General features: G+C 44.5%; 1 protein-coding gene across 1 annotated transcript; it reads right to left on the reverse strand.

The window, feature by feature from the left end:
• Positions 1 to 1,506: 1,506 nt before the first annotated feature.
• On the reverse strand, positions 1,507 to 48,535 carry AZI2 (5-azacytidine induced 2). Its single transcript, XM_040433265.1, has 8 exons — positions 48,173 to 48,535; positions 35,798 to 36,024; positions 33,559 to 33,669; positions 32,136 to 32,235; positions 23,734 to 23,876; positions 19,209 to 19,267; positions 9,009 to 9,133; positions 1,507 to 2,009 (listed from the first exon to the last, which is right to left on the reverse strand). Exons 2-8 carry the CDS (start codon positions 36,017 to 36,019, stop codon positions 1,615 to 1,617), a joined length of 1,155 nt encoding a protein of 384 aa, XP_040289199.1. The 5' UTR covers positions 36,020 to 36,024; positions 48,173 to 48,535; the 3' UTR covers positions 1,507 to 1,614.
• Positions 48,536 to 72,089: the final 23,554 nt, after the last annotated feature.

Below are 72,089 nucleotides of genomic sequence, written 5' to 3' on the forward strand. Positions count from 1 at the left end.
GGCTCCTCAAACAGCTGATTGGTGAGTATGCCAGGAATCAGGCCACCGCCAATCTGATATTAATGACCTATTCTGCGGTCATCAATATGTAAATCCTGGAGAACTCCTTTAATCAAGAGGTGGGGGACTAATCTGAAAACCTAATGAATTAGTTGGGTTCTCCGGGACTAAAATATTGATGACCTATTCCTGGGATAGGTCATCAATATCAAATTGGCATGGTCTGAACCCTGACACCCCTGCCAATCAGCTGTTTGAAGAAGCTCATGGTGCCAGAAAACAGGCACCAGACCTTTGCTGCTCCGTTCTCCATGCAGTGGCCGGGGCTCGTTACTGCAGCGCTGCTCCCATTCAATTTATTTCAATTGATGCATTTATATCTACGGTTTAACTTTCTAACCAGCAAAACCTGGAGATCCACAATGAGACTCCAAATCAGATCAGCCTATGATTTTAAGAGTGAAAGGAGACAGGAAAGTGAATAGTCGTGACATACAGTAGTTACCATGTGTTGCTGAATGGCAATGCTAATAATAAAGAACATCTTTCTCCCGTGATCACAAGAGTACAGGAACGGATTTTGTGCGTTTTATTCCCAAATGATAACGTAAAGTGCAAATTAACACACAAAAACTCTTTGCATGATGAACACAACCAAGTTCTTTCTGGTCACATATATGGCAAAAATGTTTCTGTTCAAGTGTTATTTTCTATGACAGCTGATTAATAAAATAAATGGGTAAAAATTCGATTTGACTCTGCTGAGCCTCCATTTTGTTAGATATAGACTGAAACAGCTAAAGCAATCGTACAGTGTAATGTTTCCACTGAACTTCCAAAACCTCCCCATATCTCAGCTTCCTAGATCCCGATTTATGGGAAAGAAAATACTTCACAACTTAAAATTTTACAACTATTTTTCTGTATAGTAAATGATAAGCCTTTCCTTCAATGCTCATCAATACGGTGTCTTTATTAAAAATAATCTCTTATTCCCGACATACAATATAGAAGTTCAGTTCTCCTTTGAGACCCATTCTGTTTAATGTCCTAATATGATGTAATCCTCTTAGGGCTCGTTCATACGAACGTGTGCAGCCCGTTGCCGTATTGCAGACCGCATTTACGGATCCGCAATACACGGGGACCGTTCCGTGGCCATTTCGCATCACGTATGCGGACCCATTCATTTAAATCGGTCCGCAAATCCGGAGATGCGGAACGGAAGAATGGAACACTACGGAGTGCTTTCTGGGGTTCCGTGCTTCCGCACCGCAAATAGATAGAACTTGCTCTATCTTTTTGCGGAACTTAAGGATCGCGGACCCATTCAAGTGAATGGGTCTGCGATCCCCATGCGCCTGCCCCACGGACGTTGCCCGTGCCTTGGAGACCACAATTTGCGGTCCACAGCACGGGCTTCATACGAGCCTAATGCGTTAAATTAACAAAAAAGGAAAATTACAGGGTGCATAAAACAAGTCATGTAATGTCCATAAACAGAGCTCATAAAAATTGGTTAGAAATCCATAAATTGCATAATTTACCCAGATATACAAGAAAGACTTCAGAGAAGCAAGGGAGATTGCACGCTGATACGCTAGGACCACTGTCTTAGCTTTTGAAGGTATAACTTGGTTTATAATACTTGTCTGGGTTGCTTGATGCAGAGTTATTTTTAATCTCCCAGAACAGGGTTTCACTGGGCTTTGGGGGGCTTGGAATTACCCAAGAATTTTCTTCAGAACCTGACTTTTGGTATGAGCCAGTCTCATCACAGTCTCTTCCACCTACTGGAATAGGCCTCTCAATTGTCCATTGTGTGCCCTCCAACCTTTCAGACAACGTACTCAATGTGCTTTCGTGTGGCTGAGGTGCCGAGGCGGCACCATGCAGCGTCTGTTCTTTAGGGGACACCACCTTTTGGTAAGTAACTCCACCAGCTGATATCTGCACTTTACTGAAGGTATTTTCCAAGTCCTCTTCACACTGCACTGGGCCACGAGAAGCTGCAAGAGAGATATACTTTTAGTTATTTCAGCAGTAAATGATACAAAGTGCTAATACAATCAACGGGCCAGATTTACTAATGTCTATGCGCCAAAAATCTGTCTACAAAGTGGTGAAAATTGGCGCAATTTGGAGCATCTAAGGTTTCTACAATTTTTCTGACATGGTCGACCAGGGGCCGGGGGGCTTAGTGGAAAGGTAGCGGAGCTTCGCAGGAGGGCAAAGGGCCTAAGATGGACCATTTCGGCCAAAACTGCACCACAACTCTATCTCAAAGTAAGCCAACCAATAGTTGGTAGAGAGTCAGAGAAAAGTGTCTATCCCTGCACCACATTCATCATCCAGCCTGAGCCCCTGTGATAAATCTAGACAGCCTAAGCTTACGCCATATGTTTAGGATTACTAAATCTGGGCCCAACGTCTTTTCATTTAGAAAAACATGAATGTTGAGCATTCAGCATGAAAGATCGAAAACCAGAGTGTAAGCCTCCGCTGCGCCATGGCTTCTGAGACGCAAACCATGAGGCTATGACTGATGTGCAGTATGATGCTCCAAATGGTGACAAACCGACCCAAAGCATTCATAATTAAATGTATTAGGATTTGTACGGTAAGGAGACGGCAAGTTGCACTGGTTCTGCAGTTAACTGTAACAGGACCCGCTCTTAAAGGGAATCTGTCATCAGGTTTTAGCATATTAAGCTGTTACCATTGCAATGTTCAATAAACTATCTTCTTTCCCGCAAGGGTCTTCTTTCTTTTTTTCATATTGTCATTTAGATAAAAAAGCGATTTTTAATTTATGCTAATGAACCTTCGAGGTGCCCAGAGGGGCGTTATTCCTCTCCACTAGAGCCCAGTAACGCCCCCCTGCAGTGCCCAGCACGCCTCCTCATAAATAAATTTCCTCCCACAGCCGAGCTGAACGGCACTGCCCCCTACGCCACGTCATATAATTTATTCAACATACGAACATTGCTTCATCCTTTCTTGCGCATGAAATCTCGCACAGCCGCAGTATTGCCGACTGCCTGTCCGATCCTACTGCTCCTGAGGGCAACAGCCACAATAGTGTCACTGGGCATGCGCCGAGCCCAGTGACATAATCAGAGCGCTGTTGCCTCAGGAGCCGTAGGATCGGACAGGCAGTCGGCGATACTGCGGCTGCGCGAGATTTCATGCGCAAGAAAGGATGAAGCAATGTTCGTATGTTGAATAAATTATATGACGTAGCGGAGGGGGCAGCGCCGTTCAGCTCGGCTGTGGGAGGACATTTATTTATGAGGAGGCGTGCTGGGCTTGAAATTAGGGCGGGCTGGGCACTGCAGGGGGGCGTTACTGGGCTCTAGAGGAGAGGAATAACGCCCCTCTGGGCACCTTGAAGGTTCATTAGCATAACTGAAAAATCGCTTTTTTTAATCTAAATGACAATATGAAAAAAAGAAATTAGACCCTTGCTGGAAAGAAGGTAGTTTATTGAACATTGCAATGGTAACAGCTTAATATGCTAAAACCTGATGACAGATTCCCTTTAAATGATCTTAATGGTAATGTGCACAGAGCAACTTAGGCCTTACACACCCAGCAAGTACACGGTTACACCCCTGTACCGGCACAGAACACATTGTGTGTCGCTCTATGATGTCTCCATGTGGCACAGGATTGCCCTCAGAAAATGCCACAATATCTTTTAATGATTTCATATGGAAAATCCTTGGCACACTATGGATCACAGTTTGGATGCGGGTAAGGCTCTGTTCACACTTGAGTGTGAAGCCTTCTATAAAATAGCATGCTGTGCTATACTATCTAGTACAGAAAAAACTAACCTGCCAGACCCATCACTGTAGGTCAATTGAATCCATTATAAAACTTTAGTAAAGGCTCCTGTAAAAGGTGGGAGGCAATAATCCAGTGTGAATAGAGCCTCAGATTGCTCAGAACCTACAGATGAAGACGACCTTCAAATGTGCATAATGTCTGAAGGAAATTGTATTATAAGGATTATGGTAATTTCTCTATTTGAGAACAGCAGCACACTGATAATTCGTAAAATTGAAGGGAATTTCAGATTCTCTCCCCCAAATCCATAAGCAAACCTGGAAGCTCATTACATTCAGACAAGAAAGCTGCGTGGGACCTGAATTTCCCCGACGACCCCCCACTGTATTTAGTTCCTGCTGCAAACAGTCATTAGAAAAGGTTGTGAAAATGCAATTTAAGAAATTTCATGATGCTCACTGAAAAAGGTTTTGCATAAATGTGAAGTTAAAAAAATCTCACACTGTACAAATTATAATCAGCAGCGTGCCCAATCTATTGCAGATTTCCCAAAAAAAAGAAATAATGTGGCTCTCACCCACCAAAGCTGGAAGCTTTTCTAGGTCACACTGAAAAAAGAATCTGCAGTTTGTGAACATCCCCTCATAAGGGAATCCGCAGTATGCCCACACTTGGTGGGGTATATTATATTTAGGACCCATTAACACGATTGTAAGCCATCCGTGCCCGGACTGCAAATGGCGGCTCCACAATATACGGGCACCGGCCGCGTGAATTCTGTATCATACATGTGGACTCATTCACTTGAATCTGCCAGCAATCCACAAGATATGGAGCAGTTGCATGGATCGGAAGCCCACAGACGTGCTTCCAAGGGCTTTCGGATTCGTGCCTCCGCACCACACAAGATAGGACACATCCTATCTTTTGCCATATATTGTGGATCACGGACCTATTTAAGTCCAGGTCGTAATACATGATTCATACGGCTTGTGCCCGTGCATTGCGGACCGCAATTTGCGGCCCACAGCACAGGCACGAACAGCCTATGTTCGTGTGAATGAGCTCTTAACCCCTTCAGGACCCTGCCATTTTTCGCCTTAAGGACCAGGCCATTTTTTGCAAATCTGACATGTCACTTTATGTGGTGATAACTTTAAAACGCATTTACTTATCAAAACCATTCTGAGAGTGTTTACTCGTGACATATTGTACTTCATGACAGTGGTAAATTTGAGTCACAAAAATTAAATTTAAATTTTATTTGTAAAAAAAAATACCAAAGTTTACCAAAAATTGGAAAAAAAATTCGCTAATTTCAATTTCTATGCTTTTAAAACAGATTGTTATGGAGGCGGCAATACCCAATATGTTTATTTTTAACTCCTTAAGTACCCATGACGTACACGTACGTCATCTCTGGCCGTGATTTAAGGACCAGAAAAGTACATGTACGTTATGGTGATTGGGCGGATGCAGGAGATGCGCGCGCCCGATCAGCGGCAGGGGTCCGGCAGTCATCGATAGCATCCCCCAATAGCATCGTGGCTGCCTTTCGGGAGAGCCTGTGAGATGCAGCCCCCTGGATCTCACAGGCAGGAAGGCTGTAAGTGTATTAGAGTGTGTAATACACTTACAGCCAATGCATGACAATACAGAAGAATTGTCATGCATTGTAAATGGGATCAGACCCCCAAAAGTTGAAGTCCCAGAGTGGGATAAAAAAATGTAAGTAAAAAAAAAAAAAAAAAATTAAAAAATAAAATAAAAAGTTTTACAAAAAAAATTAAGTTATTCTTTTGCCAAAATAAAGGAAAAAAAAAAGTAGACATTAGGTATCGCCGCGTCCGTATCGACCAAGTCTATAAAAATATCACATGACCTAACCCCTCAGGTGAACAGTTAAAAAATTAAAATAAAAACTGTGCTAGATAAACCATTTTTTGTCACCTTAGATCACATAAAGTGTAATAGCAAGCGATCAAAAAGTCATATGCACCTCAAAATAGTGCCAATCAAACCGTCATCTCATCCCGCAAAAATGATATCCTACCTAAGACAATCGCCCAAAAAACTGAAAAAACTATGGCTCTCAGACTATGGAGACACTAAAACATGATTTTGTTTGTTTAAAAAATGATATCATTGTGTAAAACTTACATAAATAAAAAAAAGTTTACATATTAGGCATCACCTTCTCCGTAATAACCTACTCTATAAAAATATCACATGACCTAACCCCTCAGGTGAATACCGTAATTATTTTTTTATAAAAACTGTGTCAGAAAAAGCCATATTTTTTAACCTTACATCACAAAAAGTGTAATAGCAAGCGATCAAAAAGTCATATGCACCCTAATAGTACCAATCAAACACTCATCTTATCCAGAAAAAAATTAGCCCCTACACAAGACAGTCGTCCCAAAAAAAACTACTACTTTCAGAATGTGGAGACACCCAAAAATCATTTATTTTTTCAAAAATACTTTGTTATGTAAAACTGAAACAAACAACCAAAAAAAGTCATATTTGGCATTGTCGCGTCCGTAACAACCTGCTCTGTAAAAATACCACATGATCTAACCTGTCAGATGAATGTTGTAAATAACAAAAAATAAAAACGGTGCCAAAATAGGTATTTTCTGTTACCTTGCCTCACAAAAAGTGTAATATAGAGCAACCAAAAATCATATGTACCCTAAAATAGTACCAACAAAACTGCCACCCTATCCCGTAGTTTCCAAAATGGGGTCACTTTTTTGAGTTTCTACATTAGGGGTGCATCAGGGGGGCTTCAAATGGGACATGGTGTCAAAAAACCAGTCCAGCAAGATCTGCCTTCCAAAAACCATATGGCGTTCCTTTCCTTATGCGCAATGCTGTGTGCCTGTACAGCAGTTTACGACCCCATATGGGGTGTTTCTGTAAGCTACAGAATCAGGGCAATAAATAATTGTTTTTTTTTGGCTGTTAACCCTTGCTTTGTAACTGGAAAAAATGGAAATTCTGAAATGTCATCTCTATTTTCCATTAATTCTTGTGGAACACCTAAAGGGTTAACAAACTTTGTAAAATCAGTTTTGTATACCTTGAGGTGTGTAGTTTCTAAAATGGGGTCATTTTTGGGTGGTTTCTATTATGTAAGCCTCACAAAGTGACTTCAGACCTGAACTGGTCCTTAAAAAGTGGGTTTTGGAAATTTTCTGAAAAATTTCAAGATTTGCTTAGAAACTTCTAAGCCTTGTAACGTCCCCAAAAAATAAAATGGCATTCACAAAATGATCCAAACATGTAGTAGACATATGGGTAATGTAAAGTAAAAACTATTTTTGGAGGTATTACTATCATAAAAGTATAGAAATGTAAATTTGGAAATTTGCTAATTTTTCTAAATTTTTGGCAAATTTTGTATTTTTTTAAAAATAAAAATAAATAAATGTATTCAATTTTACCACTGTCATGAAGTACAATATGTGACGAGAAAACAATCTCAGAATGGCCTGGATAAGTAAAAGCGTTTTAAAGTTATCACCACATAAAGTGTCAAGTCAGATTTGCAAAAAATGGCCTGGTCCTTAAAGTTAAATATGGCAGGGTCCTTAAGGAGTTAAACTTGAAACATTTTTTTATTTATTTTTTTATTATGAAAAATATTATTTTAATTTTTTTTTTATTTATTTATTTTGTCCTACTCTGGGACTTCAACTTCTGGGGTCTGATCCCCTCTGCAATGCATTACTTGCTTTTATGCTGACAGTCTGCCTGTGAGGCCCAGCCTAAGGGCTGGATCTCAGAGGCTTCTGTAGAAGGCAAGCTCTGATGCCTATGGAAGGCATCGGGCTTGCCTTTTCTGCCATCGGGTCCCTGCAAATGCAGCGCGGGGACCCAATGGGGAAGCGGAGGGCACCCGTACTCTCTGCATGCCGCGGTCAGCTTCGACTGCGGCATACAAGGGGTTAAAACGCTGGCATCAGTGTTTTCAGATGCCGGCGTATATAGCAGGGGCACGGCTGTCAGTGACTGCCAGGTCCGTGCTGCTGATCGGGCTGGGCGCAGCTCCTGAACCCACCCGATCAGCCTGCCGTACATGTACTGCGCTGGTCCTTAAGTCACGTCCACCAGCGTCATACATGTACGGCGCGGGTCCTTAGGGGGTTAAGCCGATCTTTGGTCTGTATAAATTTGGGGTCTAATCTGGGCCTGTATCAATTTGGGGTTTGATCTGGGGTCTATATGAAATTGCGGGATGCTCTGAGGTCTGTATGAGTTTGGGGGCTGATCTGGGGTCCGTATGAATTTCAGGGTCTGTATTCATTTTGGGGTAGGCATTATGAAAAGGGTTGTTCAGCCAGGTGAAATTTATTTTTGAAAACCGATTAGAATGCCACAAAAAAATACCTCTAAGTACCAAGTAAAAATACCTCTCACCCCACTGTTCTAACCACTAGGGGAGCTCTTGCAGTCATTCCCAGACATGTGACCGGCTGAGGTGGAGGTGAGTGACACTTGTGTACTGTATCCGTGACCCATCAACTGGAAACTTTTTTTTTTTCTTATGTACGGCCCACATCTCCAGTTTGAGACCCCTGCTTTAAGCAAATGCCCTCCATCCTCAGTGCAACGACTACAAGAGAGAGCACTCAATAATACATGAGCTCACGTTATCCAGATGTTCACAACCCTTTGTAAGTAAAGCAGGAAACTGACACACAAGCTAAGAATAAATCAAAATGCAGAAAAAAAAAAATATATATAAAATAAAAAGCCATGTGAAATTCAGACCCTGAAATTCACATTAATGTTTCTCCACCTGCGATTTTTTTTCTGGTTACACGGATGACAACAGAGAAACTTGTAGAAGTATTTGCATTGGTTTTTTTTTGCATGGCAGGTATGGTAAAAGGTCAGATACAAATAAACTGTTAACACCTCTGCCTGTACACTTAGACTCGCTGAGAAAAAAAAAGCCACAAGGGGGAACAAAATACAGCACAGCAGAAAAACACATCAGCAACACCTCTATGTGTGAAGTTGACCAGTATGCAGCAGGAGACAGAAGCTAAACCAGAAAACCGAGTCGGCTGCAGCTGTAACGCACTCAGACGGGCAGCCTCATACAGCGAGATTCTGATGAGATATGATCGCCAGTTCCTCTTTAAATGGCATTGCAGGGATGGGAGGTTTGGAGTCCTATTATAGCAAGTAATGTGACTTGCCTTTCTTGGTCACAGCCACTGTTCCTTTCAGCTTTCTTAGCACCTCGGCTTGTACCTCAGTCACTAGATGTAAATTAGACATTTCCTTCTTCAGCTCCCAGTACGTTTGCCGCATGCTGCTCTCGCTGGTGGAAGAGAAAATAGAAAGGTTTCATTTGCTGCCCAGTAGCATCTCTCATCTTCCACTTCACCTGCCTGGGGACATCGACCTCCCCTAGTTTAGATTTTATAAATCACAGCATAAAGTGACAATGAGCTTTACTTGTGAGCGGTTTTACTTCAATATTGGGTGCTATAGCGGATTTGCCTTGATGCTTGTTCAGTACATGAAAACACATTTGAAATGAAAGTCCTTTAAAAGAAGGTGAGGAAAAAAAAAAAAAAAAAAAAACGCATCTCTACGTCACACACACCCTGTCCAAATTTTAGTTGGCGTGAAATGTTAATTGTAGAGATGTATGCAGTGACAGCGCAATTTCTTGGAGGTGAATGCAGTCAAGAATCAGGGCATAAGGCCCCATTCACAATACCGTATGAATCCGGGTCCGTGAGGTCTCGCCGCAAACCAACAACATGTAGATCGCAGGCCCACTGAAGTCAATGGCTCCGCAGTCCGCACGCCGATTTGGGGCCTGCAGGACCATTGTCCATATTTTGCGGATAAGAGGTCTGTGATCAGCAAAATGGACATACACTCTAAGCTGGTAAGAGAGCAAACAGCTAGCGAACACATTGGCTAAAATAGTCACTTTTGATAAATGTGAGGCAGAGCGAGGTAAACTACTTTCAGTTCACCGGCCTACAACACAGTCTAAATGCAGACTTACGTTATTTATACAGTAAAACGCGGTGTGCACATCCGGGGTGGTACCGGTTCAGATCTGCACACAGAGTTTTTAATGGTGTAATACGATTAATCTGCTTTAAACTGTATTAGATACTGGAAAACTACAGGTACCTACTTCAGTTTTCATGTTTTTTGATGACTAACCCAGCATTCACCTACCTGCCCACATTGAAATCTCATCTGCATGTTCACATATGCAGATCATGAGCTGAGCCTACATCTTGTGTGGTTTATGCACTGTTCAGAGAAAATTATAATTTTCATGTACTGTACAACTAGTTTTGTGTCAGAACCCTGCATACTAACCTGAAATACTAGGAGCTAGTTTGAGCCAAGCTTTCAACTAGAAGCAACCCAAAAAAATATACGCATCAGCAGTGGGTTGTCCCAAGCTCGGCAAATGCTCTTCTCAGTTAACCCTGCCGCACGCCTCCCCCTTAGTCTTGATTGATGGCTCTTCTACTGTCAGTGCAGGGCAATGCTGAAGCCGTCAATCAAGACCATGTGGAGGTGCAGAGCAGGGTCTACGGAGGTCAGCCTAAGCACTCCCCGAGACCAACCACTGGGCACTTAGAACCTGTTTTGTATATGTGATAAAAGTTAATTTTTTTTGGCTGTTAGACTGCTCTCCACGGCCACAGAAGCATACATCTGTTTCAGTCCACCACCCAGCAGAACGGACAGACTCCCTTGAAACCAGTGGGGTAAATCCTATGACTCTCCAGCCTCTAAAAAGCCACCACTCAATCAAAACCTGTTTGGCTTTGTAGTTTCACAACTGCTGTATTGTCACAAGATGCACACCACTGTGACCTATGCCATTTCTCATATTCATTATAGGCACACTTGCCCATTGCCCCCCTTGATTTATCAATCTTGACAAATGAACAACAAGAACATCAAGTTAGCTCCAGATTTCAAACATTAGAGAGGTTTTCCCGGGAGTAAAAGCTGAAGGCCTATCCTCAAGATAGGTCTATATCTTATCAGCAAGGGTCCAACACCCAGGACCCCCTTTTATCAGTTGAAGTGGTGCTATGGGGAGCACTGGAGCCTCTTCCTAGGCCAGTGATGTCACGTTCATTGGTCACATGGCCTACGTGTAGCTCAGTGCCATTCAAATGAATGGTCCTGGACTGCAATACCAAGCACAGCCGCTATACTATATATGGCCTGTGGGGCCTCTTCAAACAGCTGATCAGTGGTGGTGCCGAGTGTCAGACTCCACCAATAAGATACTGTTGACCTATCCTGAGGGTAGTACTCCTGGAAAACCCCTTTAAGATAGCAGTCTGTTCAGAATGATAGCAGCTGTGCCATCATGTTTTAAAAATGTGATCCTCGACGCCTCCAGATTCACAGAAAAGTTAAAAGAAGGAGGAATGCTCCAGTTGTTCCACAGAACCACTGCAGCAAAAAATCTCCGATGCTCCACATACTTCCAATCTCCCCCTAAATTCTTCTCCAGAAAATAGACAGTGAAGTTTTGCAACAAAGTAGAAAAACTGTTAAAGTGCTTTGATACACTCAAACATAAAATAAAATTCTGCATATCATTAAAAAGCCAGTTGAATCGGCACGCCCGACCTAAGTTTCGCTTTTGCTCCCTCAAGGGCACCATCACTTTGTCCTTTTATGTATAACCCTTTCCAGACGTTCAGTTTTGAAGCTTTCACTATTTCCTTTTACAATTCTCTAGCCAGTTCATAAATCTCATCCTATTTCCATTAAACATATATAAAAAATATTGCGAATACAGGACAGTAAAGCATTTCATGTATTGTATTTCACAAACCCCTTTAGGGCCATTTAACAAGTCATGTGACTAATTCTTCCAATCATTGATGGGATCTCCAACCTTCAGTATGCCCTTCATGTTGCTTAGTGCTTTCCCGCGAGTCTCGTGTGTGTATCAACCAATCACTATTGGGATTCCCTTTACATCATCCTCCTTTCACACCTAATATGGGCATCTTTTCATTCAGATTCCAACTTACTACATCAGCTTACTCAAGACTACTGACAAAGTTACATTAAAAGGCTATTTACACCTTTGGGGCAATTTTTTTTTTTTATCATTGCATTCTAGTCCTTTTGAGCTAAAAATATTTTTTTTCAATTGTTTCTTATTAAAAACATGAAGTACTTTTTTCAGTACATAGCTGAGATGCTGTTGTAGCAGCCTATGGATTTTCGTCAGTTGGGGAGCTGATGGGTTCCTTATCTTTGACATTATAAACACTCATTATAACTCAGTTCTGATCTTCGTAATAAGAATGTGGCCTAAAGTGTTTATGACCTCTTAGTAGCTCAGAGATAAGGTTTATGAGATTAAGGGCACAAGGTGAAAGTGAAAATACCAGTCACACAGTTAAAAAAAACCTGTTAACCCTTTGTGACAGAACAGCTCAATATTTTTAATAAGAGCCAATAGAAATTATTTTTAGCCAAAAATGAGTAAAATGCAATCTAAAAAAAAATAATAAAATAAACACAAATGCCTACGAAGGTGTACATAGCCTTAAAGCACAGCTTGAAATCCAAATTTCTAATGAGGCTGTGCGGTTGTAGTGTATTCATACAAAAGATCCATTCAACTTCTTTCTGATTGATCTGTTTCATCCGCCTCTCCATTTATTTATTTTTATTAATTAATGCCACTCCAACAAAACTTTAGACCCTTAGGATTACTGTTTTGAAATGTAAGGGAACAGAGTCTCAAGTCCCTTCCTAATGTTACTTATATGTCATGGACTCGGGTCTTCAATTTTCAGAGAGTTGTGCCCACATACTGGAGACCACACAGGCACTTCAGTTCGTAGATGACCCCCATATCTTCACATAAAATGCTCCCTTTGATGTTGTAATCCTCCTGCCTTCTATTTGCCATACAGTTTTTTTAAACTACTGACAGAAAATCGTACATTGATACAAGTAGTTGCCATTATGTTCCATGGATCAAAAATGTACCAAAAGGATATTTTGTAATTGTACAAATAAAGATGATTTAAGGGAATAAAGTAAAGTTTTATCAGAGAGGTTTTTAGAAAAAGGTTATAAGAAAGAATTTTTAGAAACCTGCGCTGAAGTAGAGAATGGTAGAGTTAAGTAAAAAAAAAAAAAAGGAAACGAAACAAAAGAGGAAGGGTTTAAGTTTGCCTTCTTCACACAATATAGCTGTGAATATAAGAAAATAGAGGGAATTTTAAAGCGAACCTTTCACCCGGATTTCACTTAATAAACTATTACCAGTACCTTATAGATTATCCTCATTCTGTTTCAATGCATTCTTGTGCCGCTTTCCTGGGATGTATATTCATGAAAAAAACAACTTATAAAGTCCTCGTCTCCAGCTCCTGAAGTCACGCTAGAAGTCAAGGGGGTAGCCCTTCCCTCACTCCGCGCTGTAACTCCCCTGCCCTAACCCCTCCTCTAAGCACCCTGCTCAGTCGCCGGGACCGCGCTTGTACAGGCGGCGCATGCGCCGTCGGCCTCAGTAGCAGCGCGATCCCGTCTATCGCGCAGACTCAAGCGCGATCCTGTAACTGAATCGCGCATGCGCCGTCCGTCCCCGATGCCTGCCTGTCTTTTGTTCCTCAGGCGCGCGCGCGCCTGAGGAACAGAAGACAGGCAGGCATCAGGGACGGACGGCGCATGCGCGATTCAGTTACGGGATCGCGCTGCTACTGAGGCCGACGGCGCATGCAAGCGCGGTCCCGGCGACTGAGCCGGGTGTCAGTTACACTACTTAGAGGAGGGGTTAGGGCAGGGGAATTACAGCCCGGAGTGAGGGAAGGGCTACCCCCTTGACTTCTAGCGTGACTTCAGGAGCTGGAGACGAGGACTTTATAAGTCGTTTTTTTCATGAATATACATCCCAGGAAAGCGGCACAAGACCGTATGGAAACACAATGAGGATAATCTATAAGGTACTGGTAATAGTTTATTAAGTGAAATCCAGGTGAAAGGTTCGCTTTAAAGAAAAATTGGTCGTTTTTGAAACATGACAATTATTGGTAGTATTCTTCCCACTTACGCAAAGGTCATGTTTTCCAAGGTGCCCAATATAAAAGTCCAAAGCCGTTTGAAACCAAATGCAAGTAAATTCAGTAGATCTGTGTTCACACGGCGTGCAAAAACCACAATACCGGTGGGAAAGAAAACAAAGAACTGAAATGGTAATGGCAAATTGAAGGCAGGAGGAGTACAACATGAAAGGCAGCATTTCGTGTGAAAATATGGGGGTCATCTAAGTAGTGGAGTGCCCATGTGGTCTCCAGTATGTGGGTACAACTCTCAAAAATTGAAGACCTGAGTCCAGGAACATATAAGTAACAATAGGAAAGGACTTGAGACTCCTAGTGTTCCCTTACATTTCAAAAACGTACATAACCGTAATCCTAAGGGTCTAAAGTTTGATGGAGTGGAATTAATGAATTAAAAAAATGGAGGATGAGGAGGAGGAGGAGGAGGAGGAGGAGGAGATCTAGTCAAACAGATCAATGAGAAAGATCGAATGGATCTTCTGTATGAATACACTACAACTGCACGGCATCAATAGAGATTTGTATTTGAAGAAGTGCTTAAAGGGAGTCTTTCACCTAATCTGAGCGTTTTAGACCTCTCAGATCAGGTTATAGCCTCTTGGACCCTGATTACAATCGTACCTTTCTCTTCTGTGTCCCTCGTCCAGATCATGAAAAAAAAAAAACAACTTTTTAAACGTATGCAAATGAGCTTCTGAAGATGCCCAGGGGCGGCGTTACTGGGCGATGTGCCCAGAAAAACACGCCTCTTTCAGCCCTCTGGCCCGCCCTTCTGTCCTATTATTACCTCCTCCTCTGCCTCCAGCTGGTGGACGTCACGAGCGGCAAGAGAAGTAGTCAGGCTGGGAACTGGCCCGCACCTGCGCACTGCTCTGCCCATTATGGGCAGAGGAACAGCTTTTCATATTGCGCATGTGCCGGCCAACCAAAGACAGCCGGCTGGCGCATGCGCAATATGAAAAGCTGTTCCTCTGCCCGACTTCTTCTCTTGCTGCTACTTTTTTAATGATATGCGGAATTGTATTTTATGTTTGTGAGTGTATTAAAGCACTTTACCAGTTTTTCCATTTCGTTGCAATACTTTAATACCGGATTTCCCTATCTTTTCCGGATATGAATTTAGGGGCAGATTGGAAGTGTGTGGAGCATTGAAGATCTTTTGGTGCACTAATTATTTTAGATGTGCACGTGGAGGTATCGCTAGAACAAGTGGCACATTCATCCTTCTTTGAACTTTTCTGTGGATCTGGAGGCGGCGAGGAGAAGGAAGCCTACTTCAAGTGGACCCTGCAGCGCCAAAGTATATGAGACTGGACAATAAGGTTTCTTCTTTCTACGATCCAGTCCAGACTAAAAAGAAGACTACGACTTGTATTTAAAGACTCAAAAACAAGGCAGGCATAGTCTGAACAAAAGTGTAATCATTTTAACCAAAAAAGGAGACATACTTTTACTTAACAAGTAAACCAGAATATGAAAACAGACATGGTAACATTTCCAGCGTTCCAAGACCTCAAGTTGTTAATTAAGTGGTTTACACCTATGCGCCAAACACTCTGGGGTTTTAGGAGGCAAGCAGATGTTTCTGTAAGGCAAGTAAAACTGCAATCTGCAGCACAGTACATTTATTCTAATTTATTTTTAGTGCTTTGCATCAATTTACTTCTAATCTTTGAAGAAATGGAACAAACACTCCAGCTGATTACGGAGACCAAAGCTAAGCTCGTGTTCTCCCCCTGGTGGCAGAGATGTGTACATGCAGGACTCCTTAAATGATGTCCTTGTACGACAGGCACTTTGCAGGGGTTCTCTCATTAAAAGTAGCCATGCTAGTGATATCACAACATAAATGCTATAAAAATGTTATTTATTTTTTATGTACTTTTCATTTTTTCTCTGGTACAGCACTTTCCTCCATTCAATAGTGGATTTGCATGCTTACTGCGTACTGATCTCATGGCCAAGAAGGTGAAACGGCCCAGACACCAAGCAACCATCCATCTAAATTCATGGAAATATATAGCTTTCTCTCTAGACAATGAAGATGGAAATTGGGGGAGGGGATTACATACCATAGTGCTATAGTGGACCGGCTGGGGCTGTGTGTCAGGACTATTTTCTATGCAGGAGAGGAATGGGTTAACAAGAGCTGACTGCAATACACTCCTAGGAGATGCAGGTGCTTGATGATCACAAGGGATGAGCTGCTGCCCACCCATAAAATGGGAAGAGAAAACTCCTCCAGTTATGAGAGTGTAAAAAAAAAAAAAAAAAAGTGACACTGGAAATCACCATGTTTTGCACTGGTATAGTTAGTTTTTTATTTCTGTTTTTTTTTTTTTTTCTAATTTGTTAAAAAGCTCCTTAAAAATCAGACCTGGATAAATCCATACATCCCAACAGCCATGTACCCAATTTGCTGCTGCTTTTTTTTGGGTTCTATGTTTACTGTGCAAATTGCCTGGCTATTGAAAATGAAATCAAACTTGCCCCTGGAATACAAGGGTCTATATGGTGGCTCAGTGGTTAGCACTGGGGAAAATAATATATATGGGTTAAAGGGGGTGTTTGATCAGGAAAGGACATATACATCAGGTTTTTACACTGATTGCTGTATGCACCCACTGATTGCTGGCGGAGAAGGTCTGTACGCCACCACTTCTTGGAGAACGCTACAGTTTTGGACATGTCTCTGCAGCTACCATAAAGCACACAACACTTGCCGCTCTGCCTATACAGACAATACAGGAGGGAAGGGTGTGTCTCCACAGACAAAAGTGAAGTACGAACTGGGATGCCTTGGGGGGAGTGCATGGCGCCAGAGAAGTCACATTCTGCCCCCTCAAACCCTGCACTAGGCCTAACACAGTGGGGGAGAATTATCAAACTGGCGGAAAGGGAAACTGGCTTAGTTGCCCATAGCAACCAGATTCAATCTATCATTTTCCAAAGGATCTCTGAAAAATAAAAGGTGGCACCTGATTGGTTGCTATGGACAACTACACCAGTTTTGATAACTCTCCCCCAGCGTGTCCGTTTTTCCTGGAGCGTTCCTTTAAAGGGGTTATCCCATCTTAGACAATGGGGGAATATCGCTAGGATATGCCCCCATTGTCTGATCGGTGCGGGTCCCACCTCTGGGACCCGCACCTACAATGAGAACGGAGCCGGGGAGAGTTGTGGCTGGAGGACCCCGGGTTTCCCAGGGTCCGTCCACCACCAGGCACAGCTCCCCGCCTCTCCCATTGAAGTGAATGGGAGCGCACCGCGCATGCGCGGCCAACGCTCCCATTCATTTCTATGGGGCCAACGGAAATAGCCGAGCCAGCGCTCAGCTATTTTCAGCGGCTCCATAGAAATGAACGGACGGCGGCTGCGCATGTGCAGTGCGCCCTCCTCAACTTTCTCCGCTCCGTTCTCCTTGTAGGTGCGGGTCACAGCGGTGGGACCCGCACCTATCAGACAATGGGGGCATATCCTAGCAATATGCCCCCATAGTCTAAGATGGGATAACCGCTTTAAGCTGAGCCCGATTGATTTATATCAAACTACAGTTGAAGATAACAGTCTCATTTAAGAAAAAATAAAATAATAATAATAATAATAATAATAATAAAAATAATAATAATAATTCATTGGGCTATTTGAGGCTTTTTACAGAGATATTGCATGGTATACTGGTTTCTAATGTAAATCTAATAGTTTCTTTCCATTGCTAGTGTAACTGTGCACTTTAAAAATAGATGCAAAGTAACGAAACAACTATAACGGGGGGACGGCTTGTTAACACCTTCACAGTGTTCGGTGCATATACTGTAGGTACATGCAAAATAACCACAAAAAACACAACATGAAACGTCTTAGCAGAGTGAACATTAATCACTCATTTACAGCAGTCATAAGGAGCCTTAGGCTGGGTTTGTGCCCAGCTGGTATTGTTGCTCTAGCTGGCATTAGACAGTAAGGCTCATGGGGGGGCTAATAGCTGCTATGGCAGTAGGGGGCTTGTAGGGTTGTCCGGTTTCCTAATATTGATGGTTTATCTTTAAGATAAGGCATCAACATGAGATCAGCGGGAGTTTGACTCCCAGAATCCCGGCTAATCAGATGTTTAAAAGGTGCCATGCCAGCATCTTCTTGTAGTGGCAGTGCAGTGTAATTAGAGTTTCCTCCCCATTCAAGTGAAAGTCGGACCCCCACCTAACTGATACTCAGGTATTTGCTGCATTGTGTTATGGATTCCGTTACCACGGATCATGATGGAATGGCTTTAGAGGCATTCCGTCATAATAGAAGTCTATGGCCAGCATAACGGATCCGTCCGGTTTCGTTATGCATTCTGTCATGGAATTGCGTTATGGTCCGTGGTAACGGAATCCATAACGCAATTCAGCAAATACCCGAACTTGAAGTTCGCTCATCCCTACTGGTGACCTATCCTGCCTTTAATATCATGACAACCCCTAAAACAATGGCCTCAGATGCGTCTAATTTATTAATGACATGTGCCACAATTTTGGTACATTATACTGGTAAGCCAACCAATAAGTGGTGTAGGCTACAGAAAAAGGCATTATGTCTAGAGGCAGAAAATCTACACACGGTGACAACTTCTACCTGCCTCCTCTAGGTTTAGGATTTTTATTCTAGGCAAGGTTAATACACCTGCCACACTGTGCCATGTGAATAAAACACCTAAATATAAAGTAGACCCCATAGCATTCCTGCAGTGAGAGCCTCCGCCAGCTTACCATTGATTAAAGGGGTATTCCGGTTATAGCTATCAGATGACTATCATGAGAATGGGGTCCCCGTTCCCTGTGGAGCCCCCCTGAAATGTGTTGCTCCATTTATTTATACGGGAGTGCCGGAGATAGCTGAGCACTGTACTCTGCTATATTTGGCCCTCCCATATAAATGAAGGGAGCGGTGGTGGGAATTTCCAGCAGCTCCATTTCAGGGGGCTCCACAGGGTACGGGCCCACCCCCTCATTCTTTTGATCAGTGGGGGTCCCAGCGGTAGGACCCCACCGATCTGATAGTTATCCCCTAACTTGATATAACTGCTGCGGTGTATACAGGTAGACGGATAAACATCTGTCAATCACTGGGGTTGAACTAGGCTCCTGAGTGTATGCAAATGGAACAACATTTTTGACATTTGAAATAAGGAGGATTGTATTATCAGTTAGGAAACTGATAAATGTTCTTACATTTTATTTTATTTTTTTACACAGCAAGCAGACACTAAAATGATGTTCGATTCAAAAACATACAAAAAAAAAAAGGTACAAAAACGAATGTTACCTGTCAGTAGCATCGTCTTGATAATTCTCTTTACATAAACTTCTATCAGCAGGAGTATTCTGCAATACAAAACGGAAAGTTATACATTATACACATAGGAAAAAAAACATGCATCAAAAGAAAAAAAAGAAAAGAAGTATAGTTCTGTAAAGTGTACAAGTATGTATCTGAGCAGCGGAGTGGCTAAGGGTCTAAGCTGGCCAAACACATGCATAGAAATATGTCCCAGACTCCTCCTCTGGCAGCAGCGTGAACAAAAGGATCAGGCATGCTGAAATCTAACAGCCTGCTCTTTATTTCCCCAGACATCTGCCATCAGGAAGCCCTATACACAGAGGGTGGCAGGTCCCACTGTAAGCCGAGGGTTCTGCAGACATTTAATGTGCCATTACTAGGAGTTAGTACTCCCTAATCACAAGCATAAATTTGCATGCAGGTACGGCTCCGATTAGATAGATAGATGAAGGTACTACACACTGAGGTCCATGGCAGGTCCTTTGTATACAGGGGTGTTATTAGTAAACTCTACTCCTGACTCAACCTAGCCTGCACAAGGGCTGTTTCCTCACAAGAGAGTCCATTGCGGGAATTACGCTCCGTGTGCAAGCATGATCCTCTGTTGCAGGAGCACACGGCATTATACTGATTTATAATGCTGTGTGCCTCTGCTTGACCTCACCGATACAGGATCATACTGACAGCTTTATGTCACTATTATTCTGTAGCTCTAAGGTCAAACAGAGACACACAGCATTATAAATCAGTACAATGCTGGGCGCTCCTGCCAGAACGGAGGATCATGTTCACACACGGCGCGTGATTTCTGCACTCGACTTCGCTCGTGTGAAACAGCCCTTACAGAAAAAAGGGCCACCCAGTGGTTGTGTAGTGGATTGCAGCCGGTCCGGCTTTTGCTAGCATGTTGCAATATTGCATTGCTTTGGTTTTATAAGAAACTGGGATCCTTTGAACAAACTTTGAGCTAAGGGTGGACACAACTGTATTTAATAAATGGAGAAAGTGATCCACTGCAGATATTCTACAAATATAAATTCACAAAAAAGGATCACAATCCGTACATTATGTATAAAGAGAATGTACATCAACAACATGGCAACACTCTTCTCTATCTCTGCCATCATGTGTGCAGTATACAATACAGTAGGTGTGATATCCTTACACCTCTGAAGTGAGGTGCAAAAAAATGACTATGTATGTGATTTCATACTAATCGTAAACTGTATACTCCACAATAACCGCAAAAAACAAACAAACCCTAGCGAGCTGCTTCACAATGATTCTGGAGTATTTCACTGTATTGGGGTTACCCATGTGGAAGTCATCACAAGAACAAAGGAGCACGGAGCAGCCCCCACGACATGTATTCCCTATCACCACAGACTACGTTACATAGATGGCGGATAGGACCGATTCAGCTGTGTAACCCTCAAACTTTCTACAAAGAAAATGTCAAAATGCTTTCAAATTTCTTCAATTTGAAATACTGCACCCAAACAGAACAGAAGTATAGGGATTGGATATTTTCCAAGACGAATGTGCCAGAATTCTGTTTCAGTTTGAAACTGGCGGAAATGCCTTGCACCACATTTAGGGTCCATTCACACGTCCGTAGTGCATTGTGGATCTGCAATACACCCGGCCGGCACCCCTATAGAAATGCCTATTCTTGTCCGTAATTGCAGACAAGAATAGAACATATTTTTATTTTATTTTTCGGGAGCCGCGGGCCGGAAGATTGGCGGCGCGCTCCGGAAATGCGAATACGGAGAGCACATAGTGTGCTCTCCGCATCCATTCTGTCCCCATAGAGAATGATTGGGTCCGCACCGGAACGGATGTGGACCCATTATTACGGATGTGTGAATGGAGCCTTATTAGGTGCTTTAGGCCCTCTTAGTGAAAAGGGTATTGAAATGGGTGTGGCTTAAAGGGGATTTCCAGTGCTTTTTTTTTTTATTGTTGGCTTTTCCTCAGGACAGGCCATCAATATTTGATCAGCGGGGGTCCGACCGCCTGCATTGTGTGCAGTGGATGGTTCTGGTTACTGCAGTGCTTCTCCATTCACCAGCTCTGTCTGCCACACACAATGCATGGGGCGGTAGTTCTGGTGCTGGCACTACTACAGATCAGCAGATTGGTGGGGGTGCAGGTGTCTGACCCCTGCTGATCAGATGAAAAGACATTTCTGGAGAACCTGTTAACCCATTAAGAATACAAATTGATCCGTTCTCCAGAACAAAATCTATTAGATGAGGGTCAAGGACACCAATGTTTCGCCTGCTATAGCCATTTCCAAATGACTAATATAAAGTGGTTCCCACAGTAGAGCCTGTGCAATTGCTTAGAGGCTTTCAGTCCATATCGCTGCAGGAGTGGACTGTCCTGTTAGCTACGTAAGTGCTCAGCTACTTCTGACAACTGGGACGTTTTACGTTCACAAAAACTACCAAGGCAAAAAAAATGGGAGGAAATCTCATTCGTATAGCATACGTGATAAATAAAATGTATCATGACTGGACCTAGGACTACCAATAAGTGCAAGCTTATATAAAAAGGTGCTACAGCACGCTGCATAGGCCAGCATGACATTTTATATCATTGCATTTGCTGCCATCTAGTGGGCACTGCAGATTAAAGCATTTAAGGAATACAAAGGATAGTTGTGTAAACCTTCAACTTTGCTTGTCCGTTGCAGCAACAAGAAAGAATTTTATCATTTAAGTTTCTGTCCCTGCAGAATTAGAAATAAACTGAGCTTAAAAGGGTTTATCCCCAAAATGCAGGCATTTAGTGACCAGAGCTTTGTATTCACCATGTTTACGTCTTCTCTTTTCATTGCTTTTTTAATTGCTCTGCTTCTGGGCATGCAGCAGCACTGAGCAGCGAGACCCTCCCCATGGGCTAGCTCCCAGTAATATACAGTATTGTTCCTGAATTGTAATCCTGTGTTCCCCTTCACAATAGACGCAACAACCATAGCTGGTTATGGGAGGTCCGCATCCCCAGGATGAATCCCTCTGCACTACCCATCAACAGCACGTGTCCACTGTCAGGACGCAGAAATACAGGTTTAGAAGAAGCGCTAAGGGGTGCCATCATTAAAGAGTAACTAAACTTTTATGCAACTTTTTTTTTTTATGTCCCAAATGCCCTAAAAATCATTTTTCTAATATACTTTATTAATGGATTTTGCCTTTTATTAAAGAAATTGGTACCCAAAGTCCTGTTTTCTCCAGCGCTTTAAATTCACTGTATTCGCACATCGTTGACTTCTCAGCGTTGTAGGGATTTCTTGTGCTGTAGCAATGGGGGCCACAGCGAACGGTGTACAGGCAGGAGCACACGGCGCCCTCTCCACTCAGCTAATCCTGGTATAGCGCATTGTTACATGGTACCCAGCTCCTGCCCGTACACCGTTCACTACAGTGCAAGGAATCCATACTCAGAAATGGGTGAACACAGTTAAAGCACTGCACTAACAAGGACTTTGGGTTTCAATTTCTTGAGTAAAAAGGCAGAATCTATTAATAAAGTACATTAGAAAAATTATTTTGAGCATTTAAAAAAAAGTTGCATACATTTTTGTTATTAATTTTTGCCATTTATACATACCAGAAAGTACCACCGAATATAAGTTTAGTTATTCTTTAACCTTAAAGTAAATTATCTCAGCACAAGATATATTTTGCAAAAATTTATATTGAAAAGAGACTAATTAGAGGTTCTTGGTTCTTCAGCTAAAACGGTGGGACAGTGCCTTCAAATGGGGTTTCTGCTTCCCCCATATGGATGACCCATCCTCAGGATAGGTCATCGCTATCCGTTTGGTGGGGGTGGCGGGAGTCGGACCAGCTGTTTGAAGAGCGTGCCAGTGCTGCATTTTCTTCACTACTCACCTGCTTGCGGTTGACATTGCAGCGGGTGTAATTACAGCTCCTCCATCGAAGCAGGAGTTGTAGTTACACTCGGTCTGATTCAAGTGAATGGGACGGAGGAGCTGTAATTACCCAGCTCACCGCTGCAATGCCGACGGCAAGGGTTAAAGTGTCGGCATCGGTGTTTTCACCGATACCAGCGTATACAGCAGAGGCGCGACTGTCAGAAACAGGCGGACCCACTGCCACAGATCAGGCGGGCGCAGCTCCTGCACCCGCTGATCAGTGCGCCGTACCTGTACAGCGCCGTAGCTTAAATCACATCCTGCAGCGCCGTACACGTACGGTGGCACGAGAAGGGGTTACGGCATGTTAAGGTAAACAATTAGCACAACAGTAAAAGGTGGAGGTTGCCTTTTTTAAGATCGTGGTAAAAAAAAAAAAAAAAAAAATATGAGGCTAGTCGGTAAAACCAATACCTCTTTTTTCACCAATGCACAACCCTGGATGTAAGATTTCCTGAGCTAATTGTTCCAATGGATTATTGACAAATGATTATGTAACTGGATCAATGAAGTCCAACAAGTACGAGAAGTTTATACTGCACCCTTTTCAATATGGACAATTACCTTTGTCCTTTCAAGTTCCGCTCGGAGACGTCCGCATTCTTCCTGAAGCAATTTCAGTTCTTGCTCCACTGACCGGATTTTCAGCTCGCTGTTCAGCTTTTCAATTTCCCAGTCAGTAATACTTTTGCTTAAGCTTTTCATCACTGCAGAAAAGAAAAATGTTAATTCATCCAGAAGGAGCCATTCGGCTGAGCGGTGCCCAGATCAATGACGTCTCTTCTGAAGAAAATGACCCTACTACAAATAAGGTCTCACAGTCTAGATGTGGCTGCAGTGGATTGTGACCAGGATCTACATCGCTGCAACACTGTGGAAAAGCCGGACCTTATTTCTTTACACAACCACTTCCTCCGAGGTACAAGCATTAGCTAGACGCATGTACTGGAAGTGTAAGCCTGAATGAAACGTTAGCTGGCCATCCACATTCATAAGGTATTCCCATCTGAAATCACTAAGAAAGCACTGTCATGTAGGTGTAGATCCCACACATTTGACCTATGTCCAGAATGAGACCCCCCTGAAGTGAACTGTGAGCAGCCCCCCTCCATTCACCATTATGGGAGTCCTAAAATTACCCAAGTGCTGCCTTTGCTATTTCTGGGGGTCCCAAAGAAGTAAGTACAGAGGTGGCCACACATGCAAAGTGCACCCTCCGTTCACCCCTATGGGATTTCTGAAAGCAGCTTCACTTCGGGCACCCCGTTCTCTAGATAAGAGCAGGACCTAGAGGTGGGACCCGCACCTATCTGACACTGATGGCATATCCTAGCAATAGGACATTAATGTCCCAGATGATCTATATCCAGAGGGATTATTGGCCCAACTGAGCACAATTAAGTTGGGACCATCAAATGTGTATGGGGTTCTTCAGACTCTCCCGCGAGATAAGAATTGGAGAACTTGGCTTTCAATATCCTTTTGTTCTCAAAGAATAGTCTCTGTCATAATTGTCTGGTAGTAGCTTAAGGGTGTATTAGATGGGCACATTTTCTGCCCTATAATCACTAATAAGCGTTCCTATGAACTCTCGTTAGCGATCATCTGGCAGTCTAATACTGCCTCCGATTGCCTGCTTGTTCATCGGGCAATTCAGATCTTCCAGCATGCTGAAAGATCTGGATTTGCCAGCGGCAGATAGTGCAGTGTAATCACGATCTGCCGCCGACACACTACTGTCCTGTATGGCATAGCGATCAGTCCTCCTCAGGCTGCAGAGGACATCCTATGAGGTGTCCTATGCCAACTATCTGGCGACTGCCGAGAGGGAACGTCTCCCTCCCGACAATCGCTAGCACCATTGGGGTGTCTAATGCTCCACATCCAGAACACATGCATGCTAGGTTTAACTAAGCATGCATGTGTATGTGGGGTTGGGAGAGACAGTAGTTGATTGTTTCGCCAGCCTCAGGCTCTGTTCTCGCCAATATCATGGTTCCATAGGTGCAAGATCCATAACTGATCAGACAGATGTATTCTGATCATGAGGCATTCAAGAAAAATACTGACAAAACACTGAGCTCAGGAGACAGATGTGCAGCCGGGTGTAAATGGTGAAGAAATTATATATACATCAAAATGAATACAGTTAGGCCTCTTTCACATGGGCGTCCCGAATTTGCTCCGGATGCGTCCCGGGTGCATTGCGGGAAAGGGGTGATGCATATGCAGGAACTGAGTCCAATGGCAGAGAAATTACACCGCTTATGGACGGAGAGTCCTGTACCCGGTGAGAGTGCAATTACTCCACCTAATAGAGGGGTAATGCATACAGTGATAATGACATAACGCCACCTATTGGAAGAGGCGAATGCATACGGTAAGTATTGTACCCCGCAGGAAGGCAAGTCCACCACCTACCGAAGGGGGAACGCCTGCGGCCGGCACTGAAGCCAGCGCTAGTGCAGTTAGTCCACCTAAGGATGGAGGTAATGCCTCAGGCAAGTACCGTGTCCGGTAGTAGCACAAATACTCCGCCTAAGGAAGGGGGTACTGCATACGACAAGCACTGCTGTCTACCGTGAACGCAATCTTGGAAGAATGCGCCGGGTTCATGACAGAGTCCGAATCAGTGATCCCCCCCTTCGGACCGAACCTCTCTAGGGAGGAAGGGTACGTCTGAGTGTGACCCTGGGGAGTAAAAGTGGGGGTGCGGAAGTGACTGAGGAGGAAAATATCCTGCTTTGGGCCGCTTGTGCGCAGTTCAACCTCTCAGAATCTCGCCGGTGGCCGTTGTAGGCTGCGCCGGCGGGAGCTGTCAACCAAACTACCCGGGGGTGGAATGGGAATTCAAGAGGGAACTCACCGGATAGCGCAGGCGGTGCTTTATCAACATAATGACCCCGAAGGGTGCATTGGGAAGGTCCGGAGGTCCACCATTATATTGCGCAGGCGGTGATTATCAACCAAGCGACCCCGGAGGGTGATTGGGAAGGTCCGGAGGTCCACCATTATATTGCGCAGGCGGTGATTATCAACCAAGCGACCCCGGAGGGTGATTGGGAAGGTCTGGAGATGCTCCACTGGAGTGAGCAGGCGGTGTCAATCAACCAAACGACCCCGGAGGGTGATTGGGGAGGTCCGGAGGTCCACCATTAGATTGCGCAGGTGGAGAAATATCAACCAAACAACCCCGGAGGTTGCTAGGGAACTACGAGAGGTCCTTCTCTATGAGGGATAGGACATTTTTACATTTTTTTTTTTAAAGAACTGGGATTCCCAGCCTTAAGCGGACAGGAGGCAGGAAGGTGTTAAATTCTTCAGATTAGAGCACCTGCACTGCATACATAAATGACAGATAATCCTGTGTCAGCCCCAAGAGGTGACTGGCCAGGAAGTAGTTTAAGCTGACTAAAACACGGAGGCGGGGCTCAGCGGGCTCCTGGAGGAGGGGAAGCTAGGCGGGAAGAATTTGCGACCAGTACCGCCCCGCCCCCGCCGTGAAAGTTGCGGCCTGCAAGGCCACGAAGCCGAGGCCTAAGATTTTGGTGTACGGCCGACCGGGGAGTACCGACGGTCGGCCGGAACAAAGCCGGAGTAACAGGTAGGCTCAATAGAAGCCGGGGCCTAAATTATCAAGCACCCGGCTACCGCGCATGCATAAACGGTCCGGAGCGGCGCGCATAGCTCTCGAAAATGGCGAATCATGTGGACTGGAAACAGGGAGTGGGAAGCCTCCTGCGCTCCCCTCCCTGCCTGTCCGATAAGAGCAGACGCTAGGTCCACAGCGGAGCGCTCGGCGCCCGCTGTGGTAAACAGCGCCCGCCAGGGGATATGGAGCATTAACCCCCTATGCGCCCAAGTAACCAGGGGGAGGAGAGGGAAGGTCTATAGGAGGTCATGGGCTACCATAAACGGAGCCTGGTGCCTGTGGACCCTATAAAAACCAAGAACTATTGCCGCCAGGGAGGGAGAAGAGGGTGTACACATACTTACCTAGTCCCGTGTACTCACTTATCTTTCTCCTCTTCTCTTCACCCTCCCTAAGCGGACCCGCAAGGTCACCTTTTCCAGCAGGGGCACTGCCTTAGCAGCTGGCACCGGAGTGGCAGGAGTCTGGCATGGCGGGAGGGTCTTCTTTGGCGGACCTATGTGACCCCTTGGCTGGCGGGAAGCAGGGCTGCCCTGGTCCTCTTTTTGCTTCTGTGGGGAGGTGAGCGGTGGATTCCCTCACCGGTCTTGCTCCCCAGGACAACGGAGAGGCTGGGAGACTCGGTTTCCCCAATTAAAAGGGAAAATAAAAAATAAAGAAATCAGCCTGCAGGGGAGGAGCTAAGTCTTTTTTCAGCCTAGTGTCGCCTCCTAGTGGCAGCAGCAAGCTATACCCACGGTCCTGTGTCCCCCAATGATACCAGCGAGAAAATGGGAAATGTGATATGAATTTTGAATTTTTTTATAAATATTTTTACAAAATTTTATATTCCCCTTAGGGGGCATTAACAAGGGGTTACTATGCCAAAGCAACTGATCAGCATCGCACGATTTATAGGTGAGATGAGGGGGCTTAATTGGAGGTCAGAGGAAGAGCCCTCTGTTAAACTCTCAGATGCCTTGGCCACTACTGATCACGACATCTGAAAAGGTTAAGTGACGGACATTCGAGTTATCTCTGATCTCAGTCTATTACACAGCTGGTACCCACCGCACAAGGAGTGAACACCCTGAATGTACATTACATCGAGGAGGCAAGTTGTTCAAGGAAGAGTAGAGTTGCAGCTCCCCACCACATTTGAGAGAACCTGTCAACCAAGTGGAGCCAGAGAAAAACCAGAAGGGCTACGCGTAGCATGCACAGACTGAAGCTGCAGTATCAGCTCTTACAAAACGGTCTCTATTCTCCATTTACATTAGTACCGAAATACCTGATAACACAAGCAAACCATCCAATAAATGGGGCCTCAGTAAAATATAAATTAAAGAGATTCTGGCAGCAAAAACTGCTGACAGCACTAGGTAGGGGTGATCATGGGGGTCTGACTCCCAGCACCTCCACAGATTAGCTATTTGAAAAAGCTGTGCCACTCTGGTGAGCGCCGTGGCCTCATCCTAGGCCAGGAAAAATCACGTTCATTGGGGACAGCTCAGTTCCATTCAAGTGAAAGGGGCTGAGCTGCAATACCAAACACAGCCATTATCCAATGGATGACGCTGTGATTGGTTAGCTGCGAGGAGGCGGCAGAGCTCACTGGAGGGCCACAGCCTCTGAACAGCAGTGTGGCTGGAACCCCCACCAATCACATATTGATGACCTATCCTGAGGAAAGGTCTACACTTGGAAAATCCCTTTAGGAAGGTGTGAATACATTTTGCCAGCACTGCTTCTGTTAGTATCCTAAGGGCGATGCTTCATGACTCCTCCCCTCTTCTCTGAATGACAGCTGTACTGGTCTTCTGGTTGGATGCTACAACTGTCACACAGAACAGAGGGGCGGGGTTGTGAAGCGGCTCAATGCAGAAGGCATATCACAGTGAAGCTTCGCCTCCTGAACGCTTGCCGGAGCGGTGCCTGACAAAATAAAAGTTCACTGTTCTCCAAATAAAAGCTTGCTATTTTGTATCTGCATCCAATCCACATTTTTACAGAATGCACACAGACCCATTCATTTCTATGGGTAAAAAAAAATAAAAATGTGTGTGTTCGTTCCGCAAATTATAAAACATGTCCTATACTTGTCCGTATTGTTAGTAATGAGAGTGAGAAAAAAAAAAGTAGACAGTCCATATTTTGCAGATATAACGTCCTATACTTGTCCATATTGCTAGTAACGTGAGAGTGAGAAAACAGACTGTCCATATTTTGCGGATCTGCGGCTTGCAGGTCAAAATATTGGATTACACTTACCGGTAATCGGCTTTCTTTGATTAATTCCCATCCCCCCAAAAAAATATATATTTATATATACACAGTATTTTTTATTTTTTTGGGGGGGTGGGGGATGGTAATTCAAAGAAAAACGATTACCAGTAAGTGTAATATTTCTCTTTCGCCTATGACAGCACCCATCTAGGGTGGGACCACAGCCTGAAGCACCTTACGGCCAAAGGGAAGACCTTCATTAGAAGGTATCTGAAGTCTATAGTGCCTAAAAAATATATATATCTGGAGAGCTCCACATAGCCGCCTTACAAATCTGCTCTATAGAAGCTGAAGCTCTCTCTGCCCATGAAGTGGAGACTGATCTCGTAGAGTGAGCCCCAAACCCGGAGGGCGGAACAACTCCCTTAGAAGAGTAGGCTAAGGAAATGGCTTGTCTAATCCACCTAGCAATAGTCTGCAGATCCCTTCTTAGCTCCCTGAAATAAAAGCAGCAGACGTGAGGAGGACCTCCAAGGCTGAGTGACCTGTAGATATACAAAATATACCTCCTAACATCTAAACAATGGAATTCCGATTCCTTCTTATTTTTAGGGGAAGCACAGAAGGAAGGTAACACTATCTCCTGAGAACGATGAAAAAGTGAAGAGACTTTTGGTAAAAAAGAAGGATCAGGAGAAATCACCACCCGATCTTCCAAGATTACCAAGTAGGGAGGGTCAACCGAGAGAGCAGAGATCTAACTAACCCTTCTAGCCGAAGTAATGGCCAGAAGGAACGCAAGTTTAAGGGAGAGCATCTTTGGGGAGATCTTATCAATAGGCTCGAAGGGGTCTGAAGTGAGAGTAGAGAGGACCAAATTTAAATCCAAGGGAGGAACTCTATTTTTACAGACCGGAGATAACTTGGACACTGCTATCATAAACCTCTTAACCCAAGGATGTTCCGCTAACTTAAACTGAAACAAAACGCTTAAAGCTAAAGTGCTAGGCCTAAGTTTTTTCTTCCATCCCTCTTGTAGGAAATCTAATACAAGCGGGATGTCAGGAACTTCTAGCACATCCACAGGTTTTTTGGCGAATCTGAAAAAGGCCCTCCAAACTCTCAGATATCAGAAGTGACATTCTTCCGACTGGCAAACAGAGTCTTAACCGCATCCCCAGAGAGACCTCTTTTCTTTAAAATCTCCCTCTTAACAACCAGGCGGTCAGGTGCAGATTTTTCACCTCTGGGTGAAAGACCCTGAGAGAGAAGCTCCCGAGACTCTGGAAGCACCCATGCGGTTGCTATTGAAATCTTGCGGAGCCAGGAAAACCGCACCTGTCTCGGCGAAAAAGGAGCTATAACTATCACCGTGGCTCCCTCCTCTCTGATTCACGGATCATCTGCTTAAAGCTGCCCATTAAAGACGGAGCTTCCTCCTCCATTAACTTGGTGATACACACTTGACATAGGGGTTTTGCCCAGGCAGAAGGTAGCTTCTTTTCCCCCCAGCACATCCCCTTTCTATTGCTCTGGAGGTCTTCCTGGAAGACTCCTTAGACGCCTAAGCACAAAACATGACCCCATGAGCACTATTATAAAAAAAAAAACATGCTGGGTTATAACCCCTCTTAACCCACCCTGGTACCGATGTATTATTGGTGGTTTCAGCGCGCTGAGCCTGCTCCATATCTCACAGCAAACCAAGCCAGAATGGAGGAAAAAACTGCCAACCTACTCCACTCGACATGGCAGTGAGCTGGCTGGGCTTTTCTCCTTGGCTCCCTCCCCTTTCCGGTCCGCAGCTTCAGCTTAGTCCCACCGCTGCAACCCAGAAGTAAGGGAATCCAGCACAGCGAACGTGCGAACACGGCCGCAGAGTCTCGCAGGAGCTCTAAAAGGCCGAAGGAGAACGACCCGGGAAGGAGAACGAAAGAGGTAGGGAGAGAGAAGGGAGCCCACACTTCTGCAGCGGCCCCTAAAGGAGTCTTATGCCGCATGAGGTAACCCTCCTCACACTATAACAATAGCCGGGGCCCCTGCAGCTCCATCTTAGTTTTATTCCAGCGGATCCGATTCCCTCCTGCCCCTTAGGACAGGAAACAGAACTGGAGGTACAGGGGATGATCCCTCTTTTAAAAGGCGGTTCTGGTTCCTGTTGCCTGTTCTGAGGAGGTGGAGGCGGTCTCTCCAGGGGTGCTGTCATAGGTGAAAAAGAAATACAGACACTGTCGTGTGCGTGAGGCCTAAACCAGTGGTAACCAATGGAGCACTGGAGCTGGGGGAGAAAGGGCATTTAACAGGGGAGTAATGCTTATTTTTATTTTATTACTTGTCCAGACAGTTCTTTTTAAAATCCCGGAAAACCCTTTCAACCCTAGAGCTCCACAGACTTTTTATATAAAAAAAAACAAAAAACAAAAACAGATTGTTTTATGATAGGAAAAAAAGAACGACTTTAAAAATCGTGAGTTATTTTATTGAAGTTTCAATGAAGCCGTAGCTAAAGAAAACCACAAAAAAAACAAACAAAAAAAAAACAACTGAATTCCTTTTAGGCTACATTCACACGTCCGTATGTGTTTTTGCAGTCTGCAAAAAAAAAAAAAAAAAAGCCATCCATTTTTTTTTGCGGATCCATTCATAGTAACATAGTACATAAGGCCGAAAAAAGACATTTGTCCATCCAGTTCGGCCTGTCATCCTGCAAGTTGATCCAGAGGAAGGCAAAAAAACCTGTGAGGTAAAAGCCAATTTTCCTCACTTTAGGGGAATAAAAAATTCCTTCCCGACTCCAATCAGGCAATCAGTATGGCATCCGTTTTTTTTGCGGATCCATTGTAAAACTGCCTATCCTTGTCCGCAAAATGGAGAAGGATAGGATATGTTCTATCTTTTTTGCGGGGCTACAGAACGGACATACTGTTGCGGATAGCAAACAATGTGCTTTCCGCATTTTTTGCGGACCCATTGAAATGAATGGGTCCGGAACCTATCCGCAAAAAAATAACAAAAAACGGAACGGACATGAAAACAAAATACGTTTGTGAGAATGTAGCCTTACTCAGGAGCAGGCCTGGAGACACAGATCATCACAGATATAACTTACCCTGATGAGTCTCCAGTTCAGATTTCACTTGCAGCAGCTCTACCTCTTTTGACTGCAACTGCTCATTCAAATTTCTCGTGAATTCCATCTTCTCCTTCTCCTACGTAAATGAAAAATCCATAGTTACAATAAAAAAAAAAAAATATATAGATATACTAAATCACCAGTCCGCAAGAAACTGCTGCAGGTCCGAGAAGTGTTGTGGGGTAGATTACACTGTTAAGGAATGTACATAAAGGTTCGGACCGCGCGTATCATAAATATTCGGTATAAAACAGAATTCTTTTTTCTTCCTCCCTTCAAAAAGTAACCAAAGGTCTGCAGATCTCCTACTGATGGCTATCCTGCAACTTACAAAGAAAAACAATAGGGTAGATCCGTAGGTTTAAACTGCCCTGTGGTGCACAGATTGTACTTACACGGCACTCCACCAATATCAAGCGTATCGCAGATATCCTCTGTGGGCTGGTTGGTTCTCCGCAGGGAAGATGCGCGCTCACACGCTGTTAAACAGGGCTCAACCACGGATTTAGTGACAGCATGCACCTGGTGAGTCTACTGGGATTCCCAACTTCTATGGTTCAAGATTTTCTGTGGATACAAGTTGCTCCTACCATAGTGAAGCTCCGATAACTCCAAAGAAGTTGGGAATCCCAGTAGACTCACCAGGTGCATGCTGTCATTAAATCCGTGGTTGAGCCCTGTTTAAACAGCGTGTGAGCGCGCATCTTCCCTGCGGAGAACCAACCAGTTTACAGAGGATATCTGTGATACGCTTGATATTTGTGGAATGCCGTGTAAGTACAATCTGTGCACCACAGGGCAGTTTAAACCTACGGATCTACCCTATTGTTTTTCTTTGTAAGTTGCAGGATAGCCATCAGTAGGAGATCTGCAGACCTTGGTTACTTTTTGAAGGGAGGAAGAAAAAAGAATTCTGTTTTATACCGAAAAATCCATAGTAACTAATAAATCTATTCGAACACTGAGTCCGTGCATGCACTACATGAGCTGCTACTCAGTCCCACCAGTGGGGGTTAAATATGGCATAAAAGCCTCTACAGGGTGAGGTTAACAATACATCTTAGTACAATGCAAATCAGCTCTCCTCCAAAAGGCAATATTATCTACCGCCACCTACAGGTGGCTAGCTGTCAATGGCCACCCCTTTAAAAAAGCTATGAAACATCTGTAGACAGCAGTACAAAGGAGGGTACAGGTTGGCTGGATGAGATGCCGCAGATGCACATTGCCTTACAGGGTAGCTACCTATAGGTGGCACTAGAGAGACAGTTTTCTTCCTTCTGGAGGAGAACTACTTTACAGATTTCCCCCCAGGGAGCACTGCCACAATCAGCTGGGCCTCTGCAAGGAGAACTAGTAGCCCTTACTCCTGAGAGCTTCAACAAATTGAAACACTTACCATTGCACCCAGTTTCTTTTTCAGATTGTCTCTCTCAATAGAAATCTCCCGGAATGCACTGTAGGCTTTGTTCACTTTGTCACTTTCCCCCATGCTCGATTCTCCACAAAGCTAAACATTTACAAGCAAAACAATTAGAACCAGCCTGGCCCTGTTAAAGTGCAGAGGGCGCAGTAGTTGCAGAGAGAACAGAGCCTCTAGGTGGAACTGCTCATTTGCATATATTAAAACTTCATTTTTCTCAGCAATGCGGACACATATGAACATGGGGCCAACACAGATGCCCTCAGCTGCCAAGTGAACATGTAACAGGTCAGCCAGTGTCATAGGGACAAATCTGCTGACAGACAGGGCCGCACCACCAATTAGGCGAGGTGAGGATATCGCCTCATGCAGCGCGGCCCTGGTGACAAGGGTGGGGGTGGCAGCAACAGGGCACAGGGAGATGAGCACTTCCATTGTGGAAGCGCTCATCTCCATAGTTCTCTGTATCGCCGTCCTCAGGACAGAGATACAGATGGATGCCGCGGGGCAGGGGAGAGGCGTCTCCCTTCCCCGTTCCTCCGGTAGGCTGCAGGCCTATCAGAGGCCGGTGCAGGCGGCGCAATGACGTAATCGCGCCGCCTGGCCCATACAGCGTGGGACACAGGCCGGAAGAGGCCTGCATCGCATCGCTCCCAGCCTGATGGAGGGAAGTATATGTGTTTATTTTTTTTCATATGGTACAATACAGGAGAGGAGAGCTATTGGGGGCACTTGTTACTGGCACATGATTGGGGGGGCATTTCTTACTGGCACATGATTGGGGGGGCATCTATGGGGGCACTTGTTACTGGCACATTATGGGGGGCACTGTGAGGGCATCTATGGGGCACCTACAGAGGCCACAAAGGGGTATTCTATATGGGGGGCTCTGTAAAGGGGCATTTTATACTGGGACACATTATGGTGGGTACTATGGGGAAGGGAGGAGAGGAGTACTATGGGGTCATCTACTGGGGCACCAAGAAGGGGTATTTTATACAGGCACATTATGGGAGCACTATGGGGACATTACTGGGGGCATTAAAAGGGGGCATTTTTACACTGGCACACATTATAAGGGGGCATTTTTTGTACGGTCACATTATAAGGAGAATTATTACTACTAGGGGGCATTATGGTGAGCTTTATTACTACTGGGGGTCTATGGGGAACATGATTACTAGTATGGGCACTAAGGGAGCATCACATCTGGGGCACAGTGGGGACATGTTGGGGGCACTGTAGGAGCACTATTACTAGCTCTAGCAGAGAATTATTACTATTGGTGGGACTTTGGGGAGCACTATTACCACGGGGGCACCCTGGCGCTGTATCAGCTTACCACAATTATTTTTGTGGGACATTATGTTTACACTATTAGTGTCAGGGGCACTATTTGCTGGGCGCAGTTATTTTAGGACACTACGTGCCAATATTTATTGGAGGGCACAATCCCCATGGCACTAGTATTATCACTTGGTTTATCTGTTTCTGCAGTATAATATTGGGGAGCACAGTGGGCACAGTATTGCGGGTGGTAGGAAGATTTGTCGAGAAGGTAGGAGGATGATGGAAAAGTAGTAAACTAAGATTTTTTTTGTCAAACGAGAAATGGATGAAAAATGGTGGTCTGGTCTGAAGGGAGAAGATCAGGAAAGAGAACATCTACATCAAAGGAGATGTAAGAGGCGCTGTGTTACCCTGTATGTTCTGTAGTGATATACGTAATGTTAGGAGGGAAGGGGTTCGGTTAAGAATTATGGGGAGGGGGGGCTTTTTCAATTTTCACGTCAGGCAGCAGAAAGGCTAGGTGCACCCCTGTCGACAGATGCCCTTAAGTGAATAGCTCCAAAGGAAGCATGCGTTAACCTCTGAGTGTCTCAGTATAAATTTCCAAACTTCAGGTGCTCAGTATATAGAAGTAAAGCACAGAGCCATAGCAGAACAGAAATTGAAATATGCTTCAGGCGATTCCGCCCTACACATTATAAACTAAAGTATGTGGCACAGAATAGACTAACCTCGCACTGAGAACAAATATAGCCATGTGAAAGAAGCCTAAGGGGCAATGTTCAGCGCCCATTAAATAGAGATCTTAAAGGGGTCTTTCCCATCTTAGCCATCAATGGACATTCCATAAATGTCTGATAGATGAGGATCCCACCTCTGGCATCGCTAGAAATAAAGTCTTGAATTCGAGTGTTTACAATTATACCTTATCCTCCGTTTGTCTTAATCTTTTCTTTAGCATGTAATTTTCCCGTTCAGTGTCCTTAAGGCGCTTCTTGATGTCTTCATACGCTGTAACAAGGGCAAAGTGTGAGGCAACTGAGGACTCTCCGGAAGAGGCAGAAAGGGGGGCGCTTTCGTTTCCTTTTGTATGGTCTTCTTTCTCTCGAGTCAGGATACAAATGTCATCATCTATAAAGGAATCCATGACGGCTGAAACAAAAGAAAGGCAACACTTAAGACATGAAAAAGGAGCAGTTCAGCATGGCTTACAATAACTCAGCAGAGACCCTGCAGGCTGTAAATCAACAGCTTTTATGATACCAGCGTATTAAATGTCCATAGACTCCTGAAGGATAGGCACGTTGTGTTCAGTTCTGGGCAATGGTTTATAAAGATGTTACCATGTCATATCCCGTTGGGGATTTATTGTATTATTGTGTATCGTATTTTGAAATGATTTCAATGGTTTGTGAAGATTATGTCTATAATATGTATTTAAAGGGTTCTCCCAGGGCTATATAAAATGTACAAAAGTATTTTTACATGTCTAAATGCTCCCCAGGTGATGCAGCCGTTGATCAGAAGTAGCCATTTTCCGATTTCATTAGCTTTCCCAGCTCTGTGCTGCACCCTTGTTTTGATCCTGCTAGGGCTTGCTGGGCTGGGATTACTACAATTCTCATGAAACATTTAACTTGCCCATCATATGAAATACAATCCCTCCAGAGAGAGAGGAATGGGGAGAGCCAGAAACCTCTCCTGTACATCAGGGAGAGGGCAGATAACTATGTGTTCAGGTTATGTGACTGCATGCAAGGCTGGTTTACAGGCAACTCGGCTACAGACAGTACATCAGTGACTGATATTACTGCACATGGGCCATTTGCATATCATTTTTAAAAACTGAAGATCCCCTTTAATAAAGGATATTGGAAACTATTCTAGTGGAATAGGTTTATTGGATATTGAAGGGAATTGTATGTTTATTGCTGGTTCTTTGACAGCCCCATAGACAATGAACAGAGCAGCGTCGCTACCACTCCATTCAAGCTCCTCCTTTCTGTGGGGGTGAAGCGAGAAGAAATGGGACCCTCGTTCCTCTGATCATGGGGTTCCAGCAATCAGACATTTATCACCTATACCAGAGATCAGCAACCTTCGGAATCGGCACTCCAGCTGTTCTGAAGCTACAGTTCCCAGAATGCTTTTTTCACTTCTATGGGAGCCACAGGAACATCCATGCAGGGAGTTGTAGTTTCACAGCAGCTGGCTTTCCAAAGGTTGCTGACCCCTGACCTACACAGTAGATATGCGATAACTGTCGATCTTGGAAATACCCCTTTGATAAGGCAATTACTAACCATAAGAAGGGTCAGTGAAGCACATACCCACAGTCCCCTCCCCTATTCACTAACAGCAAGTTTCTAGACTCTTCATATAGAGGTCACATGGACGCTACTTTTCGAGTACTGATGTCTATTTATGGGAGCTTTAAATAAAAATAAATGAGAGGGATGATTTTGCTGACATATTCCAGAGAAAACTGCTCGCCAGGCTGTAATATTGATTGATATGGAGTCACCACAGGAGCTGGCAAGTTACATTCCTTTAAATAAAAGATAACCCCGGAAACAGATACTTAAAGGGCAACTCTTTATCTACAGGATTACCCTGCAAAGCTTCAGGTTACGAAACAAAAACGCTGTAAATTCAAGTAGTACAGTAATAAATAACACTACAGGACAAATTCATCCATAATATCCCAGGAACACATTCTGCCATATAAACAACAACCATTAAAACGTCTCAGCTTAGAACACACACAAGCCCTGGGCAGCTATGACCATTGGCTGCCATATGATGGTCCTGCCACAGACATCAACGTAGCCCGAAAGAGACAGATACGTCATACAGATCCAGATTTAAGATCATTTGTCTTATTAGATCCAAAATCCGAATAAAAGGGAATTAACCCATATGTGCCAATTTTCTGGAGTAAAAAAAAAGGCCCATATTGTTTACCAATGTTCTGCGAAAATGTATGACTGTCTTGTACCTTTTATGTCAATTTTTTTAAAATAAAGGCAGGAGGGGACACGGCCTCACATATTCCAATAGACTGCTATAATTTATGCCATAAATTTATACTGCAAAAATACCCTTGCTCATAGCAGCTGTAAAGCAAACACTGAACGCAATAGCAGAAAAAAACTGGCTGAACTTGCTGAAACCTGACAGTAATATGGACGGGGAGCCCCTAACTCTCCCGAAAGATGACGCTGAGAGAAAGAAAAGGCGGCAAAAAGTAACAAATCAAAAACGATAGATGATGCAGCAGACTGAAAATATTCACATAGAGCAGGGATCAGCACCCTTCGGCACTACAACTCCCAGCATGCATTCTTACTTGTCTGTTCTTTTAACTCCCATGGAATTGAAAGGAGGATTCTGGAAGTTGTAGTTTCAGAACAGCTGGAGTGCCGAAGGCTGCTGACTCCTGACATGGAGAAAATGATGATTACACTTACCGGTAATCGGATTTTCCAGACCCCACAGAGAGAGGATCCCCCCCCCAGGGACAGGAAACCTACAGAATAAAAAAGGTGGAGCCGCTCTACCCGTTCAATGGATTACAGATCAAGAAAGGGACTCCTAGCTTAGTTAATTAAAATCATATCACCAATCATACACACATTATATATATATATATATATACACACACACATACATACATACTTTTAGTGCCTATGAGAGGAAAGAAGTAGAAAACTCAGGGAGGGAATAAGGAAGGGTGCTGTCGTGGGGTCTGGAAAATCCAATTACCGGTAAGTGTAATCAACATTTTTCACTTCCCCCACGACAGCACCACACAGAGAGAATTACAGAGAAGAACATCCTTCCTTAGGGAGGGACCACCGCTTGTAAGACCTTTCTACCAAAAGACAGATCAGAGGAAGAGTTGAGGTCCAAACGATAGTGCCGGAAAAAGGTACAGGGAGATGACCATGTGGCAGCTCTACAGATTTGTTCAATAGTTGCACCAGATCTTTCTGCCCAAGAAGTGGCTACAGAACGAGTGGAATAAGCCTTCACCGAGACTGGAGGAGAAAGACCAGCCTCCAATATACCAAGTCTGATCCATCTAGACAAGGTACTTTTGGTTGCCTTCTTACCCTTATTTGGCCCAGAGAAGAGGACAAACAAGGCTTAAGACTTTTGCCACCCCTCCGTGGATCTGAGATAATGTAACATCGTCTCACATCCAATGTATGAAATTCTTCTTCTTTTGGGGTTTTAGAATTAGCACAAAAAGAGGGAAGCTCTGTAATCTATGATATTTTGAGGAAACTTTAGGTATGAAGGCCGGGTCAGGTTGTAAAATGACTATCCTCTAGAATAGTAGTGAAGGGAGGATTTTTAGAAATAGCATGGAACTCTCCTGGCCGTGGTAAGTGCTACTAGTAAAATCATTTTATAGGCAAGATGTTTTTTATTGGATGATTAAAGGGGCTCGAAAGGAGGCTGCGTCAGAGCCCCTAGGACTATATTCAGATCCCATGAGGGAACTTTCGGAGAGGAAACTGGGGCCATCCCATCTACTAGTCTAAAAAATCTAATTACCCAAGGATGAGAGGCAAAATTTTCGTAAAAAAGTACCGAAAAGGGCAGAAACCTGCACCTTTAATCTATTTTTAGCTAACCCCAAAGTCAGCCCTTTTTGAAGAAATTCCAAAATATAGGAAATAGGAACCGAATCAGGGAGATTATCCGGATTGATTTTACAAAATCCTATAAATTTCCTCCATGTCCTGGCATAGTTAGAGATAGTCACTGGTTTTCTACTCTTAAGAAGCGTAGCAACCAGTTCCTGCAAAAATCCCTTTTTTACTAATAGACCCCTTTCAAATTCCATGCTGTTAAATGCAGACCTTTTACTGCTGGATGGAAAACCGGACCCTGGGACAGCAGATCGGGAATCTTCAGAAGTATCCAAGGATCTGATTGTGACATTATCCTGAGAGGAGTGAACCAGGCTCTCTTCGGCCAGAATCGAGCAATCAGAATTACTCTCGCCCTGTCCTTTCTGATTTTCTTCAGAACTAATGAAAGTAAATGGGGGGGGGGGGGGAGGCATAGGCTAGTATGAAGTCCCATTTCAGGAGAAGAGCATCCACCCCATAAAGGGATTCCCTTGGATCCAAGGAACGGAAAAGATCCACTTTTTTGTTCTGACGTGAGGCGAACAGTTCTATCACTGGCATGCCCAATAACTTTGTGATCATGGAGAAGATCGAATTTTTCAAGGACCATTCTCCCTGTTTTAAAGGATACCTGCTCAGGAAGTCCGCTTGAATATTTTCTTTTCCTTTTATATGTAGGGCTGAAATGTGACAGACTTGCCCCTCTAGTTTTTTCAACAACTGATTCGCCTCCCACCCGAGGGTAACCGACTTTGTCCCCCCCCTGGTGATTTATATAGGCTACTGTAGTCTGATAGGACTCTGACATGGTCCGAACCTATTAGGGATTGGGAAGCTTCTACAGCTAATCTCACAGCCAAAAGCTCTTTCCTGTTTGAGGAAAAGTGCCTTTGAGTCAGTGACCACTGACCCTGAACACGAGCTCCCCACCCCCAGTGGCTTGCACCCATAGTTATGACTATCGGACCTAGATAGGTCCATGTAACGCCTTGTATCAGATTTTGTCTGTCCTCCCACCAGGCTAGACTCTTCATTGTCGTTCTTAAGATATGCAGCCTGGCATCTAGAATTCCTTTGTTCTTCTTGAAGGCCGTCAAAATTTCCATCTGTAATTGACGAGAATGTAGTTGAGACCATTCGACCGCCAGAATACAGGACACTAGGGACCCCGGGACCGAAATCGCCTTCCGAATCGTCAGAGTGGGAGATGCAAGGGATTTTATTTGAGTGGAAATTTTGCTTATGTTTTCCACCGGTAAATACAACCTCTGAGATCTGGAATCTAGAATTAGACATAGAAATCTGACACTTTTCAGGCTTTGGTTTGGATTTTTTGTCGTTGATCATCCAACCCAATTCCTGATATGTGTTTATTACCACCTGAACTGCTTCCCTCCAACTGCGATGGGATCATCACTAACATCACGTTCTTTAGTATTATGAATGAAACCATTTCCGCTACCACTTTGGTAAAGTCCCTTGGGGCCATAGACAGGCCAAAGGGTAATGCCTGAAATTGGAACTGCTGTAGCTGGCCTTCCATTAAGAACTGCCACTCTGAGAAACTTCTGGAACTCTGGGTGCATTGGAATGTGGAAATAGGCATCTTTCAGATCTATCACTGCCATGAAACAATGTGGAAATAAAAGTTGTATCGTAGTTTTCATTGTTTCTACCTTGAACTTTCTGACCACTAAAACTTGTTTAAAGGGAATCTGTCATCTGGATTTTGGGTATAGAGCCAAGGACATGGGCTGCTAGATGGCCACTAGCACATCTGCAATACCCAGTCCCCATAGCTCTCTGCGCTTTTATTGCGTCAAAAAAAGATTTTATATGTAAATGAGGCTACTAACGTTTCCGGAGCCAAGCCACTCCCACTGTGAAGGAGCCCAGCACCGCCCTGCATACTCCGAATCTCCTCCTTGCTCCCCGACGCCATGGGTAATAGTAAAGAGGAATTAGCGAGGTGTAGTCGAGAAGTTGAAGAAAGAGGGGAAAAGAAGGGGTTGGTGGGTGAACAAAAGAAAAAGAAAGACTTTAGATTTGCTTTTCTCACCAAATATACAGAACAAGCAGGTCTCATTAAGAATGCCATTAGGAAAAATTGGAGTGTACTTAAAAACGACCCGGCTATAGGTAAGGAGATACCCAGTCATCCCGATTATATTTTCAGAAAGGCACCAAATGTAAAAAAAAAAATCATCTGGTGCACAGTGCGATTTTAAGTAAAGACGAAGGAAAGATAGAGAACCTCTTCTCGTGGTGCGGTTTCTGTCCCCTATGTAGGAACAGGAGTAGGGAAAAAAAACAAAATGAGGACTACGGTGATTCACTCAGTCAAAAGAAATAAGGACTTTAAAATTAAAGGACAAATTACATGTCACAATGTGGGAGTGGTATACATGCTGGAGTGCCCGTGTGGCCTCCAGCATGTAGGACGCACAATGAGAAAATTGAAGGTTCGGATACAGGAACATATCAACAATATTAGGAAGGGGTTAGAGACCCATGGGGTGTCTATGCATTTCAAAAAGGTCCATCAAAAAAAATCTGAGAGGATTTGTGTTTGCTGGACTAGAGTTGGTAAAAAAATGACTGGCGAGGAGGAGATGTTATTAAGAAGATAGATCGGCGGGAGGTTAAATGGATCTACGAACTTGATACTATCCAACCGCAGGGACTTAACGTCGAACTGGACTTGAAATCGTGCCTGGCGGAATAGCAGTGATTCGAGTGTAAGGGAGATATACAGCCGCTCACTGCCCACCAATCAGGAGAGGGAGGTGTGTGCTGTGGGCAGGACAAAAAGGTATCACTCACCAATCATGATAGGGAGGTGTGTATTGTGGGCGTGAGCAGGAATGGCCACCTACCAATCAGGAAAGGAGGGTGTGTACAAGGGGAGTGATTATGAGTGGGAGTAAGAGATACAGGAGACAAATGAATGAGTATGAACGGAGAAATGGGTTGAAGCTGAAACATACGTACAAAGTATAAAAATAAGTATTGGATAGATCTATCTATTTAGGGCATTGAAGGGGATTGTCACTAAGGCTACTTTCACACTTGCGTTCGGGTTTCCGCTTGTGAGTTCCGTTTGAAGGCTCTCACAAGCGGCCCCGAACGCATCCGTACAGCCCCAATGTATTCTGAGTGGATGCGGATCCGCTCAGAATGCCTCAGTCTGGCTCCGCTTGGCTTCTGTTCCGCTCAGCAGGCGGAGCCAAGCGGATCCGTCCAGGCTTACAATGTGGTGCAATTTCAAACGGATCCGTCCCCCATTGACTTTCAATGCAAAGTCTGGACGGATCCGTCTGACTAACGGATCCGCTCCGAACGCAAGTGTGAAAGTAGCCTTAGCTGGATACAAGTGTTTTAGGAGTATTTTATAAGGTAATTTTATGGGGGAGGGAGGGTATATAATGTGTGTGGGTAAAAAGATGGTGACGCCCTGACGAAGCATGGAGCGAAACCCGGGTCGGGCAGGATTGTAAAGACAGATTGTGAGTATAATAAATCTTTTATATGCTGATTTTGCAAGCAGTGCTTTACTATTGGAGCGATTAAATGTTTTTTAGCGGTGGCGAAAGGAGGATTAAAAGAAGGAGAGCCTTGGAGTTTATACGATGTGCCTATATACCAAGCTGCGCTTGTGAGTTCAATCACGTAGGAAAGGTTACTGGTGATTTATAATATTTAACTATTTGCATATTTTCTGACATCCCACAGGAGCCCTGGATTGGTGACAGTGGGACCTGATAAATTGCTTATGTTTCCATGATTGGATGTTTCAAAATTGAAGAGGTTTAATCTCCTGGATAGGGAACGCGCGGTCCCTCAAAAAGGCATGTACTGAACTGTGACTTGTACCCACTTCACATTTGGGAATCGCTGCGACATACCATTGACATACGTATTGGAATTATTATTGTTTTTTTAATAGCAAGGGAAAGCCTGCTTTAGGGTTAAAACATGACATTACTCAGACCGTCATTAACCTCCAAGATACTCTCTGCTTCCACTCCCAGCGTCTTGACCAGGGAGAAGAGAAAAAGAGAGGGATATAGATATGCCTCCAAACCTGGAAGCCTAGAACAGCTGCTTTAAACACGATGAGCCGTTTCTCGGTCACGGTAAGCTGCCTGTCAAAGCCTCGGCATCCCGGCGGTAAAACACCTCAATTTGAATATCGTGGGCCGGACGTACGTCCCCACATACTTCCGGAAGTGCATAACCGCTCCGCCGGCTACCAGAAGTAGCCGCGCTATTCCGTAGCCGCTCGTCTATTCTTAAGCAGCGTGGCAATACCTGATCAAAGGATGCCCACGCACATGCCATCCAGCTACCGGGAGCAACTTCCTGATCCAGCGTGGTAACGTTTCACCCAGGAAGATGCCCACGCACTTGCTGCTCAGTTGCCGGGAGCAACCTCCTGACCCCGCGTGGCAATACTTCTTTCAGAAAGATGTCCACGCGACTGCCGCAAGATCCAGAGGAGCCCTCCGGATTCTAGGGTCCTGTCATCCTGCAACCACAGCGCGATGGACCCCGGCAGGATATCGCCAGTCCTCTAGGGACCCCCTAGGATAAACAGACCGGCAGTAAGTACCTGGAAAAACCTGTAGGTCTCCTACTCCAGGGAAAGGAGACCACTGAAGGGGTAGAGAGGCTCCACCTTTTTATTCTGTAGGTTTCCTGTCCCTGGGGGCGGATCCTCTCTCTGTGTGGCGCTGTCGTGGGGGAAGGGAAAACAGGTGATGTGCAGCCGTGACTATTCGTGGCTCTCAACCAAGGATTGGAGGTTTACGTAACGCTGGGATTACAAAACTTCCTGATTCATTGTTCATATCTGGGGCTGTCCAACAGTTTTATATGGAACTGAGAGTACCTCCTACACACATCATATACAAGACATTCCTTCCCTTTTCTAGGACGGTGTCTATCCTTACCTCCCCATTTCCAACGAAAAATGAGCACAGGTAGCTGCTTCAAATAGTGTATACATTGATCCCCTTACTATTTTATAGAAATCACAGAAATCCAATAAACAGGTTGTTAGTATCATTACTCATTTATTACAGTGGGGGGGATTTATCCAAACTAGACGAGTTCCCTGTAAGAAGCAATCACATTTTCCTAGGGGCATCTCAGAAAGGTCATCTGCTCCACCTTTTCCTATAAATGTGGGAAGCCACTTTATTGTATTAGAGAAGTGTAAATAATGTATGAATACTGTACAAATGCTGTCTATTAGAAGAGTGCAACAATCGTAAAATAAAAAGTACAACAGGGAATAATGCACCCAACGTATCCCGGCTTGTTAAGCTAATATACTCGACAGAGGTTGCAATAACGCCCGTTCAAGCGCCACAGATGCCTGTACAGGCAACTTTACACCCTAAAAATAAATGTAATGCTTATAGATACACATGGCAATCTCCCTGCCATTAATGACCACGCTGAGAGCATCAGAGGCAGCACAGAGATACTGCTGGTGCCTGAAAGAGCAAATCAATCTCCGCACAGTAAGGCGGCTGCTGATCTGGCGCTCCTCTCTCACTGCCCCTTCCTCCGGCACTGAACACTTACAGCAGCTACTTTCATTTTATCCCCCCCCCCCCCCCAATGCTGGACCTTTGATGTTCTGCCTCCCAGTCCTCCGGTAATCCTAGAGCCCACCTGCCGACAGATGCATCAGATAGAGAGCATGGCAGGAACGGAGCCCTGCTGGGTGCCCTCAAAGGAGAACGTGTCAGGGGTGTGCCCAGGTGGTGTAAGACTACAAGTTCCAGAATACCCTTAAGGCTTCTATCTGCTGCCGGCTGCTATGTGCGGAGGTGTATGTATGGAGCGCACTGCACAGAGATCACAGAAAGAGAGGACTGTAGTGTGAGAGGGGGCTTAGTAATGGCCCCCTGAGACTGGCGCCTACTGGAAGTGACGGTGACATTGCCTACCGCCAAAGTCAGTTGTGTACCCACCAGGTACATACAGTATTAGTGCCACTGTGCCTCTGCCACCATACAGGGGTAAATAACTAGGGTTTACAATGTCCACATAAGAGTGTGCCCATCTTCATATTGACTTATGGCTATAAAGTGTACCCCATAAACAGTGCCAGCCTAGGAAATGCTGCTGGGGTCCAAGAGGGCTTCCATTTTTAGGGAGACCCGAAAAAAACCAAAGATGGTTGGCAAATAGGCAACAGATTGTCCCAGATATATTGAGAGCCATATTGTCCCCGTTAGGCCTCATGCACACGTCCATATACATTTTGAGGTCAGAAAATACAGACATCCATGTGCTATCAGCATCTCCGTGCCGCAAAAGATAAAGCATGTCCTATTCTGGTGCGCCAAACGCCCACTGAAGTCAATCTGTCCGCAAAAAAAAAAGAAAAAAAGCTATTCGCACACGACTGCAAAACAGAACAGATACCACCCAGGGGCTTATTAACCCCAGCCAGTGCCACCCAGGGGCTTATTAACCCCAGCCAGTGCCACCCAGGGGCTTATTAACCCCAGCCAGTGCCACCCAGGGGCTTATTAACCCCAGCCAGTGCCACCCAGGGGCTTATTAACCCCAGCCAGTGCCACCACGCCACCCACTGCTGCCTCCAGGCCTCCACTCTGGTTCTGCAGAGTGCTACCCACTGCCACCTCGAGTAGACCTCCATGTTTAGTGTTTACTGTGAGTTTTGCTGCTCTGGCCCCTGAGTGACAGAAGGTAGGGTCTTATCTTCTGCCAGGTACATGTAATATTGTCCACATCTGCTACTTCTGCATAGAAGACACTACAGGGAAGACCAGTGATGTTCCCCACGTAAATACCAACCTCTTAGCGTTATGTGTGCCTACATATTATTTACAAGAACTACTGAGACTTTCATACTCCTCCTCAGCTAAAAATACTCTTCTTGCCATTTTGCAGAGTATTTTTATTCCTACGTAGGGACGACCTCTGAAGCTAATTATTTTTCAAAGTCAGGACTGGTAGGATATGTTCACGTTTGGCAGAATCAGGGTCCAACCAGAGACTCAAAGCACGTTGTCCGTCATCTACAAACCAAGGAGAACGCAATGTTAAGTCCGGCTCCCAGTGTGTGTGTGTGTGTGTGTGTGTGTGTGTGTGTGTGTGGGGCGTCGGACGACCGTTGGCCTCCTGGGATGTATGTGCACCAGTGTATAAGGGATTTCATATCATGTATCACTCTTATGTCAGCACTATAGGTCAGTGTTGTGGTGGTATAACATGTGCACTGTACAGTCAGTATTACAGCACTATATAGTAGTACAATGTCAGCACTATAGGTCAGTATTATAACACTATATAGTAGTACAATGTCGGCACTATAGGTCAGTATTATAACACTATATAGTAGTACAATGTCGGCACTATAGGTCAGTATTATAACACTATATAGTAGTACAATGTCAGCACTATATAGTAGTATAATATCAGCACTATAGGTCAGTGTTGTGGTGGTATAACATGTGCACTGTACAGTCAGTATTATAGCACTATATAGTAGTACAATGTCCGCACTATAGGTCAGTATTATAGCACTATATAGTAGTATAATGTCAGCACTATAGGTCAGTATTATAGCACTATATAGTAGTATAATGTCAGCACTATAGGTCAGTATTATAGCACTATATAGTAGTATAATGCCTGCACTATAGGTCAGTATTATAGCACTATATAGTAGTATAATGTCAGCACTATAGGTCAGTATTATAGCACTATATAGTAGTATAATGTCAGCACTATAGGTCAGTATTATAGCACTATATAATAGTATAATGTCAGCACTATAGGTCAGTATTATAGCACTATATAGTAGTACAATGTCAGCACTATAGGTCAGTGTTGTGGTGGTATAACATGTGCACTGTACAGTCAGTATTATAGCACTATATAGTAGTATAATGTCAGCACTATAGGTCAGTATTATAGCACTATATAGTAGTACAATGTCGGCACTATAGGTCAGTATTATAGCACTATATAGTAGTATAATGTCAGCACTATAGGTCAGTATTATAGCACTATATAGTAGTACAATCAATGTCAGCACTATAGGTCAGTATTATAGCACTATATAGTAGTATAATGTCAGCACTATAGGTCAGTATTATAGCACTATATAATAGTACAATGTCAGCACTATAGGTCAGTATTATAGCACTATATAGTAGTATAATGTCAGCACTATAGGTCAGTATTACAGCACTATATAGTAGTATAATGTCAGCACTATAGGTCAGTATTATAGCACTATATAGTAGTATAATGTCAGCACTATAGGTCAGTATTATAGCACTATATAGTAGTACAATGTCAGCACTATATAGTAGTATAAGGCCTGCACTATAGGTCAGTATTATAGCACTATATAGTAGTACAATGTCAGCACTATAGGTCAGTAGTCTGGTGGTATAACATGGGCACTGCATGGCTGTAAAGGAATGTTCCCACCTACCTTGATCCGCCAGGTATGATACCAGTACACACCAGGCGATCACCTTTGGCTCTACAGTAGCCATGGTGAAGTCTCATGCGGTTAGACAGCTCCACAGAGGCCATGTTCACACAGTGCGGCAGATCGGGGTGGAGCAGACACTGCTATCGTCATGCAGGGCGCTACTTACCGGCCAGTGACCCACAGGCTTCTATGGCTCCAGACCCGCTTCAGCAGGACTCATGCGGGGGGACGTTCAGTAGCTGGAGCGGTTGGGTCCGTGCCCAGCACTGCTCTCTCTGTGGCCTCGGTGGACTGGAGGGAGGAGCTGCGGCTCTTCCGGACACAAAGGTTACTTTTGGTTTTGTTTCCAGCAGCAGAACCGGCTGGGACTGTCCCGGGTAGGAGCGGACACCGGAGAAGACAGCCGCTGGGCAGCGGGGAGCACGGGCCCACCCATGGCGGCTGCGGGGCTTCACTGAGCGGCCGGGTCAGAGTCCTCCTGTCAACACCGGGGAGAAGAGGCTCTGTCCTGTCACTGACACGCTGCGCTCCAAGCCTCGCTTCCAGTACGGTCACGAGGTCCCGAGCGCGCTGATTGGCTGTTATTCTGCCACATCACTGTGTGGTGAGCCTGGCGCCCACCTGAGTCACACACCAGGAAAGTGGTGGTGGTTTGTGGTCACACTTCAGACCTCCCTAATGTCCCTGCTTTTGATCTGAGATATAGATTTGCATTGTTACATTTACAATATTGATCCCTCTCTGTATATTAGAGCCGGCTTTGTATTTTACTTCATTATTTGATGCAATTTGGATTTCAGATATTTCTATATTCCGATAATTTGTTCTCTAAGAAAGTATATTTAAAGGATAACTGTCACATTTAGACCCTAATTTCAATTTTCATATATGTAGTTACTAATATCAGGATATTCCAGAATCAGTTACTATTAGACTGACTTACCCCATATTTAAAGGGTTTCTGTCACCCCACAAAACTCATTTTTTTTTTTTGGGATAGTTAGATTCCTCATAGCGCGATATAGGAGAATATAATAGTCTTACTTTCATGCGGCCGATTCTTTATAAAACGAAGTTTTATAATATGTAAATGAGGGCTCTACCAGCAAGTAGGGCGTCTACTTGCTGGTAGCCGCAGCAGAAAACCGCCCCCTCGCCGTGTTGATTGACAGGGCCAGCCGTGATCTCCTCCTCCGGCCAGCCCTGTCAGTATTTCAAAAATCGCGCGCCTCTGGTCATTCGGCGCAGGCGCTCTGAGATGAGGAGGCTCGTCTCCTCAGCACTCCCTCAGTGCGCCTGCGCCGATGACGTCTTCTCTTTCGGTGATGTCATCGACGCAGGCGCACTGAGGGAGTGCTGAGGAGACGAGCCTCCTCATCTCAGAGCGCCTGCGCCGAATGACCAGAGGCGCGCGATTTTTGAATTACTGACAGGGCCGGCCGGAGGAGGAGATCACGGCTGGCCCAGTGCTCAGCTATTTCCGACGGCTCCATAGAAATGAATGGAGGGCGGCTGCGCATGCGCAGTGCGCCCTCCTCAACTTTCTCCGTTCCGTTCTCTTTGTAGGTGCGGCTCCCAGAGGTGGGACCCGCACCTATCAGACAATGGGGGCATATCCTAGCGATATGCCCCCATTGTCTAAGATGGGATAACCCCTTTAAGAAGAGATACTTTGGAATTGTAATGGCACAGGAGAACAAGCAGCTACTAAACCAGGGGAGGTGATAGGTCCACTTTAACCACTTCAGCACCCTACAATTTTCTGTTTTTAGGTTTTCATTTTCCACTCCCTGCCTTCCAGGAGCCATAACTTTTGTATTTTTCCATTCACATAGCCGTATGCAGGCTTTTTTTTTTTTTTTGCAGGACAAGTTGTACTTTCTAATGGAGCCGGTTTGTTCCGTTTCGCACACCGGACACAAAACCACAGCTTATTGCAGTTTTGTGTCTGGTTAAAAAACTGAACAAACTGGTTTGTTCTGTTTTGTCTCCATTGACAATGAATGGGGACAAAACAAAAAGCGTTTTGCCCCAGTTTTGAGGTCCTCTGCCAGATCTTAAAAACCGGAATGCAAAACACATATGTGAAAATAGCCTTATATAGTTTATAGTGTTCTTTGAACTTTTGAAAAAAAACATTTTTTTTTTCATCGCCATATGTCTACAGAGCTGTGGGGGCTCATTTTTTGCGAGGTGATCTATAGCTTTTTCTACCATTTTGGGATGTGTATGACTTTTTGATCACTTTTTCTTCATATTTTTGGGGAGGTGAAGCAACAAATTAGAGCAGATACTGAGAATTACACCCAGCACACAGGATGGGAGAAGTGGTACTGTGCAGTGTCAGTATATACAGAATAAGGGCTCATGTACACGACAGTATGTATTTTGCTGTCCGCAAAACACGGATCCGCTAAAAATACGGATGATGTAGGTGTGCATTCCGTATTTTGAGTAACGGAACAGCTGGTCCCTAATATAACAGTCCTATACTAATAATAAGACATGTTCTATTGTTTTGCGTAACAGACATCCGGAAGCGGAATGCACATGGAGTAACTTATGTTTTTTGCGGACCCATTGAAATGGTTCTGCATACAGTCCAAAAAAAAACTGGAACGGACACGGAAAGAAAATACGTTCGTGTGCATGAGCCCTAAGAACAGATATTGAAAATTACACCCAGTGTATAGGACAGGAGAAGTGGTACTGTGCAGTGTCCATATACTTAAAGGGGTTCTGCACTTTCATTTAACTGATGATCTATCCTCTGTATAGATCATCAGCTTCTGATCGGCGGGGGTCCGACACCCGGGACCCCCGCCGATCAGCTGTTTGAGAAGGCAGCGGCACTCCAGCAGCGCCGCGGCCTTCTCACTGTTTACTGCCGAGCCGCCGGCCCACTGACGTCATGACTAGTATCCACTAGCGTGGGCGGGGCTAAGATCCATTCAAGTGAACAGAGCTTAGCCGCGCCCACGCTAGTTGATACTAGTCGTGACGTCAGTGGGCCGGCGGCTCGGCAGTAAACAGTGAGAAGGCCGCGGCGCTGCTGGAGTGCCACTGCCTTCTCAAACAGCTGATCGCCGGGGGTCCCGGGTGTCGGACCCCCGCCGATCAGAAGCTGATGATCTATACAGAGGATACATCATCAGTTAAATGAAAGTGCAGAACCCCTTTAATAATAAGAGCAGATACTTAGAATTACACCCAGTATACAGGATAAGAGAAGTGGTACTGTGCAGTGTCCATATATACAGAATAAGAGAAGATACTTAGAATTACACCCAGTATACAGGATAAGAGAAGTGGTACTGTGCAGTGTCCATATATACAGAATAAGAGCAGATACTTAGAATTACACCCAGTATACAGGATAAGAGAAGTGGTACTGTGCAGTGTCCATATATACAGAATAAGAGAAGATACTGAGTATTACACCCAGTATACAGGGCAGGAGAAGTGGTACTGTGCAGTGTCCATATATACAGAATAAGAGAAGATACTGAGTATTACACCCAGTATACAGGACAAGAGAAGTGGTACTGTGCTTCCCTGGGGACACCCCCACATGGAAAAGTCTGAAACCAGAAGCAGTTTACAAACTCCATGTCAAGGTGACTGAAAACTAATGAAGAAAGATTGAAGCCTGAAACTTGTTGCAAATTAACTTAAAAGTTTCACTGCTTTTTAGTATTGATGATCTATCCTAAGGATAGGTCATCAATATCAGATTGGCGGTAGGAGGTTGAGGAGGCGGTGGATGTGGCGGTGTAGGTGGAAGCGGCGGTGGAGGAGGAGGAGGTAGCCTACACTGGTTTTTTGTTTTAATTAATTAATTTATTTTTTAAATTAGGCTACACCCTAAAAAATTAGGAAATATAACCTGTGATAACCCCCTCCAGTCGTGCTAAACACACGTTCAGACAATACACTGGCTGCAGGGCAGGCCATCACATCCAAGGCGTAAAGGGCAAGCTCAGGCCATGTGCCCAATTTGGAGACCCAGAAGTTGCAGGGGGCAGAACTATCAGTCAGTACGTGTAGGCGTGTGCACACATACTGCCCCACCATGTCGCACGTCCCCGTGACATCCACCATCCATTTGGATATCTGCTCTATCAACTTTCGATGTTCTTTTCTGAGCCTACCATGTTGATCACGGTTATCGGCGAATCAGGGTTCCAGGCCAGAGAGGGAGCGTGAGAAAGGGAGACCTCATCCAAGGGAGGTTAATTTTTTATTAATTATAATTAAATATGATTGAGTGGAAAAGTGGAACAAATTATTGAAGCGCAAATGTGGGACAAGTTGTTTAAGCATTGAATGAAAGGAGGGGGCGCGCATCAATTAAAGAAGAATTTTAGAAATTTCATGTCACCTATGCAGAGAAGGTGTTTCTATCTGGCAAAATTGGTAAAATGTCACCTGACAATGTAACAGATGATTTTTTAAAATTTATGTCCCTATCAACTACCTGTATGCAGAGCAAGGGTTTAATCACGGCAAAAATGGTCAAATGTCACTCAAGAATGTAACAGACAAATTAATGAAATGTTTTTGCCTGTCTGCTACTGTAGGTACAGCCGGGGTATATCACAACCAAACATTGGTAAATTTTACCCGAATATGTAACAGACAAATTAGTGAAATGTTACCTGTCTACTAGGTACAGCAGTGGTATATCACACCCAAAAATTGGTGAATTTCACCCAAATATGTAACAGACAAATTAGTGAAATGTTTTTACCTGTCTACTAGGTATAGCAGTGGTATATCACATCCAAAAATTGGTGAATTTCACTCAAATATGTAACAGACAAATTAATGATTTTTTTTTTACCTGTCTACTAGGTATAGCAGTGGTATATCACACCCAAAAATTGGTGAATTTCACCCGAAAATGTAACAGACAAATTAGTGAAATGACATAAAATAAAATACTGTGATACCAATGCTGGATTGGTAGTGGAAGGGAGGTATATTTCCCCAAGATTCCTCTCCTATGTGAAGTAGCAGGTGAAAGACTCTCACCTGTGAGGTAATTAATGAAGCAGCACTGAGGGTGGGGATATAACAGAGCCAGGAGGTCAGTCTCTCTCTCTCTGCCTGGGGACACAGAAAGCATGTCTGTGTGAGTGAGCAAACCGTGAGTACTAGGTTGCTGAAGCCTTGTTTTGTGAGCTGGCCGGGAGAAGCCCTCCAGCGGATAGATAGGAACCTTTAATGTTTAGTAAGTGCCGGACAGGCAAGACTTTTCTTTAGTTTTATTTTATTTATGCAACCTGCTCAATAAACCTGGCTCCAGGCCAGCTAAAAACTTATACCTTGGTGGCTGGTCGGAATTGTGTGAAACAGACAAGTGTCCTTTGACCCCAGCAAAGGCGATCCCGAGCTTATCCCCCCACAATACGTAAAAAAAATAAAAAATAAACTTGATTTATGAGGTGGAGGTCCATATGGAATAGGAGTTTGAGGAGGCGGTGGACGTAGCGGTGTAGGTGGAAGCGGCGATTGAGGAGGACGAGGTAGCCAACACTGGTTTTTGGTTTTTATTTTTATTTTTTTACACGCTAAAAGAGTGGGAAATATCCAAAATATTCAAAATTGCGCTGTAGTATAACAATGGCTGGTTAAGGCCGGTATACATGTCTATTCTGCACAAGGTACAGACAAGTCCTGTGGGATCCATGCCTGGTTCATTTTAATGAACGTGAGCTTGTCCACGTTGGCTGTAGACAGGAGGCTGCCGTGCTAAACACACGTTCAGACAATGCACTGGCTGCAGGACAGGCCAGCACCTCCAAGGCGTAAAGGGCAAGCTCAGGTCATGTGCCCAATTTGGAGACCCAGAAGTTGAAGGGGGCAGACCCGTCATTCAGTATGTGTAGGCGTGTGCACATATACTGCTCCACCATGTTCTGAAATGCTGCCTCCTGCTAAGACTTTCTATATCAGATGGTGGTGCTAGTTGTTATGGTGTGCTGACAAAGCTTTTCCACATTTTGGCCATGCTAACCCTGCCTTCTGAGGTGCTGGTGGTGCCCCAGCTGCGTTGGCGACCTCTTCCTCCTCCTCTGCCTTCGCCTTGTGCTTCTACTGTGCCCCCGCTGTCAGGTGGGAATGCCACCAGCAGCGCGTCTACCAGCGTGCGCTTGTACTCGCACATCTTACGATCACTCTCCAGTGACGGAATTAAGGACGGTACGTTGTCCTTGTATCGGGGATCCAGCAGCGTTGCCCACATTCTAATTTGTGCTGATTACTGGGTGGCCAGTAATCAGCACAAATTAGAAAGTGGGCAACTCGGCGGTCGTTGCGGAGACACTGCAGCATTTGTCGCTCATGTGTATCAGGCTGCCCAGAGGCAACGAAAAGCTGTCCTCTGTGGGAGGTTTATCGTCTGTGTCTATCTCTTTATCTCACAAGTGATGGCCATGAGCTGGTTTGGGTGCCACCCTGCTGTGAACACGGTTCCTCATCCTCCATCTCCTCCTCCTCATCCTCCACCTCATCATCCTCCAGAACTGTGCCCTGGCTGGACAATTGTGTACCCGGCGTTTGTGGGTGCAGGAACCCACCCTCGGAGCCACTTATGAATGACTGCCCTGAAACCCTATGAAATGATCCCTCTTCCTCCTCCTCCTCCTGTGCCACATCACATCATCGCCAGCAGCGTTTTCCCCCCCATTAATTTTTAAAAGAGCCCCCACTGTTAGGAATCGCATTGTGCATAGCTATGTGAAAGATGACCTGACCATATCTAAACCCCGTAGCGTTTTCACCTGGTGCAGATTTTGCCTTTGTTGTAAAAATCGCTCCAGGGATGATAAGAAAAAATCCAAAATAGAGGAAGTTGTGTCTACCTCCAAATCATCCACATTAAAAATAAAAGGTAATATTTCATGTGAATCCATGGGAGTCATATATATGCTTGAGTGCTCTTGCGGGCTTCAGTATATTGGTAGAACACTGAGGAAGTTGAAAGTTCGGGTGGCGGAGCATATTAGGAACATTAAAAAAGGGCTGGAGACGCATAGTGTCTCAGCACATTTTAAGAGATTTCACCAGAAGGACCCCACTGGTTTAAAATTTTGTGGCATTGAACTGGTTAAACGTCACTGGCGAGGAGGCAATCCCGCTACACAAATCAACAAAAAAGAGGCGCAATGGATTTTTGAAATGGATACGTTGCAGCCGAAGGGACATAATATCGAATGGGATATAAAAGCAGTCTATATGGTTTGATTAGTCTGATACTATTGTTCTTATATACAAGCTATTTTTATATATATTACTTATTATATTATATTATTATATATTTTAGTTTAATCTATAATATGGTTCTTATATGATATTGTCTATTTAAAAGCTATTTAAGATTTTATGTAATTGTCTATATTGCACATTTTGTATATGTTTACGGCATTTGATATTAACTGATTGATTGACATGCTAGCGGACAACGGAAGTCCGTTTCAGTTCCGGGGAAGGAGTTACCTTTTACTCGTGGTTCACGGCAGCCCCTGAAGAAGCTAACTGCGAAACCCGGGTCAGGCATTTTTATGTGCATGCTAACAACTTTGAGTTTGTGAGTATAATAAAACCCTGTTACCTTTAAGATATCGAGGGTATTGCACCATCTTTTCTGTTCCTTTGTGAAGGTATTTTGACCCGGTGTTGGAATCGGCGGTCGGTGGCTCATGACGGGATCTGAGGACCAGCAGGAGGTGTATAACAGTTTCCCTGTATGAGAAATACATACCTGTGACTGTTGCTTCTGAAAGCTGGATGCGATTTCAGTACCCATCTTTATAACGATTCCACTTTGAACTACTGACATACATCACTGACACATAGCGCGGTTCCCGCACCCATTGTTTTACTTTGTCATTGAGGAGACTGAACCTACTCCATTAAGGGCACCGCTGCTTTTGTCCTAATTTTTCACACCAAATACTGTTTATATATTCCTTTTTGCATTTAGGTTCATCTGGTGTGAATTATGGACATGGATATTTTTACTTTTCGAGATAACATGCATTTAAATGTACATGAAGTGTTTAATGAGAAACCTCAACCTCACTGTAGTAATGATATTGATAAAGTATATAATCTAGAGGCGCTGATGGTCAAAGAAATAAGAACCATCTGGGATGTGATATCCCTAGAAAAATTTCTAGTAGAAGAAAAAATTCCGGAGGGTTTGAGGTGGCAACTACCACTAAACTCTGAATCTGAGGAAGAAATGAGTGATTGGGAAGAGTTTATTAACTCATGTGGCCTTGGAGCTATAAGGTTTATTATTGAAAGGAGGAAGAGGAAGCTCATCTCCCTATGTAATAAGATAGAAGATATTAAAACTAAATTAGCGCCATTTAAGGAACTACCTGAGTATCATGAATTATCACAAAAATGTCAGAAGGAGGTAGTGAAAGCCGAACAGGAAGTAAAAAAGAGAAAACAAAAAAAGTATTTAAAGGTAGTAGATGAATACAAAAATAATACAGTATATAAATGGAAGCAAAAAAAGGAAGAAACGGCGGTTTATGTCAGTGAACCTATAAATAATGAGCACACCTTACCCAATTATGGGAGAACCGCTATACATAACCATCAGGTAGAATCCAATGCCGGCTGGGGTCAGGAAAATTCCCGTGATTATAGACCTAGGTGGAATGGGTATCGTAGGAATCATGGCTATTATAGACATGATGGGAATGACCAATTCCAGTACAATACCCACTCATATCGTGGAACCAACAATCGATACCACCATGGCCCCCGAGAATACCATAACCCAGGAAGGTTTAGGCAACAATATCGCCCATATTTTAATAACAGGGGTACAGGTACATATGTACCGGATTACAATGAAAGGTATCAGACTGAACCAAACCACACGAAAAAACCAGGATATGGATCAGGGGGGGGTTATGTCCCTAAAGAAAATAGACAATATGAAAGCCAAACAGTAAAGGAAAATAGGAATGAAGTACGATCATACCCCAATGAAGGGAAAGATAATAGTGTGCAGGAGGAAAATTTTCCACACAAGTTGATAAAGGGAAAAATACCGCAAATATCGCAAAAGTAGGAGGAAACACCCAGAAAGAAAAAAAGAGAAGTAGGGGAAACAGGGGAGGAAAGAGACACAATAAGCCCCAAAGCAAAGAAGGGCAGAGGGAATCCATAGGCATTTATAATTTAAGCTCCCATACTTTATTACCTGAAGAATTGTCGGTCCTTAATAAAGGTCTCAAATTTGCACCCACACATAGGGGTAACAAATTTGAAACATATCTAGATTTACACCGATTTATTAGAAAGCTAAATATTCGCAAATACCTTATAAAAAATCCTATTAAAACTCCTCAAACAGAAGGTACAGAGATATATACAGATCTTAAAAATAAATCCACCTTCTATCCAGATAACAAAGAGAATGAATGTATTGAGGCTTTTAAGCGTGGTGTTTTGAAAGGACTAGATCACATAGATATAGGGGGTATGAAAAATAACAATTTGAGTAAAAAAGAAAAAGAGGCCCTAAAAAATCTTGAACAGAATGACCAATTAGTGATTAAACCGGCTGATAAGGAGGGGGGGGGGGGGATAGTTATTTTGAATAAGGCAGATTACATTGTGGAAATGCAGAGAATCCTTAGTGATAAAAATACTTACAAAAAATTGAAAAATGATCCGGTTATTGAATAGAACTTAAAGCCCTCCTGGATAGAGGGTTAGCTCAGGAGGTCCTAAATCAAAAGGAGTACCAGTATTTAAATAATATACATCCGAAGACTCCCACTATATATTATCTACCCAAGGTGCACAAAGATGCAGAGCGCCCCCCTGGGAGACCGATAGTCTCGGGCATTGACTCAATTACCAGCCGCGTATCAGAGTATATTGATATCTTTTTACAACGGTATGTGGTCACCACACCTTCTTAGTTAAGGGATACAGGGCACATCCTAGAAGTTTTAAAAGAAGTCGGTAACATCTCAGAGAATGCCTTCTTGATGACTCTTGATGTCACCTCATTGTATACAATAATACCAAATAACATCGGTATGGAGGCAGTTAAATTTTATCTAGATGGTGATGAACAAATGTGTGAAGAACGGAAAACATTTATCCTAGACTGTATACAATACTGTTTAGGACATAACTATTTTTGGTACGATGACTATTATTTTTTACAAGTCTCCGATGTGGCGATGGGTGCGAAGTTCGCACCCAGTTTCGCCAACCTCTTTATGGCGTATTGGGAGCATTTCAACATCTCCCCCGTCCTAAAGAGAGACACCGAGAGTGGCAGTCTACATATCTGGAAAATATATATTGACGACTGCATTGAAGTCTGGTATGGTACCGAGAGAGGATTAATTGATTTTATCTCCCACATTAACTCTAACACGTGGAATATAAACTTCACCGAAGATGGCAGCAAAAACACCATCCATTTTTTAGACCTTGAAATTAGGGTAGAACAAGGAAAAATTATAACTAAGACCTATTTTAAACCGACTGACCGTAATGGGTATATTGAGAGGAGCAGCTGTCATTATAAGCCCTGGATTTGTAATGTACCAAAAGGACAGTTGCAGCGCATCAAAAGGAACTGCACCAATATAGAGGACTATGAAAAACAGAGCAATATTATTATAGACCGAAAAAGGATATGAAAAGGAAGTGTTATACAATCAGAAGGAGGAAGTAAAGCGAGATAATTATAATACTAAAAATAAGGACCCTAGTGAATATACAAAACAGATTAGGGATAAATATCAATTTGCTTTCTCTACCTCCTATTCCACTACCTGCCCACAGATTAAGAAAATCATCCATCAAAATTGGAATGTCTTAAAAAATGACCGAGTTATTGGAGACCTCATTCCTAAGAAACCCCCATTTATTTTTAAAAGAGCCCCCACTGTTAGGAATCGCATTGTGCGCAGCTATGTGAAAGATGACCTGACCATATCTAAACCCCGTAGCATTTTCACCTGGTGCGGATTTTGCCTTTGTTGTAAAAATCGCTCCAGGGATGATAAGAAAAAATCCAAAATAGAGGACGTTGTGTCTACCTCCAAATCATCCACATTAAAACTAAAAGGTAATATTTCATGTGAATCCATGGGAGTCCTATATATGCTTGAGTGCTCTTGCGGGCTACAGTATATTGGTAGAACACTGAGGAAGTTGAAAGTTCGGGTGGCGGAGCATATTAGGAACATTAAAAAAGGGCTGGAGACGCATAGTGTCTCAGCACATTTTAAGAGATTTCACCAGAAGGACCCCACTGGTTTAAAATTTTGTGGCATTGAACTGGTTAAACGTCACTGGCGAGGAGGCAATCCCGCTACACAAATCAACAAAAAAGAGGCACAATGGATTTTTGAAATGGATACGTTGCAGCCGCAAGGACAGAATATCGAATGGGATATAAAAGCAGTCTGTATGGTTTGATTAGTCTGATACTACACTGCGTGCAGAATTATTAGGCAAATGAGTATTTTGACCACATCATCCTCTTTATGCATGTTGTCTTACTCCAAGCTGTATAGGCTCGAAAGCCTACTACCAATTAAGCATATTAGGTGATGTGCATCTCTGTAATGAGAAGGGGTGTGGTCTAATGACATCAACACCCTATATTAGGTGTGCATAATTATTAGGCAACTTCCTTTCCTTTGGCAAAATGGGTCAAAAGAAGGACTTGACAGGCTCAGAAAAGTCAAAAATAGTGAGATATCTTGCAGAGGGATGCAGCACTCTTAAAATTGCAAAGCTTCTGAAGCGTGATCATCGAACAATCAAGCGTTTCATTCAAATAGTCAACAGGGTCGCAAGAAGCGTGTGGAAAAACCAAGGTGCAAAATAACTGCCCATGAACTGAGAAAAGTCAAGCGTGCAGCTGCCAAGATGCCACTTGCCACCAGTTTGGCCATATTTCAGAGCTGCAACATCACTGGAGTGCCCAAAAGCACAAGGTGTGCAATACTCAGAGACATGGCCAAGGTAAGAAAGGCTGAAAGACGACCACCACTGAACAAGACACACAAGCTGAAACGTCAAGACTGGGCCAAGAAATATCTCAAGACTGATTTTTCTAAGGTTTTATGGACTGATGAAATGAGAGTGAGTCTTGATGGGCCCGTGGCTGGATTGGTAAAGGGCAGAGAGCTCCAGTCTGACTCAGACGCCAGCAAGGTGGAGGTGGAGTACTGGTTTGGGCTGGTATCATCAAAGATGAGCTTGTGGGGCCTTTTCGGGTTGAGGATGGAGTCAAGTTCAACTCCCAGTCCTACTGCCAGTTTCTGGAAGACACCTTCTTCAAGCAGTGGTACAGGAAGAAGTCTGCATCCTTCAAGAAAAACATGATTTTCATGCAGGACAATGCTCCATCACACGCGTCCAAGTACTCCACAGCGTGGCTGGCAAGAAAGGGTATAAAAGAAGAAAATCTAATGACATGGCCTCCTTGTTCACCTGATCTGAACCCCATTGAGAACCTGTGGCCCATCATCAAATGTGAGATTTAAAAGGAGGGAAAACAGTACACCTCTCTGAACAATGTCTGGGAGGCTGTGGTTGCTGCTGCACGCAATGTTGATGGTGAACAGATCAAAACACTGACAGAATCCATGGATGGTAGGCTTTTGAGTGTCCTTGCAAAGAAAGGTGGCTATATTGGTCACTGATTTGTTTTTGTTTTGCTTTTGAATGTCAGAAATGTATATTTGTGAATGTTAAGATGTTATATTGGTTTCACTGGTAAAAATAAATAATTGAAATGGGTATATATTTGTTTTTTGTTAAGTTGCCTAATAATTATGCACAGTAATAGTCACATGCACACACAGATATCCCCCTAAAATAGCTAAAACTAAAAACAAACTAAAAACTACTTCCAAAAATATTCAGCTTTGATATTAATGAGTTTTTTGGGTTCATTGAGAACATGGTTGTTGTTCAATAATAAAATTAATCCTCAAAAATACAACTTGCCTAATAATTCTGCACTCCCTGTATTGTTCTTATATACTAGCTATTTTTATATATACTACTTATTATATTATTATATATTTTAGTTTAATCCATAATATGGTTCTTATATGATATTGTCTATTTAAAACTACTGACATACATCACTGACACATTGTTTTTTCAAGGAGGCATAGAAGTGGGATAGTAACGCTGAGAACAGCGTTATCGGCACTGGCCATGTTGGTGGAGTACTCGAAACAGCGCAACAAGGAACACAGGTCTCGCATGGAGGCCCAGTCATTGGTGGTGAAGTGGTGCTGTTCCGCAGAGCGACTCACCCGTGCGTGCTGCAGCTGAAACTCCACTATCGCCTGCTGCTGCTCGCACAGTCTGGCCAGCATGTGCAAGGTGGAGTTCCACCTTGTGGGCACGTCGAATATGAGGTGGTGAGCGGGAAGGCCGAAGTTATGCTTCATCGCTGACAGGCGAGCCGCAGCAGGGTGAGAACGCCGAAAGTGCACACAGATGGCCCGCACTTTATGCAGCAGCTCTGACATATCGGGATAATTTTTAAGGAGTCTCTGCACCACAAAATTCAGCACAAGTGCCAGGCAAGGGATGTGCGTAAAACCGGCTAGTCCCAGAGCTGCTACGAGATTTCGTCCATTATCGCACACCACCAGGCCGAGCTTGAGGCTCACTGGCACCAACCACTCATCGTTCTGTTGGTCAATGTCACAGCCACTATCTCTGGCTGTGACCTTCCGTCATTGCTTGTTCGGCACTCCTCGCTGAAGTTCCGTTCCTGTGTCATTTGTGGTTCTTTATGGGTTAACTCCCCTGTGTGCCTATTAGGAGTTTGTAACGGATCCGCTTCCGTTAATGGACGCTTCCTAGCTTGCGCCGAGGACCACAAGCACCGCACTGGACACCACAAGCACCGCAGACTCCACAACCGCCGTAGCTTAACTGGAGCCGCGCCGTCTTCCTTCCACCCTGAATGAACCTCCAGCATTCAGGACCGTGTGGGAAAGATCTCTCCTCCAGGGAATATGCAGAGCATAGCAATCCCCAGCGTGACACAGCAATTCCCTCCAATAACGAGACGAGGCTGCGTTTTGAAGGGTTAAAACAGGAACTCTCTGTACTTCACGTACAGCCTCTTTTATTCACAAACCAAAAACATAGTACTGCCCACAGGGGTTTGAAATACAACCAATCAATATATTACAACACATCCCCACAAAATCCTCCCCTCTGTCCGTGATAGAATTACCTCACACTGGGTTGATGCAATCACCACAGACAGATGAATACACAATATCCTCTGTCCTGGAGACAACCGAGAAGTAATTCAATTACCTGAGGACAAAGGACATCGCCAATACACACAGAGAGACAACAGGACAGGAATCCCCACCCAAACACACAAAATCCTCCCTTTCTGTCTGTGATATAATTATGGATTAACATAACCATCACAGACAGTAAAAATACAGTTTTTAAACATACACTGTAACTTTAAAACCATACATTCCATCTCCATAAAAATTTCATATTTAAACTCAGCATACATCAAATATAACCACTTCCAAAAATCACACAAATCCCTCCAGCGGATCAAAAGTTTAGTGGAAGTCCTTTATGACCGACCGCAAGCACAATTTCCTGCCCAAAACAGTTCCATAGATTTGGGCTGTGCGGTCGGTCAATTTCATGCAGAAAAATCTTCGAACGGGACTTAGTCTCTGGAGCTGAAAGTTCAGTATGGAAGCAGGTAATATGTCCCGGGGCCATAGTCGTAGGGCAGGAGGCTAGCCATAAGTCCTCTACAATGCCCAGTGGCAAATGGCAGTTTGTCACAGAGTTAATCCTCTGTCTGCTCCATGGGTGTGGTCTCTCTGCTGCACCCATGGAACCTGTATATAAGGCTGAGGTTTCCTCAGTTCTGGGTCAGCCCTCCTGGTGTGTGTTGTCTTGTCCTGCTCCTGGTTTGTACTCTCTCTCCCATGCTGCTGACCCATGGGATCCGTGTCTGTCTGCCTGTGCTCTGTGGGTTTCCCTACTTGTTCATTTACGTTCTCTCCCGTCTTCTTTGATGTCCTCTTTCCTGTCTTTCTGTTATCTGTTCTGCCAGTTATGTTTTAGTTACTTTGTGTTTATTCTGATGTCTGTGTTCAGCAAGCCTTTGCAGCAGAGTGGCATGACAAGGCCATGCAGTTTACTACTGGTGGAGCAAGTCCTTCTCTGCTCATTGCCACTCCTGCTCCCTTGCGTGAACTCCTGCTTGTGTTATTAGTTGCCCTGTTTTGTATTTCCCTGTATGTCATGTTTGCCTATGTGCCGTCGGTACCTTCTGGTACCTGTTGTCCATTTGTTCCTGCTGTCACTGTCTAGTTCACGCTCCAGAGTGGACCCAGGCAACTTCCTGCGGCAAAATCTAACCCTACCATCTAGGGCTCTAGTGAACACCAGGAGTTGCTTAGTCACGCCCCTCTGGAGTATTACTAGACAGTGGCGCAGTGGGGGTTTTCTCCCACTGTGCTGACGGTACATAGAGCTCTTGTTTTGTCTGTGCTGCCTTCCCTGTTTTGTTTGTGCAAAAAAACTCTTATGTGTCTGTACCTGATTTCCGTTAGTTTATTGCATGACGACGCGGTGGTCTCTCCTGGGACCTCCAACTCGTGACAGTCAAGGCCTGTCCACAGCTCCTGCGCGGTGTGGGGCCTGTCCACCAAACAGATAAGTTTTAAAACTGCCTGCTGTCGTTTACCCCTGGCATTGCTGAAGTTGGTGGTGAAGGTGTTACGCTGACCGGATGAGGAGCCGGTAGAGGATGAGGAAGCGGAGTAGGAGGAGGAAGCAACAGGTGGCAAACTGAAGCACCCTGCAATCCTCGGTGGTGGAAGGACATGCGCCAAACTGCTATTCGCCTCAGGCCCAGCCGCCACTGCATTTACCCAGTGTGCTATTATGGAGATATAACGTCCCTGACCGTGCTAACTGGTCCACGTATCTGTAGTTAGGTGGACCTTGCCACAGATGCGCACTGCACACCTGATTTTGTCCCCTAATTGGTTGTGCAGGGAAGGGATGGCACGCCTGGAAAAGTAGTGGTGGCTGGGCACAACATACTGTGGGACAGCCACCGCTATAAGGCTTTTAAAACTCTCCGTCTCCACCAGATGGAATGACAGCATTTCAAAGGCCAGTAATTTTGAAATGCTGGCATTCAGGGCCAGGGATCGCGGCTGGGTAGGGGGGTACTTCTTCTTCCACTCCAGTGTTTGGGAGATGGAGAGCTGAACGCTTCCGTGGGACATTGTGGAGATGCTTGGTGACCCAGGTGGTGGTGTTGCTGGCAGATCCTCTGTTTGCGGGGTGGCAGGTGGCACTGTCACTTCAGAGGTGGATGAAGAGGCCAAGACTGCAGCAGAAGAGGAAGCAGGAGGAGCCAGAGACCTTTCTTGGTTTTTGAGGTGTCTACTCCACTGCAGCTCATGCTTTGCACTTAGATGCCTGTTCATGCAGGTTGTTCTCAGGTTGAGAATGTTTATGCCTCGCTTCAGGCTCTGATAGCACAGCGTGCAAACCACTAGTTTCTTGTCGTCAGCACATTGTCTGAAGAACTGCCATGCCAGGGAACTCCTTGGAGCTGGCTTTGGTGTGCTCGGTCCCTTGCTGCGGTGGGCAGTATAACAAAACAAGGACAGGTGCACTCTGCAGTCTCACTAGACCCTCAAACTGATTTTAAAATTGAGAGATTAGTCAACATGTCCTACGGTGTAGAACTCCAATTTAAATGTGCCTGTTTTCCATCTACAGGCCACATTTAGGTGCACCTGTGAGGCCTGGGACATATCAGCCTGTCTTGAGTGGGACTCGCAGACTCCTCCCTCCTCCCATTGGAAGCATGGCTACATGCTGGAGGTAACTGGTGAGCTGTTTGTGAGTCGGCCTTATTCTCCTGTAATTTGCCCACTGGCTCCTGGTATCGCCCATACGGCTCAGGTAGGAGAGTGTTAGGTCCCGGGCTACTTGAGAAACCTTGGCGTGGTGTCCAGGCTTAGACATGTTCTACACCGTAGGACATGTTGACTAATCTCTCAATTTTAAAATCAGTTTGAGGGTCTAGTGAGACTGCAGAGTGCACCTGTCCTTGTTATTGTTTTGTTATATTATTATGACATCCGCACTTGTTATCTTGTGTAGAATGTCTATTGTGGTACTTGTGGTTCGCCGCGGGCATCCTCCATTGTATGCATTTTGCTGGGGATTGCCATTAGCAACGGGCCACAAGTGCAGGATTTGCTCCCCTATATATATGCACAACTGCATGTGGGTTTGAGCACCTCCTGCTAATGCCAACCTGTCTTCTTAGTTTGCGGTGGGCAGTAGCAGGCGTACTGTCTAGGGGACTGCCGCTCCGCTTTTGCACCCTGCTCCCTCTTCTGCTGTGCTGGTGGCTCTGTGCGACAACCGCCTCTTCCTCCGAACTACACAGGTCACTCGCATGACCTTGATTCCACATGGGGTCTAGGACCTCATCGTCCTCCACATCATCTTCCACCCAGTCTTCACCCCTGCTCTCCTTGTCGGTCTGCACACTTTCGAAAGCCACAGCAGTTGGCACCTGTGTTTCGTCATCATCCGATGGTGGTGGTCCTCCCATGTACTCATCTTGAAACATAAGTGGTTGGGCATCGGTGCACTCAATCTCTTCCACTTCTGGGGCAGGGCTAGGTGGATTATCCTGGGAAAGCCTGCTAGCAGAGTCATCAAAAAACAGAAGAGACTGCTGCATGACTTGGGGCTCAGACTGCTTGGCTGATTTGCAAGGGGGTGAGGTGAAAGACTGATGGACATCGGCTGCAGGTGCCAACTCTGATCTTTCAGCAGGAGACTGGGTGGGAGACAATGTAAAGGAACTGGAGGCACTGTCAGCAACCCAATCTACTATCGCCTGTACTTGTTCTGGCCTCACCATTCGTAGAGCCGCATTAGGCCTGACCAAATACTGCTGAAGGTTCTGTCGCCTACTCGCATCTGAGGAAGGTGTTTCACTTGTGCGTGTAGCTGGCACAGATCGACCACGTCCTCTCCCTGCAACAGGAGCTCCACCAGCAGCACCACGACCGGGACCACAACCCTTATTTGACGCTCTCCCCATATTTCTCAAATTTAGGATCCTTCCCAAAATGGGTGTTTTTTAAATAACAGAATAGAACAACAGTATCTAAAGGGTGTATCTCACAATGACAGATGCAGCAAAGGCTGCAAAATTAAGATTTTTGCCCTAAATAGGTGTTTTTTTTAATAGCAGAATTGAACAGTATCTAAAGTATCTAAAACTGTATCTCACAGTGACAAATGCTGCAAATTTAGTTTTCGGCCCAAAATGGGTGTTTTTTTAAATAACAGAATAAAACAGCAGTATCTAACGCATGCATCTCACACTGACAGATGCAGCAAAGGCTGCAAATTAAGATTTTGGCCCAAAATGGGTGTTTTTTTAATAACAGAATAGCACAGCAGTATCTAAAGCGTGTATCTCACACTGACAGATGCAGACAAGGCCGCAAATTAAGTATTTTGCCCAAAAAGGGTGTTTTTTTTATAACAGAATATGACAGCAGTATATAACGCTTGAATTTCACATGTACAGATGCAGCAAGGGCTGTAAAATTGAGTATTTTGCCCAAAAAGGGTGTTTTTTAAAACCCAGAAAATTATAGCTGTATTTCTAGCTTAAATTGCACACTGACTAATGCGGCAGAGTCCCCAGATGGAGGGTATTGCCAAAAATGGGTGTTTTTTAAAACTCAGAAAATTATTGAAGTAGTTCAAGCTTCTATTTGACTGTCACAAATGCACATATGCTGTGCTGTTGCACATAACTTGCATAAAATGGCCACCGCCCACCTAACTAACAGACGGATAAAAGTTATTTTTATGGTTCACTGGGCTCAGGGCAGGGTAAAAAGATTGTGCACTGCACCCACAAAACAAAATCTAGGTAGATCGCTGAGTTAACAAGCACTTCTGATTAAAGATTCGGCCCTATTCTCTCCCTCACAGCAGCAGCATCCTATCCCTACACTAAGCACAGCAGAGTGATGTGCAGCGCTACGTGATTCCAGCTTATATAGAGGCTGGGTCACATGCTGCACTGGACAATCACAGCCATGCCATTAGTAGGCGTGGCTGTGATGGCTTCTAACAGAGTTAAACGCTTGTTGATTGGAATGTTCGGGTCCGGGGTCCAAAAATCCTAAAGTTCGGTTCGAACCCGAACTTTTCAGTTCGGGTTCGCTCAACCCTAATGGCATCCCCATTCACTTGTGTGTGATGGCTCTGTGGTATTTACTTGGAGACAAAGCCATCCCATAGAAGTGAATGTGGACGCTGTACTTGTAATTACACTGCTCTCCACTGCAGTTACTGCAGCGAGCAGGTAAACAGTAGAGAAGGCAACGCTCGTATGAGGGCTACCTTCTCTTCGAACAGCTGATCTACAGGGGTGCCGGTGTTCTGTCAGAAAACCTTACCTCATCAGATGCCCTTACCCCATGTGAGTGCCGGGGGTGTGCGCCTCCGAGCAAGCGCAGTACCACAGCATGGCGCTTCCGCTCAAGCGCAGTACCAGGGCATGGGTAAGGTAAAATTACAGTGAGCGTTGACTCATGGACACCGCGCGCGCGCGCTCTCAGGGGTAAGGAAATCTAACGGTCTTTTATCTTGTTAAATCTTTTTACCCGGATTGTAGCGCACTGTGTAGTGAGGGTAAGGAGATTTTACAATCCATGTGTGCGCAGTGTGAAGGTAAGGAGATTTAACAAGACAAAAGACTGTCAGATCTCCTTACTCTTGAGAACGCATGCGCCGTGTCCATGCGCGCGTCCATGAGTCAAAGCTCACTGTAATTTTACCTTACCCATGCCCTGGTACTCCGCTTGCGCAGAGGCGCACACCCCCAGAAGTCACCTGGGGTAAGGGAATCTGACGAGGTAAGGTTTTCTGACAGAACACCGGGAGTCAGACCTCCGCCAGTCTGATATTGATGTCTTAAATGTAGAGTACCGCACACCGTAGTTGCCAGTGCCAGCAAGGACTTGTCAGTCGTAGCAAGTAAAATAAAAAATTGCGGCACATGGCTCTTCATTTGCAATTTAAGGCATTTTATTCATATCGTATCACATAGAATTCATGATCCAGTAGTATCTCTGAAGCACAATTGATTATGGGTATTAGTTTATGTGACCGGACGTTTCGGCCTGTCAAGGCCTTCCTCGGCGGTCTATTATCTATGATAAAACAATATAGATGCTATGAGACACTGGAAATATACACATTCAGGAGGACAAAAACAGAAAAAAGGGGGAAAAAACAAGTGCATGATCACATAGGTCAAATAAAATAAACGTATAAACATATACACATATATACATGTACGGTATAGGCAGGAGTACATGTGGCAACTAGTACTCGAATCAAATACATTGCAGAGTTAACCGAAAGGGGAGAAAACGTAATAACTTGCCATAATAGGTCTGGAGGCAAAAACACATTATATGTACAAGAGGTATAGAATGTGGAGTATTGGATGTACACTGGGGTATTCCCAGTGAAGACATGAGGTCCACTGGGAAAAATATAATGTGGATGAAGTGGGTGATTTAAAAGGGAATCCAGGGGTCCCAAGTTTGTGGCTATTTATAATATATCTGATGGCTGTATATGGTAGGGGGGTCCCAGGGTCACATGTTCCTGGCCGTTTGTGCATTATATGATGGTCATTAGTGGTACATATATTAAGTCTCATACTGGCTAGTAAAGGTATATATACTAAGTATAAATAGTGGGGGGTCTCCTGTTAGCTGTCTCAAATAAGTAGTTACCTTTCTGTGACTTCAATGCGGTCTCTGTGCTGAATCACAGTGTCTGTGTCCAAATGCGCGCCTTATTTCAAGTGTATGGGCTCCCCGGAGTGGCGATCACATGACCCGGACGTCATGTGACGAGGGCGACGCAAGCGTGCGTTCCACCTATGCGTCTCACAGCTCCGGATATCAGTCTGATATTGATGACCTATCCTTTAAAGAGGTTTCCCAGGATTTTGATACTGTTGACCTATCTGGCAGGACACCCGCCAATCAGCTGTTTGAGAAGACACCTGCTCTCGTGCTCAGCTCCATTTCCTTCAAAGCGGCTGAGTGTGATGCCAAGCACAGCCGCTATACAATGTACAGCGCTGTGCTTGGTAAGCAGAGAGAAGGCCACAGCAGTCACAGGAGTGCTGATGCCTTCTCAAACAGCTGATTGGTGGGGTCCTGGGTGTCGGAGGCACCACTTGGAACCGAATCCAAGTTCGATACAAAGGTTTTTTACAGTAGAAATTAATTTCCGAAGTTTTCACACGAAGTCTCGCAGCTAATACATTCTAATACTGTTTGGAGCGATCGCTCCGTACGGTATTAAAACAAAGTCAATTCACTCATCCCTAGTCATCAGTACCAAAATTTCTTTTGTCTCATGCAAATTCATTTCCCTTACCCATCATTCACACTCATGCCTCCCCTCGCTTCCCTCCCTGATTCCATCTTACATTCTCTAACCCTCCAAACGGTCACTGAAAACTATGGCGGCAACTGTCCAGAGCAGTTGCCGCCATCGCTCCATACACTCTGTGTGTATTGAGACTAGTCCTCAGTGAACTTTGCTTCAGCACTTGTGAGAGTTACTCCTTTCCTCCTGCCTCTGTCCAGGTGGTGTTTAAGATGCTGATCAGCCTCCTTATTTAGAAAATGAGTAAAATTAGACTCCAGCACTCACTTTTTTTCGAAGTATCAAGTTCTCCATTTATTCAAGTTACACACGGATAGTACAGGGCTCAAGATCTCTCTTGGTACAGGCTGTTTTTGACGCGTTTCGAAAAGTCTTATTCGTAAAAGACTTTTACGAATAAGACTTTTCGAAACGCGTCAAAAACAGCCTGTACCAAGAGAGATCTTGAGCCCTGTACTATCCGTGTGTAACTTGAATAAATGGAGAACTTGATACTTCGAAAAAAAGTGAGTGCTGGAGTCTAATTTTACTCATTTTCTATGTACCTGAACAAGGAGGTTGAAAAACCAGGACACCGAGCACGCGGATACATTCCTACCGCAGATATAGTGAGCTGGTATCCCACAGTATACATTCAGCCTCCTTATTTAGCTGGGTAGTGGATCCACCTCCTTGCCTGAGCTTTGAGGTTTTCTAGTTGCTAGTCCCCAGCGAAGGTGATCTCTTGTCTGAATACCCGTGTACAGAACCTGGCCTGTCTACCGATTCTGCTTCTTGCTGCCTGCCTCCACCTTGGAACTGTGACCTTGACTACTCACATATTCTGCCTGCCCCGACCTTGGAATTATTTGGAATACACAAGTACTCAGCATGCCCTGACTTTGGACCATGTTCATACTACGCTTTTTGCTTGTGTCCTTGGTGCTTCGCACCAGTGTTTCTAGTCCCTGTGGGTCAGCTGCCAACTACACCAGGATTAGTCCAGGAGGTAGCAGCCTGGTTTGTTCCCTGCAGCGAAGTCCAGATCCCTGTAAATGGGTTAAAAGGTTTTCCAGGATTTATTTATTGATGACCTATTCTCAGATTGGTCATCAGTATCTGAACGGTGGGGGTCCGACACATGGGACCCCGCGATCAGCTGTTTGAGAAGGCACCTGCACTCCTGTGAGCGCCGCTTGCCGAAAACCCGCTGGCGGGCGCATCCTCTCTGCCTCCCATTTATTTCAATTGGAGGCAGCACTGAGGATCGTGGAGCGGCAGCTTTTAGCTGCGGCCATGCTGAACAGGAAATGTCCTTAGCACTGCTTCTCGTTGAAATGAATGGGAGGCAAAGAGGACATGGCTGCCGGTGGGCTCTAAGCTAAATTTCAGCGTAGCTGTCCGTACCAAAATTCTGCAGTAAATGGCGCATTACGTGTGTTTTTCCTGCATAGATTTTCATGCAGAAGAAATGCAGCGTACTACAGTACCAGCAAAGTGAATGGGATTTGCCAAATCTTATGTACACCCTTTGCACATTTTTTATGTGTGGAAATTGACCTGCCTTCCAGATTTTAAAATCTGCAGCATAGAATTCTTTTGTGTTCTTTCACTCCTTATATACACTGCGTGCAGAATTATTAGGCAAATGAGTATTTTGACCACATCATCCTCTTTATGCATGTTGTCTTACTCCAAGCTGTATAGGCTCGAAAGCCTACTACCAATTAAGCATATTAGGTGATGTGCATCTCTGTAATGGGAAGGGGTGTGGTCTAATGACATCAACACCCTATATCAGGTGTGCATAATTATTAGGAACTTCCTTTCCTTTGGCAAAATGGGTCAAAAGAAGGACTTGACAGGCTCAGAAAAGTCAAAAATAGTGAGATATCTTGCAGAGGGATGCAGCACTCTTAAAATTGCAAAGCTTCTGAAGCGTGATCATCGAACAGTCAAGCGTTTCATTCAAAATAGTCAACAGGGTCGCAAGAAGCGTGTGGAAAAACCAAGGTGCAAAATAACTGCCCATGAACTGAGAAAAGTCAAGCGTGCAGCTGCCAAGATGCCACTTGCCACCAGTTTGGCCATATTTCAGAGCTGCAACATCACTGGAGTGCCCAAAAGCACAAGGTGTGCAATACTCAGAGACATGGCCAAGGAAGGAAAGGCTGAAAGACGACCACCACTGAACAAGACACACAAGCTGAAACGTCAAGACTGGGCCAAGAAATATCTCAAGACTGATTTTTCTAAGGTTTTATGGACTGATGAAATGAGAGTGAGTCTTGATGGGCCAGATGGATGGGCCCGTGGCTGGATTGGTAAAGGTCAGAGAGCTCCAGTCCGACTCAGACGCCAGCAAGGTGGAGGTGGAGTACTGGTTTGGGCTGGTATCATCAAAGATGAGCTTGTGGGGCCTTTTCGGGTTGAGGATGGAGTCAAGCTCAACTCCCAGTCCTACTGCCAGTTTCTGGAAGACACCTTCTTCAAGCAGTGGTACAGGAAGAAGTCTGCATCCTTCAAGAAAAACATGATTTTCA

The sequence above is a fragment of the Bufo bufo genome, chromosome 5 (assembly GCF_905171765.1).
Source record: "Bufo bufo chromosome 5, aBufBuf1.1, whole genome shotgun sequence".
Lineage (NCBI taxonomy): Eukaryota > Metazoa > Chordata > Amphibia > Anura > Bufonidae > Bufo > Bufo bufo.

Coding starts and splice junctions, on each gene's coding strand:
- AZI2 (XM_040433265.1), bottom strand. CDS start 36,019: ATGGATTCCTTTATAGATGATGACATTTGTATCCTGACTCGAGAGAAA. Junction 32,236..33,558: donor AAAAGAAACTGGGTGCAATG/GTAAGTGTTTCA, acceptor TCATTTACGTAG/GAGAAGGAGAAGATGGAATT. Junction 23,877..32,135: donor TGAACTGGAGACTCATCAGG/GTAAGTTATATC, acceptor TCTTTTCTGCAG/TGATGAAAAGCTTAAGCAAA.